The sequence below is a fragment of the Mercenaria mercenaria genome, chromosome 5 (assembly GCF_021730395.1).
Source record: "Mercenaria mercenaria strain notata chromosome 5, MADL_Memer_1, whole genome shotgun sequence".
NCBI lineage: Eukaryota > Metazoa > Mollusca > Bivalvia > Venerida > Veneridae > Mercenaria > Mercenaria mercenaria.
This window is the reverse complement of record NC_069365.1, coordinates 1,035,143-1,094,015: the sequence shown is the minus strand read 5'-3', so window position 1 is coordinate 1,094,015 and position 58,873 is coordinate 1,035,143. Positions and strand designations below refer to the sequence as shown.

At 34.7% G+C, this 58,873-nt stretch overlaps 2 protein-coding genes and 1 pseudogene across 2 annotated transcripts; 1 reads left to right on the top strand and 2 right to left on the bottom strand.

Annotated features, from left to right (window-relative positions):
- Positions 1–13,530: 13,530 nt before the first annotated feature.
- Positions 13,531–14,896, bottom strand: LOC128556962 (uncharacterized; annotated as a pseudogene).
- Positions 14,897–17,155: 2,259 nt separating this feature from the next.
- LOC128556961 (uncharacterized) lies at positions 17,156–18,154 on the bottom strand. The gene has a single exon (XM_053543137.1). The coding sequence runs from the start codon at positions 18,152–18,154 to the stop codon at positions 17,156–17,158; it is 999 nt and encodes a 332-aa protein (XP_053399112.1).
- A 17,769-nt stretch (positions 18,155–35,923) lies between these two features.
- On the top strand, positions 35,924–49,150 carry LOC128556826 (neuropeptide FF receptor 2-like). The gene is made up of 2 exons (XM_053542485.1): positions 35,924–36,076; positions 47,575–49,150. Exon 2 carries the CDS (start codon positions 47,629–47,631, stop codon positions 48,859–48,861), a length of 1,233 nt encoding a protein of 410 aa, XP_053398460.1. The 5' UTR covers positions 35,924–36,076; positions 47,575–47,628; the 3' UTR covers positions 48,862–49,150.
- The last annotated feature ends 9,723 nt before the right edge of the window (positions 49,151–58,873 follow it).

The window sequence follows — 58,873 nt, the reverse complement described above, 5'->3', positions numbered from 1 at the left end:
GTAATGAAATGTGCAAAGGCCCTCTCGCGCGGTAGCACTATCTTTAGTGTTTTTATGACTCTATGATAAAAAAGGATTAGAAAAGACAGTGAGTCCAGACTGAAAAAGACCTTTTTAAACACAAGTTGCTACTTAACCTTTGTGATTGTTAAATGCCGTTTACTAGATTATATGCTTTAAATGAATAAAGTTACTTTAAAACATGTAAACCTTGAAGTACTTATACTATTTCTATAATTCTATTTCCTTTACTTTACAGTTCCAAAATGTTCACACGCGAAAAGTCGTTTTTTTACAAGCATAAACAGACTAGCGTTCTTTAATAACAAATCAAATTAGACAACCATACATACCATAACATTAAATGGAAAATCGACATTCAGTGTTCTTTAATTACAGAGTTATCAAAAATGTTATGAAATTGCATTCCGTAGAAAGTAAGTTTAACGTTACAATGTATCTTGATTTATCGCCCTCTATACTTACGTTTACCATACCATCAGACACATGATAATATTCACAAGATATCACCTTTATCACTGATTTATGCTCATTTTATTAAAAAGAAAAAACAATATACAAATATGAAACTGATAAACAAACATGTCCTTTTGTATTTTGGCTTTGTGGTGATTGCGAAAACGTAACTTCCTGATTCGAACTTAGCAACTAATATCAGTTAATGATAAATATTTTGAATAGATATATCATTTCTTTTCAAAGGAAAGTGCTGGTAAACAGCCTTCAGAATTAATGTTAGATTTGTGCAGACCAGTGAACTGAAATGTACATGTTTCCTCCTGTTTTCGGGGTATGGAAATTAGCCAATAAACTGGCACATTAAAAGACTTGGGCAACTCTATGCTAGAATTTATACGAAATGAATTCAATTAGTCGTGACATTGTATGTTATCCATTTTATATTTTATCTTAACAGTTTGTATTGAAAAGAAGGCATTTCAACTCAACCACTAGAAATTCAGAAGGTTAAATTTTCAAATTATGGCATGCGCAATTGCAAAAACTCATAAAATATTTGATTTTTCTTAAATAACATGTCGTGCTTTATTCGTTTAGTCTTTGCGATTGTGCGTATGCGTGCGTGTGTGCGCCTCTTTGTGTGATTCGAGTTGCAATTTCGGAAGTGTGCGCTTTTTAAACATGGATTTCCCTTTTGGGGTATTTGTCATTGTTTACTGCACGCAGAACAAAAACATTTCCCATTGTTCCTATACATCTTTCTTATAACTAAGATGTACTTGTGCGTCAGGTGTTTGAAACAACGCGTCTGCTATAATATCTTTCCGCTACAGTTTCTTTTTGTGCTAGTTAGCATTCCTATATATACATGTACCTTAAGTGGCCACTTTCCTATTTGTATTACACGTAAAGTATCATCTAATTGTAATAGAGACCCACTGCACAAAACTCTAGTTGTAGATCCATGAATCGATTTGATGAAACGATCTTTTGAAATGATCTCTTTGAACAACCATGGTTGTTACTGGATGATCGTTAGAACCCACATGATTTCACTGATTTATTATGTTCGTTTCTGTATTTGACAGATATGCTCCTTCTAGAACAAAACGTGTAAAAAAAGTGTCAACCACAGTGCATAAATGCTGATATATTTAAAGCTATGTATTTTACCAACAAAAAGATGTGGATAATTATAAAATATGGAGATAAACAGTCAAGTCACTTATATTATTGTCCAAATGCAATTATTGTAATAAAGCTATCAATTCCAATAAGGTCAATGTAAACAGTTATGGAATAGTCTTCATGAAATGACAGGGCTTAATTATAAAGTCCATGCATCGTTTTTAACTGATGTTGAAGGATATATTGTTACTGATCCATTTGTAACTGCCAGTATGTTTAATGAGCAATTCCAAGTATTCACAAAAGGTGACTGGATGAAAACTCATCAAATAAAAGCTATTTCTGTCCAACACTTGCAGAGGTCAATGACGAGAAATTAGAGAAATTAAAGACATCTCCTCACTGTCCTATTCCTCCTGCTACACAAGAATTTGTCCTGAAATAACAAAAATATTTTGATATCACAAAGTCCACAGGCTCTGACAATTTATGTGCAAGATTCCTTTAGGTTATGCTGATGTTGTATCTCCTGTTCTTATCAAAATACTTAATTCTAGTATTTCTTCTGGTCAGTTCCTGAACTCTTTTAAAAGAGGCACGGTTATTCCTATTCATAAGAAGCGTCCAAAAACAGAGTTAATTACAGACATATTTCTGTTCTTCCAGTGTTATACGTGATTTTAGTACTCCATGTCGCACTTTACTTACGAAATTATCTCGAGAGAAATAAGCTGTTGTATCAAAGACAATCATATTTTCGTGTAAACCATTCATGTCAAACTGCACTTACCAGATTAGCTGATAACGGCAGAGAGACGATAATGAAATTGTTGGTACTGTCTATTTGGACATGTCTAAAGCATTTGACATGGTTTATCATCCTATACTATTTTGCATAAGTTAGAGTCCTATAAATTTGATGATTCGTCCACTTTATCTGGACAAAAAGTCACAACAAACTTACATTTCTGGATGCTAATCAGAATCTGAAACCGTTGTTACAGGTGTTCCTACGGGCTCTGTCTTAGGTCCTATTTTGTTTCTGATTCATGTGAATGATTGACCGTTATTTAAATAAAATGATATTGCAGATATATTTGCAGATAATTAAATCTGTAAAAAGATCCCTTGGAAGCAAAGAATGCAACCAAAAAGAATAATAGCAGACTCGGTTTGATTGAGTCATATGTTTCTATTTCACATGTGACAATCGATAATGTCGCCATGTCACTGAACAATGATCTTGCCAATATTAATAATTGGTGTTAACTAAATCAAATGTCTATCAATGTTGCCAAAACCAAAGAATTGCATATCTCCATACGGCAAAAAAATAAATTGTGTTGCGGAATCCTTGCCTGCTGTATGTTTATCAGGCGAGGAATTACTGTCAGTTCTCATGTAAATTTACTTGGTGTTAATATTGACAGCACACTTACTTGGAATGATCTTGTTCTTAAAAAATTCCCTTTGCAATTCCCTTTTGTATCTATTGCATAAAACGCTTTTACCCTCTAGAAATGCATAGACGTTTTTTTTATAACGCATACATTTTGCCACATTTTGACTACTGTTGTATAATTTGGGGAAACTATTCTTGATACTACACCTGTTACATTGTTTTCAAAACTAAATTGGATGACCTTTCCCGCATGCGTTAAATTTCAAAAAGCAGTTCTCATGCACAAAACCCAATATGGCATAGCTCCTGCGTATCTCAAAGATGCACTTTTATTTGCTTCTGATATTCATTGAAGAACATTAAGGTCATCTCCAGTTTTATATGCCAAAACCAAATAGTGAATCATTCAGATAAACTTTTCTGTATTCTAGTTTAGCTATTTGGAATGGTCTCCAACAGTACATACAAAATGCAAGTTCAGAAAAAAATCCTTATACACTGTATCTACAACGAAATAAATTTTACAGAAGCTACCTATAACAGCTCTTGAGAAAATACTTTACTTATTGATTATTATGCTTTTTGTATCATGCTTTTTGCAACAATATTTTGTAAATATATGTATTGCTGTGGCCCCCATGGAAGCTTGACTTCAAATGTGTTCCCTCGTTAAATCTACTACTACTTCTACTACTACTACTTCTACTAATACATTAATAAATAGATATATGTTAAATGTTACTTTTATAAATTTGTGTCATCTGCAATTATGTAATCCTTTGCCCAAAACTCGTTAAAAAATTTACGAAACAACACGAAAGGAAAATTAAACACTTAAATACATCAGTACAAGTATTTAGAAACCTGTTGTACTTTTAGTTAAATACATTTTCAATAGCAGATAGAATCAAATTGAATCGTAAAGTTTTATTCAAGTTTTGTCCTCATCCCATTTCCAAGAAGTCACTCGAATATGCATAAAAGTTTTAAATTTATCAAAGGAATATGATTTACATATATTTTTAACAAACACATTTTCTTTTTATTTCATGCCGTTTTCATTTTTCAGCTATATTATACTCATTTTACCCGAGTAATGTCACGCGCTTTGGGCAACAACACATAAGAAGTCATGACGTCACAATATTCATGTCGGAGAAAGGTAAATATTTCTAGTTTCTTTTACATTATACGAGGTTAAATGCTCAGTAAAAACTGGGTTTAGCTCCCTAGTGGTAGATTTGCCACTGACCGTACCAACGCGATGCACCACTGTGTTCCTTTATTTGACTATTTTGTCCTGTTTTTAATTAGTCTTTATTTGCACATGTGTGTGCTTGTCTTTGTCTATGTGTGCAAACCTTCTGCGTAACTGCTTGCTGTGGGTTTCGCATTGTGAAGACATGACTTTACATGTTGGATACACATCTTTTTTTCTTCCTTATCTGTCTTTAACCGCCTGGAGAGTGTATGTGTACTATTAGTTTTTTATGATGAATGTTCCCGATACCTATTTCATCCTTAACATAGGGAAGCTTTGGCGTTTCATCCAGCTTTAAGCTCGTAAAGGGTAGACTAACAGTTATTAAACAAAGCAACTTTTGTAAGTTAAATCTGCCGTTGTGTGGCTGTGAATGACAAATCATCGATGTCATCGATAAAAGAGTTGAAATATTAATTCAAACTCAACGGGTCAAAGTATGTAATATCATGTTAGATAAGTTTTCAGTTAAGCAAATCGATTTTCAATTTTATTTTCTATTCTACTGCTCTGTTTACTTTTCTTATCAATAGTTACTTTCCTTTATTTACTAGGAAGTTGGTAAACCGTGATTAAAAACATTTGACATGTTTGGGGAAAGACCTATACACTTAATGGAATACAAGTGTTAAACCCCCTTAATCTTTAACGTTATTATGATGCGGTAGCTCTTGTGTTACGCCTTAAAGGTGCGGTTTCATGTGTCTGTTATCCATTATAAATGAAATATGTTTGTACAATTTCCCACGGACATGTTGCTTGTGCTTGCTCGCTACGGCGAGACGGTATAACGGTAGGATTTTCAGAAAACTAGCTGAAACACATTACATTGAAAAAAATAGAGGGTGCCTGGCTTCCAGCATCTCCTTTCATTACAAATATGAAACAGGCGATGGATCGTAATCATGTGACAATGAAACATAAAAAGCGATTGGTTTACTGGAGACTGACCAACAGAAATGGGCCTTCTAAGCAGATATGTTACTACGCAATCCACCAAGAAACAATATGACTTTCATTTTTGTCAACCTGACGAAAGATCAAATAGTTTTTTGTTTGTTAAAGAGTGTGTTTCCTTTATCACTATGTTTTTATCAAGTACTTGTTTCAACAGCCAGTAACATGTATCAGAAAGTGATTTGTGAGCAAAGAATGCAAATTAAGCACAACAATAGCAGACTCAGACTAGAAAAATAACAACACTGAATCCAAGTACGGTAAAACATTTTACGGCCGTCACGAGGTACTTAAAGATTGCTGTCATAGTTAATAATAGATTTGGTCTCATTATAACTTCTTAATAAGACAGTGCTGAATGCTTTAATTTTGAAGATTAATAATTAAAAGTATTTGCATTCTTTCATTTGCTGCAGTCACATATTTACAATTCCTAATAAAATCTGTAAGAAGACTAAAACTTTCCTCTTCATGAACTGGTTTTATATATTTGTTAAAAGCTTGTTTCTACAGACGTATACAAATTTTATGTGCGGGTATAAACATTTCCATGAGGAGTGATGAAATGGGTATGCTCTTTGCATGTTGCAATTGGGCCTTGATTTTCATATGAAGAAAAAAGAATGTTCTGGCTTGGAAGAAGGTCATCTCACCGCGACCTCTTATGAGGTTTACAAAGAAACAAGCGAGCCGCATCCTAGATTTTCTTAAAGCTAGCCTCGGATAATTTTGTAATAAAATGAGATAAATCCGACATGTTATTTAATTTGATAAAAGCACACGTATAGTTACTGTTTTTATCTTAGGGATAACCTGTAATGTCACAAGGTTTCCATAACAGTCATAGTTAGTTATTGTCTGTTGGGAGTACCATGTAGATGTAATCAAAACTGTATTTATCTGAAGGTTTTCTGTCCCATAATGTTTTTTTCAGTACCCCCGTCCTGTGTAATGCTAATTACAGTAGGTGGTTATCATGATCAGTAATTAGTATGCATCATTTCCGAATTTAAGCACAGTCAGCAAAATAATTTTGTAGTATTATTGTCTGACAAGTTAAAGTGATATTCTCATGGCTAATCTATTGAGTCCGTTTCAATCATTTCAATTTATAGTAACTGATTCGCATGTCTCAGCAACATTATTTGATATTTTTACATCAATTTGTACATGAGTGGACCACCACGAAAAATTACAGCAACACCTATACCTTTACCTCACCGTTCATCACGCGTCAACAAAGGTATCTACTTTCGTGAGAAAATGAAGATTTTATTTCAATTTATCAGAAAAATATCGTTTTGTTTGAGGTCTAAAAGATATTGTCTACGTTTTAGATTTTAACCAAAGAAAAGTTTCACGGGAGACTCGTTATTATACTGTGAGTTTTAGTATGATACAATATCAACAGTTTCTTATCGAATTTCACAGGTTGTAAAAACGCGCAATCCAGTTCCCGCTAGGAATACGCTTAAGGCATTAGGCCCCTAGTAGTAATGTTTAAAAAATGGCATTTGCTTGGTATATTCTTAAAGTTGACCGTGCTTCGCACTTTATTGCATTTTTTAAAAAACTTTTACCGTGCCGTTTTTTATAAATTTTGTGTAATTTATAGTATTTTCTTAAGCTCAAGTAGAGACAAATTTCAAAGTGGCGGCCTTTATCCAAAACGTTTGCAGAGAATTCATTTTACCATTATTTTTTATGAAAGAATCACCAAACTATTGGTAAACAATTATAAAACTAAAAATTAAAGTGTCTGTATCATTTTTCCTAGGGTGCCCCAAGTAAACGGAATTCTGTCTCCAACATTAAGGACGAATCCTGCCGGTCTGTTTTGAATTTTGCTCACTTCATTCAAAAATAACTGTGGGGCAGAAGTAAAACCTACCTACATTTCTTCCACAATATGTAATCTAAAGAACGAAGACAAAATAGAGAGCTTTTACCGCACGTAACTCAGTATTTTTAAAGATGTCTAACTCTACCCCTTCTATTTCAGAGGCAAATTCACTTTGAACAGCAAGAAATCGCTTATCAAATGAATATTTTCCACTTCTGTACAATAAATCAATAACAAGTCTTGAAAGAAGCAAAAACTTACTCTAAAAAAGAAAAATAAGGAAAAAAAAAGTTGGTCCCAGTGAGGCTTGAACCTACGCCCCCCCCCCCCCCCCCCCCCCCCCTCGAAAATTGCAGGCAAAGTAGGTTTATAGTAGAAATTGAATACTCTTCGAAAAGGAGATACTCTATTATGGGCCTAATACCTTAAAATGGATTGCGCGACTGCTGGTGCTAGTGTTGCGCATCAGGAGATCAAGGTAAGTGGGTTTTAGTTTTCGTTGATAATGAAGCATTTACGAATGTGTCTGGAAAAATGCTATTCGACACAAAAAATGAATAAAGATCATATTAATTTTATTAAATACCTGCTTTGTAATCTTAGAATCGGATCTGGTATCACGAAAACTCTGCTGGCAAGAACAGTAAAAAAAGTGCGGAATCATGACAAATGCAAATTTCCTAACTCGTGTGCCTACTTTCTGGAAATGTGACGCTTCTAATGATCAAACACGTGTAATATAGTCATCAATATTACGCGTACTTGAATCAAATGTTGCTCTTGTGGAAAGGATTGGCAAAAATTCATCGGGAATGGGGTTGCGCCTCAGAAATGAAGTTGCTCGTACATATTATATAGTCAAATAGTCCTTTTACAATCCTAAAAGTTATTACAATGTCATTTTCCCTTTCTTTATCTTCATTTATTTATTTTGGCAAGAAAACTTGTTTGTAGCCAGTACCCTTTGCAGTTTATACGACCAACGCTAGACTGAAAGTACCCATAAATATTATCAATTAGGACGGCGAAAGGCAAAAGTTCCCTATGTCAAGAATACAATAAGATACAATCAACGCAGACACTAGTTTGCTGTTCATATAGAGGTTGACATAACATATACCATTCGCCTCAAGTAATTCGACTTCGGATGGTTTTGATCAACACAAGAGCAGGAAATATGATGTTGGCATTTTGGCTTTAGCGCCGTTTTCAACTGCATTACATGTTTGATGGGCAGTTAACCTAACTAAAGATTCGGTACCCATTGTCTTATAATTACGTATGACCTACACAATTGTCTTATAATTACATATGACCTATAATTGTGTCGGTACGACGTTAAACACAACAAATATAATTACGCAAGTGATGTGTAAAATGTATTATTATGCATGTTTTCCTCATGCGTATATTTGCATTATAATTACTACCGCTTTTCTTTTCTGAGGTCCATTGTACCATTTGGTACGAACAATGATACAATACGAGTATGTTTCATTATCTCCGATTGTGTTCAAATCATCTCGAAATAATTTAGGCAATTATACCCATAAAAATAATGCCGTTTTGAAATAAAAAGAGACGTGTGCAGTGGACATTGAAAATAAGAAAAGAATATAATTATGCCTTTTTAACTATGACAGGAGGAAACCTCGTACTTTGTTGCACAGCTTGACTTATGTACCAGGGAAACCATAGGACACGTGACTTGAGTAAACTCTTAAAAGATCACTTATCTCTGAAGCCGTTCATCACTGCTAAAAGGTTTCGAATTCATTAAAGAAACCAAGGAATAACCAAAAATGTGAATGGGCATGTAACGACAAGCGGAGATTGTCAGAAGACTGAATGTGATTTGAATTCGGGGATACTTTTAACCAAAGTCTACGAGACAGAGTCGTTTGTTAAACATATAAAGGATATTGTTAAATTACTACAGGCCGTAGAGGAAGTAGTTGCAATGGAAACAGTATTAAAGGATACTTTTGAGTACCGTGCGACAGTTAAGCAATGGCTTAACACTGTCAAATCAAAGAAATTCGCAGGTTAGAAAAATCGTGTAAACATTGCAGTAAGTGTAATTACCAGGAAAGCAAATGTTTCTATAAATACAAGATTGCACTCTGTGTTCATTGAAGGTGCAATGTACACCGTTGCGGATGTCTCTAAATTGTTTTTGGTATTTGCAACACGTGTGAATTTTGAGTTCTGCTCAGTCATGGGCCGGAAAGCGTCACAGTTTTTTTGAGGCCCCCATCAGGGATGACCCCGTTTATTTGCCCCGTCATAGGCAATGTAGGGGTCGAAGCGCACCCCCTACCTGCCTTACAATGACAATAATAGAACACAAACATATAATTTTATAACACAATACTGAATATGAATCATAAGAAATATGTAACTTCTATTTCCTATCTAATATCTTGTTATCAATGTTATGATCATTGTTCAGGTGATTACAAGCGTTGTGTAATTATGCCCGTTGTCAGGTGTGCCTCACACATGAATAAGGAGAAAGAAACATGTTCCCGCAATCATTAGATCCGTCTGCTGTTATCTCCCTTGCAATAGATAGCGTCAAGAATGTTTCTGTCGTTATATTTATTTTTACCGTATTTAATGTTTTCGCTTACGTTATAGCATATTTTTGAGACGCATGTTTTCGTTGTATGATTTTGATCCGGACTGAATTTGTGACTATTCCTAAATTTCCATATTTTCCATTTGGTTTCAAAGATTAGTGCATTAATTATAGGCGATTTTGTACCCGTGATTATATCGGTGTGAGCAATAGTGTATTAGTTCCCATTTCTAGTTTTGATACTTTTTCAATTATCTTTTGAATTTCATTCCATATTGTTTTGACTTTATCGCAATCCCAGAATAGATGGGCAAGGGTTTCTCTTTTATTTTTGCATATTCGACATAAACCATTAGAAACTTTCATGATAGCTAATCAGTGTTCCGTGAAAATAACATTGTGTAAAAACTTAAACTGGAACTGTTTGCTTTTTAGTGACGACACGGATTTTTATATATTTCCCCATACTTTATTCCAATTTATTTGATCTGCAATAGTTATCTTTCTTTCCCATTTTGATTCGCAGAGCAGTTTTTTGCTTGTTACAGTAATAATTAGCTGTTTGATAATATATTTAAGTTTTAAATTCTGTGGACATATAGGTTCTCCACAATGATTAAAAACTGTTAAATTCTTTAGTTGTAAATGCACCTTTCTTTTCGAATTTGAAATTTGAGATTTCAGAATATCTACTATCTCTTGTGGAATAGATTTTTTTTATTTTGTACCACTCTGAAGTCCAGTTGTTCTTGGATTTCAACTTAGAAAGAAGCTCATTTCCGCTTATAAAGTTTTGTGTTTCGGTATTCCGTACTAGTATATCGTCACATTTTCATTTTTGTCGTGTTGAGCGACCTGTGGAATTTCCACTTTTAGAAATCTATTACAGCTGCAAGTAAACGAGACACGTGAAAAGTAAGTGCAGATTAAACCAGGCTAACCCAGTTGGAAATTGTGAATGTTAAATATTCTTTGTCAACAGAATAACTGTACTCCTTTGTCTTCTTTACTCGTTTAGAATGTAGAAGAACTATATCTGTAACAAAACTGATCGTTTTGAGAGAAAGTTTCACACAGGTTATATAAATCGAAAGGAGGAAAAAATAATAACAGAAAGCCCGGTGCTATCAGGAAGATTTAAATATTTCATAGCCAACTAACTAACTTATATTTTGATAAGTGGCCGTGTTAAAAACAGAATGTTTACTTCCTCCATACGGTAGGTGCAGCTGAGTCAAGTACCTCTATACGGTGGGTGCAGCTGAGTCAAGTTGATAGATGGTAAAAAATAACGTAATACTTTTAGCTATATCTTATATCTTTTCATTCTTCCTGTATTGTTTTTTTTCATGCACCATGTGATAAGTTTTTTACTAAAGCACGTGAAGTAATAAAAACATGATCTTTTATACTTAAGGCTTTTTGAAACTATTATCTGTTACAAAATGTTGGTTTTAATGAATTGCTTGAAACACATTTTACCTTTAAAATAACTTTAAATTCGAGAATGGTCACGAATTAATCGAGCGAAAGCTTCTTGTATTCTAAAGAAATTGTATTGCAAGATATATATTCGTATCACAATAAAAAAGTTAACATTGCATTTCGTTTTTTTTACCGTTTAGTACAGTTTTAAAAAAACATATAGAAATATTTTTGCAACAGTTCATTTTTTTACCCTAATTAGCTCCTTCAATAAGGGAAATGAAAACGACTAATAATGAATATGAATTTTAATGCCAAATATAATCACACGTGTATCAATTTAATTATCAATTATATAAATATATACTGAAAACCGCCATACGGCAGGTTACTTTTTAACAACATTAACCATACAGTATATCAACATCACGACCATTATATCAACATCACGACAGTTCAAACACAGTTCATCTCTGAAACAGAGTTCATGACACTACACTACTCGTCATCTCTGCGCCTAACAGAGTTCATGAACACATCCTTTTTTCACTGTATATCACATTAGCACATGAATACTGAATATATGAACATTTCATCTCTGATACAGAGTTCATGATTGTATGAACACACACCCATGTACATGTAATCCAAGAATGAATTTAATTAAAAATAAAATTATATAAATATTTATATAAACAGAAAGTAATTAATAACTGTAAACGAAGAACAATATATATAAATATTTGGCTATAAGTTAGCGGAGGGTGGGAGGGTTTTTCGGAAAAGAACGTGTGGTCAGGTCGAAGACAAAAACAACAGTGAAGAAAAGAGTTAATTCTAAACAAAGGACTGGCCTCACACTACGTCAGAAACCGCGGGGAAATACAGTCTAATGCGCCAAGACTACACCAATCAAAAAGTACGAAACAAAATGTAATTCAGAACTACGACCAATGAAATTTAATAACTCAAAAATTATGGACTGGTTTATTCTAACCATTTTCAAGAAAGGTAATTACAGACAAGAGTAAATAAACATGTATAGCAAGAGTTATCACTCGCTAATTAAATATTTTAAGGTTAAACCTTAAAATAAACCAATTAGCTCCTTCAATAAGGGAAATGAAAACGACAAATAATAAATATGAATTTTAATGCCAAATATAATCACACGTGTATCAATTTAATTATCAATTATATAAATATATACTGAAAACCGCCAAATTACAGCCAAAACAAGCAAAACATAGGCAAATAAACATAAGGCAAACGACACAAATAAACAAGGCAATAAAGGCAAAATTATAAGGCAAGCAAGCAAGACAACGCAAACAAAGTCAAGGCAAATTTGGTAAGGCAAGCAATCATATCAGAACATAAGGGATGCATGTCATAAGCCAAAAGGTGGTTAAGATTAATATAAGATTACATGAAATTCATAAATAGTAATGAATGATGAATGTAGCTTGTGTAACTGAAATGATAAAGTTATGCCTGGAGACACAAATCTGTCTCTATAAAAAGATCTTCAAATAGTTTCCAAAAATTTTATATATATAGTTTTTGAATCTCATGTATCCTTAGTAAATACAAATGCAAATAAGCTGTAATGGCATACAATGCAGTAAAAAGAAATAGCAACAGTTCAACATGATAGCCTACCTCTTATATAGTAAATTCTCTTGAACAAACTGTTTAACTTCATAGAATCCCTGGATTAAATTAATGTAAAATTAATTTAAAGCTAGATAAACAAGGCTATTGATAAAATTTGACAACAAATATTGACACTAAACTAAGGTAGCTAACAATGACTTTCTCTTTCGCGATTGTCTACCTTAGTAACTAATGCAAATGTAGGCAATCTGATTTTTACCTTATTGTTCATCTGTCATTTAAGTGCGTTAAGGCAAATGTGCAATTACGGTTTTTAAATAATGACCTAAACGAGCTGAACCTTCAAAATTCAAATGAAGACCCCCGTCCAGTGTTGCAAAGAGATTCCTTTTAACCACACCTTAAGTAAAGAATGGTCTGTATGACTTAATAAATTTGAAATTTAGTTCCTTTGCATATACATCATCAAGCGATTTATTATATTCTTTAATCCTCTCAGAAGTTGTTTCCATATCTACTGGACGAGGCAAAATGGAGGACACAATAATATATACCCTTTTAGATTTTTTACGAACAATGGCCAATAAATTAGTTAGAGCTGATTGAATATCTCTTACTGACCTATTGTTGCTAATATTATTTGTACCTACATGCAGTATCAAAAATTCAACATTAGTTAAAGAAATGACTTTTTGATCAAAAAGATGTTGCAATTTACCTATAGTTGCCCCCCCCCCCCCAAAAGACAAATTAGTAACACCTTCAATATGTGGTAAATGCTTCACTATGGAATCCCCAACAATGAGAACTTTACGGATTTTGTGACAGTCTGCAAAGAACAAACAAGTATTAAAAACATGCAAAATTAATCATCACATTAAATTAAATTATTATAAAGACAGTATGAGTAAAACAAATAATTAGAACTGTCTTTACTTTCGAACTGAGTTTGCTTCTCAGTTTACTGTCAAGTATACACTGGACATGCCTAAGTAACTATTCTGACTATCATAGGAAATAATTTAAAACTATATATACACTTTCGTATTCTAATCTATACTTAGACAATAAACATAACGCAAATGAGTATACAATCTGAAAAGTCTTAAAACATGATAAACAGAACCACGTGATCCTACCCAGTGATGTCAAAACTGCCACTGTAAGTAGGATCGTCTCCCCTTCTTAAGGTCGAAGACAAACACTCGTATCATGAAAATAAGACTCAACATTTTGAAAACCCATCTGCTTCAAAAATGCCTCTCTGTAAGTTGCTAGATATAAACTTAGACACTCTAACCTTGTCTGACAAAGTAAATTCTAGGTACTTTTTGTAACAATCAGATTTCCAGTCCCCCAAATTTTGAATAATGTCAGCTGGTAAATTTAAACGAAAGGCTAATGTTGTAAAACCACGACGAAAACTATGAGTCGAGTACTTGGAAGGATCCAGGCCTATCTGTGAAATTACCAAACGTAACTGTTTCAAGAACATACGGTATGAAACCAATTTGTCAGATTTCAAAACAAACAGTGGCGAGGCATGAGACCTGGGAATCAAGGAAATCATGTTATTATAGGCTGTAACTGGACACAATGGTGAATGAGGAATAGGTGCCAGAGGGAACTGAAGCACTCTTTCCCCTTGCTGAATGGTCTTGGACCACTTTATGGTTACTAACAGTCCTAACTCGGATTGCATAACATCCCTACTGAGTAAAAATTTTGGATTTATTAAATCATGTCTGGAAGTGGGTACTAAGTTTGATTTTCTGGCCAAAAGAAAAAAGGCGAAAAGGAAAAGACACCAGTAAACATAACTATCAGCCTTTGAAAAATCTAAAACTTTATGAATCTGTAACAGAATACCTGGAAAAATAGGCTCTGCTCGCTTCACCATATGACACTTTGATTTTGCTATGCCTTTTAAGGATAAATTTAAAAAAAAATATTAATTTGCTCTGTTTTAGCTCCTAAGATTAGGTGCATGTTTCTAACTCCACTGATGTAATTTTTAATTGAATCGACAGATTTAAATGTCCTACACAAAAACTGAGCATATAATTGTAATGTTAATGTATCAACTGATATAGCACATACTTTAAAATAAGTACAAAACAATAAAAAGGATTTCCATTGTATATTTAAATTTTTTTCTGGATCCTTCTGCATAAGCATTCCGGTTTGAGTAAGCAAGTTCATCTTTTAATTCTTTAATCTGGGTCTCTGAAATTTAAATTTTATTACCAATTATTTAAAAACTGGAAATCTGAGTATTTAAATACATGTTCCTGTAACCTGAAATCTTTGACCGTTGAGTGAAAGATTTGTTTATACTTGTCATCCTTATGCCATCTTGATAAACAATCTGAAATACGGTTCTCCTCTGAACAAATATGCTGAGCACGAATTTCAAACTCATAAACTGCTGCTATGAAGCAAATTTCTCTCAAACAAGACTGAAGAAAGGTACATTTGGATTTACCAGTGTTGAGTGTAATGCACCCTGACTGATTGTCACATAGGACCACTATTCGGTGATGTTTAAACTTTTCACCCCACAGATGTAGACAAACTACCAAGGCTAACATCTCCAGAGCACCTATATGTAATTTTTTGTCCAAGATACTACTTGGAAACTGAGTATGGAAAAATTTTCCATTCCAGAAACCCCCGCAGCCATCTAAACATGCATCAGATCAGAAAATTTGATCAGGCTCTGACCAATCACCTAATGATAACATGGAAACTCCATTGTAAAGTAGTAGGAAAGTATCCCACCAAAGTAAATCTTTCCTTACCTCCGTTGGAATTAACACCTGCTTTGACCTTTCCATATTATACAATTCATTCAACCAATTAAGTAACCTGGATACAAATACCCTACTTGGTTTGACGCAAACACCAATGAAATTGAGTTTACCAAGCAATTGTTGGACTTCCTTTAAATTGGCTGAAAACTTATGTAACCAAGATTTAATTAGGCCTGTAATTTCAATTAGTCTCTGTGGTGTTATTTCCATTGTCATTGCGTTAGAGTTGAATAAAACACCAAGAAATGACATAATCTGACAAGGGGGACAACTCTTACTAACCTGCTCTCTCTAATACTCGACCTAATGTCAAGTAAGCAAATTCTGCATGCTGTGGTTTTTCAACCCCAGCAAAGTCATCTAAATAGTTTAAAACAGATAAGGATAATGATAAAAGAATAAAAGCAATAGCACTGGTGACTCGTTGGCAAATTTGAGCCGCGCTTCTCAAACCCATGGACAACACTACATCACAGAAAACATGTTTATTCCAGACATATGAAACTAGATTGTAACTGCCCGGACAAATATAAATCTGTCTATAGGCTCTGGATAAATCCTTCTTAAACATAAGGCAATTTTGACCTTTGGCAACTATTAAACGTGCAAAATCATCCACTTTTAAAAATAAAAAGGCTACTTGTTCACCTAAATAAACATCTTTATCAATGAAACTGTTTACAGCACATCGAGTTGCACTACTTAAGTCTAAAATAACCCTTCTGTCTGAAATATCCTTCTTTGGAACGGTATTTAGAGGAGAAATCAGCAAATTGCTAGAAAATGGATTGGACTTAAATGGACCAATAATAGCATCTTCATTCATCTCCTTAATTAAATACTCTGACATTTGCTTTGGAAATTCATTGGCACCTTGATAATTTTTATATTGCCACACTGGTTTGGGAAGGGGAAACAAACTATCATCTCCTGTGAAACCTATTGGAAATCCAAATTCAGTCAAATCGCAAACCAGTAAATCTTTATAACCAAAATTCTCAAGATTTCGTCTCAAATAATCTGTGTCTATTTTATCATTTACTTTAAAACGACACCCTTCAAAATTATGCTTGCCCGATTGTTTTACTAATTCATGCATTCTAATTCTATCATTAACTTTCAAAAAACTGGGACTTTTCTTGACCTGAATACATAATTTGCAAGTATTTGTATGTGAAGTAAATGGAACACTTGTTGTATCAAAATTATCAATGGAAATGACCTCGTGGTTGCAAATTTTATCAATTTTCTTTGTTTTGGTATAACAAAATTTTGGTAAAAAAATGTCTTCTATTTTATTTTCAAAAGACAATATTGTATTAACCAGTCAAGCGGTCATGTGAACACATTCACTAGAACTTTCTGGATGCTGCAGTTTTTTGCGTTTTTTTTGCCAGCAAGTAGCACAAATATGTTGTGCTAGTCTCATCTGGCCCTTGACAACTACCATATGACCTGATTTATGTTGACATTTGTTTCTTTGATATAGAGAACAGAACCAAACTGGTGATTCATCTTTGCTCTCTTCTGTTTTTGTATCATATTTGGGTTTAAATTGTGATTTACTTTTGAATCCACCCGGGTTACCCTTGACCGTTGGCCCTGACTTATGTAAAATTGCCACTTCTAAATAATGAAAATCGTTTGATCATGATTTTTCACCCAATTCTATCTCTCTGAGCACAGCGGCATAATAAGATTTTAGAATGGAAAAGCTGTATGTGGAACTCAGATCCATTAAACGCTTCAATAATTTTAATCTACCACTTCTTTCCTTGGACTTAATATGTTTTTCTGATATTATTTCAAGTTCCCCGGCTACAAAAAGATTCAAATTTAGATCTTGAAAAGAAATATGCCTACTAACAAACTCATACCGAAGTTGGGAGTGTGGATATTTTTGTGCGAATTTTACTTTGTCAGAACTTTTGGCTTTAATACCAGACTTTTTACTTTTTGATTTCTTTGTAGATTTCTTGTGTTTCTTTTTTGTCTCTATTTCAGAATCTGAACTACTTTCGGTATCACTACTGTCACTGGAACTGGTGGTACTAGAGTCTGTTTCTGACTCTGAGTCACTGTCCGAATTTGACACATCCAAATCAGGGTCTGTTAGACCTAGTTGTTTCATCTGCTGGTTTACCTTCTTTGAAAGCTTACTGTTTTTTCTTAGAGTATTTATTGTGACCCGGCCTTCCGACTTGTTATGATTTGGCAATTTTGGCCGTTTTGGTGTTGGAACTGGGGGTGGATTAGGTTCAATATCAAGTTGATAAACAGCATTACCTTCCTCTTTCAGCTGCTTCACTTCTAGTTGTTTACGTCGCAACTGCGCCCGTAACTCTTCCTTCTTTCTTGTCTTCAAAATCTCCTGTTTTTCCGCCTCGGCTGCCTCGATCGCCTGCTCTATGAGACGCATTTCCTCGTCTTCTTCCTTGCTCGTAGCGAGATCACCATTTTCATGAGTTTCTTTAGTATGACTCATTTGTGTATCTTCCGGTTCTAAGGAGGCCCCGCCTGAGGTGTTCGTTGTTATAACTGGTTCGTGCTTTATACTATTATCAAACACTTCAACGTCTAGCTCGATTCCTTCGTGCATTTTCTTATAATCTTGTCTTTTTGTATTTCTCTTGTTGGCCGTGGCCATACTCAGTCACTATCACTTCACAAATCAAAGTCCGCAAAATTCACAAATAAAGTCAAAACGTATTATTTATACGCCACTTATAGTGCTTATTCCACTCCTTTCCACGTTTTACATTATTTCAGTGCTGTATCTTTCATATCCGATATAATTTAATTTTTTAACGTGTTGGGATACTGTTGAATCCCAAAAACTACTACTAATTTTTCGAAAAAGAACGTGTGATCAGTTCGAAGACAAAAACAACAGTGAAGAAGAGAGTTAATTCTAAACAAAGGACTGGCCTCACACTACGTCAGAAACCGCGGGGAAATACAGTCTAATGCGCCAAGACTAAACCAATCAAAAAGTACGAAACAAAATGTAATTCAGAACTACGACCAATGAAATTTAATAACTCAAAAATTATGGACTGGTTTATTCTAACCATTTTCAAGAAAGGTAATTACAGACAAGAGTAAGTAAACATGTATAGCAAGAGTTATCACTCGCTAATTAAATATTTTAAAGTTAAACCTTAAAATAAACCTATGACTGATCTTTTTGTAATGTAATTTACGGCCCATGGTCTCAACGTATAGGAAATATATTATAACAGACGACAGAATGATTAAAAGTCTGCATTGTAATTTATTTATCATCATACATGTGTATAAGAACTACTGATGAGTAAAAGGGATATTTCATTCCAATCTTAGAAAAGTAAAAAATTGTTAGTTTATTGACATCCTATTTCCTTTCGGATGAAATAGATACTTTACAACGAAATAAAACAAGTGTCATTAACAACAAAATAAAACAAGTGACGTTAACAACGAAATAAAACAAGTGTCATTAACAACGAAATAAAACAAGTGGCATATTGGAGTTTGTCAAGCTCAGGTTCTCAGGCCACATTTTTACCTATATTTGCTTTTTTTACAAAAAAATCAGAGACTATTTATATTTGATAGAACAGTATCAGCTCAAATAATCTTGACAAAACATTGAGAAAAGTATAAGCAGATAACTTTACCACATATGTGTTTGAAATTGTTAATAAATGGTTTTCTGATATGTAAACGTCTGTCTGCACAATATTTGTATGCAAATAATGACATACATATGTTTAGGAACGTTCTACCACTAATACAGAACTACTGTTGTTTTATGTCGTTTAACCAAGAAGTCGTGACTGCGGAACCCAATAGAATAATGGTTGAGTTTCTGCGTACCTTGGTTTATTTTGTCCAGAACCCTGAATGATAAGTATTAGGGTTTGAGATTGGTTATGGTTTAAGACCTGACTGGTTATAGTATTTTAATTTGGTCATAGGTAAGCTCACCTTGTAGCGTCTTTTATAATTGGACTCCTATGGACGAACACATAACTCAATGGAAAGACTGTATAAGTTATGGTGGCTGATTTTTGCCATTTCGTTCAGTTGCAAAGACACAACGACACACGTCGTGAGGGCGCCCCGCCAGACATCGTCAAACATTTCTATATACTTCCATTATATGACTTTTTGGCGTGTATGACCTTCCATAAATCGAGCATTTATATCAAATCACATTCTTTTCAAGAACTATTTCAGTTTAACCAAGTTAAGAAGCTAAAATCGTATGTATAGTTATACTTGAGTATTTTCACGTGATCCCCAGTTTACATCACTGGCATGACGGAAGAAAACCGTTTCATGATTCTTTGTTCAATACCCGTCAGATGTAGCAGTTATTGCCAGAATGTATGATAAAATTCAAACCACACGACAAAGGTTTGTTTACATTACTGACCAACTGACTGAACATTTCCTAATTCCAGGTATACGCTTACCTTATTCCCAGTAAGTTCCCCGTCATTGTTTTTAAATTGATGGTCTCTGACCTATGAAGGAATGTTTTTATTACATTTTCTCACTTTTAAAGTTACATTTCATGCATGATCCAATTAAAAAAATAACAACGCTTCTTGAGTTTGTTTACATTACTGACCAACGGACTAAACATTTCCTAATTCCAGGTATACGGTTACCTCATTCCCAGTGAATTCTCTGTAATTTATTGAACTGCTTGTCTCAGACCAAGAGCGACATGACAACATCTGTCTGGGCGACGTCCAGCGGAGCAAGGTTCAAAACTCCATCAAAATCAAGTTGTTAAATACCCTGTCACTGAACAGTCTTTAGATTACTTTTGAATTTAACCATAATTTCCAAATAACAATGATTTATCAAATAATTTACAAAGTTTATGATAACAGTAGCCCTGCTGAAGAAGCTTTCTGACAATAGTCTGGCAAATCTTGGTCTAACAGTACTATAGGAACAAGAACGGGAGCCATTACGTCTAGTTGCTTAATGGCGGACAAGTTATTGGACACTCTTTTTTCACGTTTGATGGCCACAGAGGTCTAAACTAAAGCTGATTGTTTGCTTAGATTTCATTGTGGATGTATTTTTGAAAATGGAACAAAAAGTTATATTTGATGAAGTAAATCTCGATTTTAATATGATCAGTACTACCAGGTTACTGTAGTGCGATTATGTGTTGTGATTTTGCAGTAACCAATGTGACAAGAGAAATATCTCTTACAAGATACATGACCCCTAATTCTGTCGTAATTTGTTGTCAGTGTTACAATAATCCTAAAAGAGTTAAAGGATTTATACTCTTAAACAAGTCTAGCTATCTGAAAATTATCACTCTTATGTAGAATACATAAGGGAAATCCTTTAGTACTTTGTGATATATAGAATATCAATAAGCATCACAGATTATCTATCGAGATAACATGGAATGCGGTTAAAGGCATTGTCTAAGTATCTGCGTAAATGTATGCAAATTAGGAACCAAGTACACAGCTGGTATTTTATCATGTTAAATCTAATCTGTTTTTTTTTTACTGTAATGCACCATTCGACTCACTTGCTTTCTTCGCACGTTTGAACGAAACACAAATAGAGACAGTAAAATGAAGAAATATCAGAATATTTTATTTTTATGTAACCCATCGCTTAAATTCGATGTTGCAGTTTTCGCACAGATTCATCTAACGCCCAGTTGCAAAGATAACAACTAAACATGTTCTCATATAGCATCAATATATAAGTACAACTCGCTGATGTGTCTTGTAATAAACTTGGAGGAAGTTTTAAATATCCAACCAACGATTAATTAGAGAATTGATCGAGCTGCAAACATAACTTTTCCTGGATCCATCTTGTTTAGTCAAGTCTATAAGACAAATGAGGCAGAATGTATAAACAAGGTAATATTTTTGTTTTGTTATTTGTCTCTTTTTCTTTCTTCAGACATTGTGATCTTGTGTTCGGTATTAATGCAATGTAATGAGGTTTTGTACTTCAGCATTTCAACCATAGAAGTAGTTAAAACCATAATTACGAAGTAAATCTGTGTTAGATCTAATACACATGATTTCGGACAAAAAAAAAAAAAAAAAAAAAAAAAAAAAAAAACAACATTCTGACACATTCATACATAAAATGTAGCACTTCTATTGTAATGTAATACCTAGGTTTATACTTTTCTATTTTGGTATTTCTTTCAGATAATTAAGATTTAACTGTACATTTCAAAATTCAGACGAAACTTGTCAATTTTGCAGTAGCTTCAGGGTGTAAAACGTCCGTGAATTAATTACTTTTACGGAAGTGAAATAATGGAGAGTTTGAGATTTCAACCTTCGCCTTCCCCTTCAACGTCTCTTGCGAAGTTAACGTATGAAGTAGAAGTTCGATTAAAATTCCTTGAGATTTCAAAGTTTAGAATGAACCTTACTTCATTTAATCCGCCTATTCAATTTATCCGTAATTATGATCATTTTTTTCGTGCATTTTGATATCAATTGTCCAAAAGGGCACGGCTTTTACAAGAGGTTTTAAAAATGAAAATTAAATAAAAGCATTTCAGTTTATATGATTATGGCATGGATAACACTGCGATTACGATAAAAAAAGCGAAACAATGTGTACAATGTAAAAACTCGTTGGTGTTGCTCCAAACATTTAGATTTTATATATAATGATGTCAGTATACAATGTACGATTGTAAATCATACATTAGAGGAAATAAAAATGATAATCATATCAACGTATTTTATTGTTGATGGTGTTCTTGAAAGATGATGCAGTTAATATTTTTCAAACAAAAACATGAAACACCAACTATTTCAAATGCATTTGTCGAAGTACTTTGAAATTAAGTTAAATATATGCGATAAAGTATAAAGGACAGTTTCACCCGTCATGTTGCTGACTAGAATTTCATATTTTTCTTAAAGGCTTTATTTTTCATTTTGAATTGGCACTTTGTACATCGAATTTCTTAAAAGACACATTTTACTTGTAGACACTCATAAACAATGTACCTGATGAAAGTTTAACCTTTTAAAAGATATGTTGATAACATGAGTCAATATACACAAGTTATGAATACATGTAACAAGCGCATTGAAACAAAATGTAAGATATTCTCGTAATATCATACGTTTTGGCATCATGACACTCTGCATGACTCTGTATAATGCGAAACAGTCAAGAAATGTTAGGTGGAGACGGAAATTGTCGCACAAAATAACATGTGGGCATATACATGTATTTGTTTGAATATACTATTTTATAAGTAAAGCATGTGCTGATCCAGGAATTTCGGTTAGGGGGACACCAACTTTAAAGAGGGGGGTCACCCATTTCAGGGCTCGTGGGTGTGGGGGGTCACAGCGAGTTTCAAGACCGATTTTCTTTGTAAAATGTAGGAATCAAAGGGAGATTGACCCACAATGCTCCTCCGCCAGGCTCTGGGTCCGTGCATGTAAAGAATGGAATTATCCCATACGGCTAACAGGAAACTCGCATAATGATATCATAGATCTGAAATTGTCTGATACTTCAGAAGAATTTTCCGTCTTACTAGTACCAATTTATGTTTATAATTAAAACGCAACAGTCGTATAAAGTGTCAGACAGAAACGGATTGTTTTTATCAGGAACTGAAAATAAAATGTTCCACAAAATGATAATCGCGCGTAATTATTTATTTTTCAAGTACAGTGACTGTCCTGTCATGTACCTCCATCCAGATTTCAGTCTTTGATGCCGAGTATGGGGACAGAGTAGATGAAAAAAGACTTTTTTTATCCAAAATATATATGAGAGACGTTGAAGGGGAAGGCGAAGGTTGAAATCTCAAACTCTCTAATGTGTCTGCTGTGTTTTCCTGTATAATCCTTTATAAACTCAATATACTCTATGATCAGGAGAGAGGCTGCCCAAGTGGCGGGCTAAGGGTCTTGTTCCCGCTCTCAAGAGCTGAAACTTAATAAGCTTTGTTAAGAGTTAGTTTGAAATATATTTATAATTAAGAAATGTTGTTAAATAGATCAGTAAACAGAAATGTTTTAAAAGACTTTTTGAACATTGATTATATTCATGAAATTAGACTGAACATTTATAAGTAACTGTGCATTGCTCTTCGTAGTAAATAAAAATGTTAGAACTGTCCTAATGTGTTGTGTTCAAGACAAGCTTCACGTACAACGTGCTACGTTACAAGCCCTTTTATGGCGCCGTAGACCAGGATGTCGAATTCTACAATGGGTTGTCGCGGGATCAATATGCAAGTACTACCACTATACAATGACACGCCGAGAATGATGTGATGCCGCTAACAGTAAGACCTTTATTTTCATACATAGTTCTTACAAAATACAAGCTTTTTCGGTTTTAAAAACAAGAAATTAAACAAAAATGTACTTGACAAACTTTTATATTCAGTTGAGTTCGTAAGGAATCATGACGAAATTTTATTATGATAAGATTGTTGAGTTATAAAAAGTAGCAAAATGCTGAAAAATAGTAAAGGATTAAAGAAACGCAAGGGAACCTCAAATGTATATATTTGTATGATATAAAGATCCTATTTTTTGTTGTTTATGCATATTTCATTCTGTAAATAGTCATTTTATTGATACCCAATGGTGCATTCTTATATTGTAATTGTAAAGGAAAAGCTATGGAAGCTTAAATTCCTTGAAACCATTTTAATAGTATTAAATGGTGTATCCTCTATAATGTGTCCATTTTCGATATGGATACTAGTAATTAAAACTATAGAGATGCTGTGCTTTCGCACGGGTTGAACGTTTAAGTACACGTTTATTTAAGGCACTTTTGGGAGCAATTTTATTGACTATTTATTACTTGTATATAGATTCATCGGAGTACAGTTATTTTGATTTGAGTGTTAAAAATTAATTAAGCTGAATTGATATATTTGTTTCGTAGCCTCAATGTAGGCTTGTCAACCGCGTCTAGAGAAGACGATGTGTTGTGATATAATAAAAAAAATCCCTTTAGGTGTAGAGTTGATTTGCTCTATGTTGTACATGTAGTACATGTTTTAAATTTGTAATATTAATACAAATAGGCTCAGGGATTAGGTATGAATGTTAAAATCGCCACTATACTAGGTTCAGTATGTAGACTGTTTGTATTGAAAGTAACAGTTTGTGGTCATTCATGGGTATAAATATTCAGCTGTTCGTGAAGTAAGAGAGATTTTATACTCTATCATTGTTATGCATGTAGAAGCATAACTGATTATTGTCTATAATTTGTGTAAATATTGATTTCAGTATGTGTTTTGTTTGCTTGCAAATTTGTTTATTTCTATGTAAGGTGTCATACGGTATAATATTTGACGTTTTGCTAGCGTTTCTTCTCTTGTGTGAAATACTGATTTTGTCCGTTGTCTATTTTAGACTATAGACTTTAAAGAAATTGATACAAGCTTGTACTTAATATTAAGAACTACGAAGTTTAAAAAGACTTGATAGCTTATGCTCACATGTTCATGCGAACATTCCGGTAAAGGATTTAGAAATAAAGACAGTTCTAACACAACATTTGTAAACAGTGACCTACTACAAAATAATGTGAACTTGGCAATTCAGATAAAAACAGTGATAAATAAACGTAACATTCACATTTAAAATTGATAGAAATGGAGAGACATTTCAGTGAATTTCTTACTACGAAGTTATTTTATTCAGATTAAAACGCAATGAATGGACTTAGCATGCACAGTAGCATAATTATTAAATCAAATGCATATTATTGAATGGCAAGCTGAAACAACAGAAAGTTAACATGACATTAAATCGCAGATCTTTAGAAAATTTTAGTACACAGAGGAATGAAACCACGACTATCGAGTTGGATATGGTACGATGAAGTTTTGGCGATTCAACCATCATGATAACATCTCCTTTGATGGATATCGTTTAACAACGATGAACGATGGCAGTGGACATTCTTATGAATCTGACGGATCGAGAACTACCGACTGCTGATACCATGGTCATGTAACGTTATACTACGGTTGAATCAATGGTTATGTGCAGTAGATGTCAATTCCACCAGCCAACTGGGAACACCAATGGAAAATTTCTCATTGCATTTGTTTAACTTTATTTCTTTTATCACTTATTTTTTTTAACCCTCTAGAGCCCAATGTTGCACTGGTGCAACATAACCGTTAAGAAGCGTATCCACAGAACAGATATTGCCAATTTCATGTGTACACCCTCTTTTTAGTGGTGGCTGACCCTAACGAGTAGCGGGATTTAGCCGCAGCTAATGGCTACGTTTTCATGAGTTGCGTCCCTTTGATGCAAATACGCCATTTGTCCAATGTAAAGTCGGACCGAAAAGGATATTAATTTCAACGTCTATATTTCAAAATAAATGGTAAGTAAATAGGTTTTTTTTGTGTTTAATCATTCAAGTAAAACTGGATACATCATTTTGCCTCATTGATGACCTTGTATCTTGCATGTTTTTTATAGGAAAAAAAATACCAATGGACTGTTGCACAAGTGCAACGTTGGGCTTTTGTGGAAAATGAGATTTCAGGCCCAGTGCAAACAATTATACTTCAAATCAATTATTTGTAGCTAAATGTCACTGAAACTTTCAATTCAGTTTTATATTTTAATTGCCTGACTATTTTTTAGACTTAGTCAGCAAAAAATGCTTGTGACATGAGTAATTCTATGAGGAAAATCCTTCGGGTCTGGCCTATTTCTATAAATAAGCCTTTATATTCGACTTAAGATGCAATAAAAAATTAAAACGTAAAATGTCAAAACTGTCGAATATTGAATGGAAAATGGTGCATGTAAAAGCTTATTTATAGAACTAGGTCTAGCGGGGATTTTGACCCTGATCTCCTGGGCGACGGCCGAACACTTAACTCGAGTGACGTTTACTTACTTACTTGGCAGCTTACTACGTCAAATTTACTGATCTTTTTTTGGAAATAGTTGACTTGTCATTTAGACTAAGCTATTTGTTTTGTCTAAGACTTAATAATTCTTTTTTATTTTCAGTCTGTGCAATGGAACTAATGAAAAAAACTGCTAGGCCTAAACGTAGCAAAACTGTGTTACACGCAATTACACCTGTAACTGATACATACTGATTGCCAAGTCTTACACCTATAACCGATACATGCCAATTGCAGTGTTACATGCTGTTACACCAGTTACCGGTACCATGCTTATTGCAAAGTGTTACACGCAGTTACACCTGTTACTGGATACATGCCAATTTCTAAGTGTTACACACAGTTACACCTGTTACCTGATACATGCCGATAGCAAAGTGTTACATCTGTAATCACTACCTGCCGATTTTAAAGAGTTACACGCAGTTACACCTGTTACAAACAGCAAATGGAGGCGAGTGTCTGCTGAGGTTCGCCATGATGGTATTGATCATTTGCCAGAGTTTGGAGAAAAGCGCAAACGATGCAGATTTTCAGGGTGTGATGGGATTACGTATGTTAAGTGTCCCAAATGTGACGTAAATTTATGCTTTGTGCGTCAGAAAAACTGCTTCCGGAACTATCACACATAGACACATATGGACAGATGGGACAGTGAATGATCAATTTACACTAAAAGAGAACTTACTGTAAAGTGTTACTGTTGTAGAATTTAAACTATCATGTACCAAAACTGTGTGCATGTGCATGAAACAAAATACTGTTAATTCAGTTGAAAATATCAAGTTTTGAAATAAAATACGTGTAGATTTTGAAAGGACATCAGTACGTATGCACATAAATAGGTCAAAACTGACTGCCATTGTATTTTAATTGGAATTATATTTATTTATTATTTCATTGTTTATCATTAAATATGTTACACCTGTTAAAAGTATTTTAGCTATTTATTATTTTCTTTAAAACCAGTTTTATGAAAACGTTGCACTGATGCAACGATTCAGCAAAAGCCCAACGTTGCATCAGTGCAACAACAAATTTTTTTTTTATCTACAGTTGGAGGAATAAATTTCTTCCAGTATTGAGTATGTCTACCAAGTGTCTCCTCATAAACAAATTATCAGAATTTTCTTTGAATGTTAACAGGGGTTGGGCTCTAGAGGGTTAAACAAGTTGTTATATCTTATCAACTGATTTTTTTTTCATCCTAGACTAGTACATTGCTTATGATTAAGAAATCACATATTCTTAATATACTATTCAAGAATGTTTATTTTAATAGTAAGGAAACTAAAAATATGTTATCGTGCAGAAAAATGTGTTAACATACAAACTAATGAACTTTCGTATATCCGAGTTTCATGCAATGTTAAACAGAATTTTAATTGTGCTTTCTAATTTCAGAATTTGATGTATTTGTACCTATTGATTCAGAATATCCGTGAAAACACAGACATTGAATGGAATCCCTACGCAAACTGGAGCATTCTAAATATGGAGAATGAAAATGACTTTCATTACGTACAAATGTATTATTGTGAATAGGAATATATCAAATAATGAATGCTACGTACACATATGAAATGATGTTTTCTGTGTAACTTTTATGATGAATTCTGTGTTCAAGTTATAACTTCTTTGTATGTTTAAGCTATGTTAATCTATCATATATTTTAATTTCTAAAACCTAAACAAGTAGGGATTCCTGTTTATTTGATTTCATTGATGTATGCAAGGGAACGAACAATTAAAGGAACATCTCCTGTCTCCTTGATTGGCGTACCCTGTTATATTGACACATTATTCAATTCCCCAATATACAACGTTATAGCTAGTCCATATTAGTTGGATCTTTGAGACTTCTATAATTTTACTGTTTATTTAGTTCATTCAGACATTTTAACCTTTTTTTATTGTTTTTTTTTTTCGTGAAGAAATGAAGGAATTTGTAATGTAATACCTAGGTTTATAATTTTCTATTTTGGTATTTCTTTCGGATAATTAAGATTTAACTGTACATTTCAAAATTCAGACGAAACTTGTCAACTTTGCAGTAGCTTCAGGGTGTAAAACGTCCGTGAATTAATTACTAAGTTTACGGAAGTAAAATAATGTGTCTGCTGTGTTTTCCTGTATAATCCTTTATAAACTCAATATACTCCATGATCAGGAGAGAGGCTGCCCAAGTGGCGGCTAAGGGTCTTGTTCCCGCTCTCAAGAGCTGAAACTTAATAAGCTTTGTTAAGAGTTAGTTTGAAATATATTTATAATTAAGAAATGTTGTTAAATAGATCAGTAAACAGAAATGTTTTAAAAGACTTTTTGAACATTGATTATATTCATGAAATTAGACTGAACATTTATAAGTAACTGTGCATTGCTCTTCGTAGTAAATAAAAATGTTAGAACTGTCCTAATGTGTTGTGTTCAAGACAAGCTTCACGTACAACGTGCTACGTTACACTATCAGTTGCTATGAAATGTTCTTTTTCTTTAAAATAATTTTCAATTCAAGAAGATTTTTGAAAGATGAAATAAAACATACACAATATGATCTCAGTTTTGTTTTAGATGAGATTTGCCGTAATATAATTTATAAAACCATAAAACCATCAATTTATTTCTACTTTCACCGCGGGTTGTCTAACGTCGTGCTAAAATGACATGTTGACGACAAAGAATGATTACAAGAACCATTACAGTGGTTTTATTTTATTATTGATATCCCTAAATAGGTAACTCCATTTACTTTTATTCTATGAGTATTCCATCAGTCATGCATATATAACTATGGTGTTTTATAGTTCAGAACATCACCTATTACGTTAAAGCAAACACTAAAGTTGATTAGAAAAAGTAAATGTAGGACACATATTTTAAGTAAATTGTACCACAAAGATGATACCATTGCTTCTTTTGATACCAATATATGAAGAAATAAGTAAACAAATGGTGTTCATTATATATTTTTGTTTCATTTCTTAAGTTTTTCTTTATTTGTTTCGTCCTGAAGGGAGACATTTCGCCACCTCAGTGCAAAAAGTGGATAACTCCATTGACTTAAAGAAGGATCATTACTCCGCTTTTCATGGAATTACATACTAGTATGGTCATTGCCGTATGAACACATCTGCGGATGTCTCTAAATTGTTTTGTACTTGTAACATGTGTAAATGTTGAGTTCTGCTCAACCCGGGGCTAGAGGGCGTGGACGGTAACATGCATTTCCACTACCGTCCGTGAGCAGACTCAATCAAACCGAGCCTACAACATTTTTGTCGTGTTGAGCGACTTGTGGAGTTTCCACTTTTTTCTATCTTATTCTTTCTTTTGCGCTAAGGTGACGATTTATACACTGCTATATTAATTTGGTAACATCTAACAGATCATTACATTGATTTTCTTTATACTTACAAAGGACTGCCAAATTTACCATTTTTTCTAATATATTTTATTAACTATTTTTGAATCTCCACCTAAGGATATGGCTTTGGTATGGATATCTGATATGTAATGTTTCACTTGTTTCAAAATACTATATGTTACTGCAAAGTCTTGTGTGTAGTTTGCTGGTTTGAAGCATGAAACAGTACGTGAAATACACTGACGAGATATGAAAACGCAACACACATATGCTTGAATATATTTTTATTACAAAAAGTACCACCTTGAATTGTTCAACACACACACACATCTCGATACCTACTGTGTTAATTTTACGGTCTGTTGTGATGATTAAATTTGAACACTATGTGTATAGAGTATCGATATGTGTATGTGTTGAACATTTCAAGGTCGTGCTTTTTGTAGTAAAATATACTCAGGCATATGTTTGTTGCGTTTTCATATCTCGTCAGTGTATTTGGATTAAATAGAATTCCTACTCACTCACTTTTACTTTTGATACTACTACATTATGCATCAGCCCGCCCGCTTAGCTCAATAGGTAAGACCGTTGGTCTACGGATCTCGGGGTCGCGCGTTCGATCCTCGGGCGGGGCGTATGTTCTCCGTGACTATTTGATAAACGACATTGTGTCTGATATCATTAGTCCTCCACCTCTGATTCATGTGGGGAAGTTGGCAGTTACTTGCGGAGAACAGGTTTGTACTGGTACAGAATCCAGGAACACTGGTTAGGTTAACTGCCCGTCGTTACATGACTGAAACACTGTTGAAAAACGGCGTTAAACCCAAATCAAACAAACATTATGCATCACCTCTTGATTCTTTATTCCACTTATCGCGCAATGAACTTATTAAACATGTCTCTTGCAGCAGACATATCGAAAATGGTTAATGTATCAGTCAGCTAAAAGTTTGAAGTCTATTGTTTTATATTTATCTTGAACATCATGGACTTTATTTCTTTTCACACCTGAAGAAGGGGAGAAGAGTAGCCCTCGTTTCCAACATTATTATGTTTAGAAGGCCAGGGACATGTTTTCTTTACATAATAGCATAATCACGACGAAACATTTAAGGCGTCTAAATATTCTGCATCTTCGATAGATAGATATTTCTTATTGTAATATACCAATGCTACTTCTTAACTACGATTTTTAAATGCACTTGTATAGAATAATGGCTACATCGCATTTTGCTTAATGATAATAGCTACAGGGAAAATGTGGTATTAAGTATCACAAAGGGTCAAAGAACCTGTAATAAGTAGATGTAAACATCTCTCATTGAATGTGACACAAATAAGGAAAAATTGAAATAAACAACAAGAAATGCTGGTTTTAACTTCTGTTTTCAGAATTGGCAATTTATTACTTTTATATAACAAACGGAATAAAATAAGAAAATTTTGAAAGTAAAAAATGTGTGCGTAAAAATTTGAACATACTAGAAAAATAGAGAGAAAACAGTAGACGAAGAAGAAATCATTCATGTGCAATCTATAGCAATAGAAACTGCATTATGTGCATATAAGCGTCTCTATACATCTCTGTTTAGAACATATTTACAGAGATACAAACATGGTATAGTCCAATGCAGTGACATTGCAACTGTACAGTTGTTACATTCACGTATCTGTAAAAGTCGATACTGTGATTTCATATTTCATTAATATCATCTGAAACGTTGAATGCACTTAATTAGATTATGCTTTATGCTAATCATTTATCAGAATATGAAAACAATAACTTTTTGTATTAAATCTTATCAGAAGATGAATATTTTCAACTTGTTGTATTTAGTTTTATCCTTATCATTTATCAGAATATGAAAACAATAACTTTTTGTATTAAATCTTATCAGAAGATGAATATTTTCAACTTGTTGTATTAAATGCTTTATCCTTATCATTTATCAGAATATGAAAACAATAACGTTTTATATTTAATGCTTTATCCTTATCATTTATCAGAATATGAAAATAAAAACTTTGTTTTAATTCAAGTACTTGGTAAATTGTGGCCACGAGTTTTTATATTGTAGCCACAACTTAGCATCTTGTGGCCACAAGTAAGTAAATTGTGGCCACGAGTTATTATATTGTGGCAATACAATATAATAACTTGAGGCCACGACTTAGATTAGCCAATCGAAACGACCGTTTTATCTTTGCCGCTGTATAGAAAGGGTAGGGACAGAGTGCGAAATGGACGCGCACAAAAGTGTCTACGTCCCAGCAAAGGGTTCGACAGGAATGGAAGATAGATAGATAGGATGGATGGATGGATGGATGGACAGACGGACGGACGGACGGACGAATTGGATGGTACCTACCTACCTATTTATTTGTCTGTCCATCCGTCCGTCTATCTATCTTCCATTCCTGTCTAACCTTTTGCAGGGACGTAGACACTTTTGTGCGCGTCCATTTCGTATGCTTGTTGATTTCTGCCATAATGGAAGATAGACAAATAGGTAGGTAGGTAGGTAGGTTGGTAGGTACCATCCAATCCGTCCGTACGTCCATCCATCCATCCATCCATCCATCCATCCATCTTCCATTCCTGTCTAACTCTTTGCTGGGACGTAGACACTTGTGCGCGTCCATTTCGCACTCTGAACCTACCCTTTCTATACAGCGGCAAAGATAAAGCGGTGGTTTCAATTTGCTAATCTAAGTCGTGGCCACGAATTATTATATTGTGCCCACAACTTAAAAAATTGTGGCCACAATTTACTAAGTTGTGGCCACAATATAAAAACTCGTGGCCACAATTTACAAGGCTGGGCCACAATTTACTAAGTTGTGGCCACAATATAATCAGTCGTGGCCACAATTTGCTAAGTTGTGGCCACAATTTAATCGTGGAAAATTTGTGGCCACAACTTAGTAAATTGTGGCCACAATTTACTAAGTTGTGGCCACGATTTATTGAGTTGTGGCCGCAACTTAGTAAACTCTGGCCATAATTTCCTAAGTTGTGGCCACAAGTTACTAAGTTGTGGCCACAATATAAATAAAGTGTTGCGGATGTCACCTTTGTGCCACCGCAGAGGCTAGTATCATAACTTTCGGAATATCTTTCGAACGAGGACCGTTTCACTATGATCTCGCGTATGATTCATTTCGTTAAAATTAAGAAGTGGATTTGTTTTACTGAAAAAATCTTAGATAAATTACCTTGAATTTTCTTGTAACTATATAACAGGTGTAGAACACTCTTAAATAGTTAAGATAGTCTTAAACAAGATGGCGACATCAAATGAAATTACTGGCCAATAACAGAGCGTTTTACAAACTGCAGATGCAACAACTATGTCCAAAATAGGAATGATTTCTCTTTAATTATAATACCCTTAAACAATACTTAATGCAAGACGGGGATGATACGTGTCCATATGAGAAAATAACTAACGATATGCTCTCGATTCTGTTTAATTATAGCACGCTTATACCTCACTGTCTGCTTTATCTGGATACATTACAAGTGGGAAAGTCACGAAAGTGCACGTTATTATAATTAAAAGAAGGAAGTATCTGAAGGTGTTCTATTATAAAAAAAAATGTTATCAAATAATCACGATTGATAAATAGTAATAACAACGCAGTATTGATATAATTGTCAATTTTCTGTAAATATATCATGTCTGTATGTCAAATTTGGTACTGACACACGCGAGTCTGTTCCTCATACACTTTTGGTAGTAATTAACAGGTGAACAGGAGTGAGCTTGTACTATCCCTGTATAATGTAAAAATTATAGGGAAAAAGCTACAGACATTGTCTGCTTAAACGAAGATGCACGGTAGCAACATGGCAACGCGAAAATGCAGAAACTATTAAAACCAAAGCGAAGATAAGAAAACTATGAATAGCAACGCGAAAATACTTAAGTTTTTGATTATAAACGCAAAATACATTGTACCTATTCTTACTATAGAGCAAACGCGGCGAAAATGTACCACTATATCCCTTGAAAATGTTTGCAAATAGGACGCAACAACACAAACGTACAAAGCAAAGTCAAGCTTAAATAGTTCTCTGATTATAATTGTTTTATGTATTACAGTAAGATTATGACTAAATATTTTATCTTATATACACGAAGAGCATGGACATGTTTCAGAAAGAAATTGTAAATGACTATCTACGCACTTACTTGGGCCTAGTAAACGGCCGCCTGATTATTGCCCCTTTAACGATTGAATTGTGTATGTTTCAGTATTGTTAAGAGATTGTCTCGAAATTTTAAATTTATATCATCTGGTCGGTCATGTAGGTATAACAACTAATGGTATTAAGGAGTGTCAAGTGTGTCAGATTGCTTTTGGGGGTAATAAACTAGAAAAAACATTCGACAACATCTGGGCTTCAGCTGTATGAAGAACATCTGTCGTACTAGTACATAATGTATTTGAAACCATATAATCTTTTATGTTTCTCCCGTTCTTTTTACCATCATCCATACAATGTGGTAGTGCTCGTGGAGGGTACTTGACCAGGTCATTAGCTTGAAATATTATTTTAACGTCTCTTTAGATCCATAAGTAGCTCTTCTGGTCACTGTACTCTTGCAAGTGTGTTAGTGAAAACGGCTAGACGCATTCGCGTCCCCTATATCCAGCTATAAAAAAACATGTTTCTCATCTGCATGGCTATATGATGTATAGTATGCTACCTTCTATAACATGCAGCAATGACTGTTGCATACAACATAATTCGCTCTCCGGACATATATATGAATCGAACTTGTGTCCTTCTGGTCATGGCAACAGGGTATATCCCAGTATCTATTTATGGTTGAGTTAGTATATTCGTTACGTATACAGTTATGCTATATGTAGCCTTTTACCTTTCCTATACATGCAGAAATAAAGGTTATTTATAATATAGGTCTGTTTGTCTGAAGGCCAAGGGATATATTCCTCCATAAATGGTTTGCTTCTATTGGTATATATCTTATGAACAGGGGTATGTAACTTATAGCATGCTACCGCAAATATACAGGCATACATGTATCGCAGAATAAATTAGCTACATTTTGTTTGTATTTTCGCTCTCTTCGCTAATATGAGAATCGAACTTTTGTCCCTCTTTTCATGGCCAAAGGATGTGTCCCGTTTATAGGGTATGGTTGTGTAGGTATGTCCGTAACCTATACGGGCACGTTACATTCATCATACAGGCCTCAATAAGGGTAATATACACAAGAAAGTATGCTACACTGGGCATTATGCTTTCCGAACATATACGGGGAACTACTTTTTTTGTAAATTCTGTTGTAAAGGGTATTTTTTTGTTGGGTTTAACGTCGCACCGACACAACTGTAGGTCTGTGGCGACTTTCAAGCTTTGATGGTGGAGGAAGAACCCGGGTACCCCTTCGTGCATTATTTCATCACGACCTGGGTTGAACCACCGACCTTCCGTAAACCAGCTGGATGGCTTCCTCATATAAAGAATTCAACGCCCCGAGTGAGGCTAGAACCTACATCGGTGAGGGGCAAGTGATTCAAACTAAGCGACCACTTGGCGACGGAGGCCCCGAGGTATAGTTGAGAAGGTATATCATCTACCTACACTGGTACGTAATATATTTTTGCACTCCAGCCAAATACGGGGATCAGACTTTTGTCCTTTTAGTCAAAACTACAGTGTTTATCTCGCTATTGATAGTATGGTTTGGTAGGTATATCCCTGAAATTCACTTGTTTGTGATACATAGCATGCTATACTTCCAATAAATGTAACAACATGGTAATATGCAATTTACCAAAGGCTATTTAACTCACTCGCTATTTTTGTTCTCCAGTGATATACGGGAATCGAACGTTTGTCAAAAGCCTTTACTTACACGGGTATGTAATATATTGCATGCTACTCTCTTTAAAACCTATGTAAAGGGTAAAATCTACAACTGATACAGTTTTATCTTGATTCATGATAAACAGTTTTATCTTGATTCATTATAAAAGAAAGGACTCATTATTTGCTTTATACGAAAATATTTTCACTTGTGCAAAAACGTAATCTGTCTTATTTTCCCATGAATTAAAACATAAACAAAATATCATTAAGGAGCATCAAAATAGAAGACGCTATGGCGATGGGGAAGTTTTAAATATCCAACCAACGTTTACATCAGTGAGTTGTAAACATAGAATTTGTATGATATAAGGTAGAGGAGTTTAACAAAGTTTATAACAGAAAAGAGGAAGACTGTACAAACAAGGTAATATTTTTGTTTAGTTATTTGTCTCATTTTATTTCGTTTTAAATTGTGCTTGGTTGATACAACGTTTTAATGAATTTTATTTATGACAGAAGTAGTGAAACATTTATGTAAAGAAGTAAAACGTATGAATTTAATTCTTTTGTACATTTGAGTATATGCTCCATTTAAACATGCCCATTAAACCATCCAGCTAGTGTCCACACTATCAATAAGTATTTCATGATTTAATTAACAGTTTAAACGTAAGTTTTTGAACACTGGTTTTAAGGAAAGATTGTTAAGTGCGATAATAAAGTTTGAAAAAGTCCATTTACTTTTACTTCATAGATACTTTTGTCATATATTTTTATCGCAAGCGGTCTAAACCCGCTCTGTAATGACATACGAAAAACAAAGAATGTTTCGATACACCCGTAGTGAATGTTTTTTTTTATCTTATTTTTATCATACATATATAAGAGACGTTTGTATTTTAGCAACATTAAGACTGCGTAATCGGTCAACTTCCGGGTCCGATCTTGCTAATGAAAAACATTAATTGATTTGTTATTTCCTTTCAAAGGAAGTTGATGCTTAACAACGTAATGAAGAAATGGTTGAGTCATAACTGAATTCGGCAGCTTGTGATATCAAATATATGTAATATTTTATAGACAAAATTGATATGTGCACTTCGTACGTCTTTTCTGTGTGAAAAAGGGTAACGAGTTTAAATGATAGAGAGCTAAAGAAACATTTTTTATTAAAAAGCTGCATAAATACAACCTTTTTCAGATCTTGCTTGAGAAAACTATACAAAAAGAAGAAGAGAAAATCGATGTGTTGGAGCCGTTGATTATGTCTTTTGTCTCTATCCACTTGATAATTGTTAAGTTTTAATAGCATCTAAACGAAAACGTATTTAATAGTTTCCTAGGTTGATTAACAAAGCCCTTTAATAAATAAACTAACGTTTGCTTAGAGAATAGGCGCATATGTACACAAACATCAGTCCCTCTCTGCAACTTTTTCCAGGGCTTTTCTCATATTGAAGTCTGTTTCAAGGGTTAATTCTCATAGATAAACGATGAAGCATTACAGAATAATTGGAATGTTTTTATTTCAAAATCAGAAGTTAAATCTACTCACACGAAATGTATAGCGATGTAAACAACGAGTAATTAACATATCCGGAAATGGTTGAGACAGACTTTACATGTAGCATTTACATTTACATGTCGTGTACTTACTATATCATTTTTTATCATGCCAATACTATAGCAACTGTCTGTTAAAGTCTGTCTGAGAAAAGCAGGCTTTCTCAGGTCAGTGACTTGAGAACACTTTACACTGTTTAAACCTATGATTAAATCCAAGGACATCAGATTGTGTCCATTTAGCATTTAAAAATTATTACGCCCTCATACGACACTGAAAAAGGTCTTTAAAATCCCAAAATATAAAAAAGCGGAAAAAAACAACAAATGCTAACCTTGTGTTTTGTAACCACATCTCTGTTTTGCTGAACACGAAAGAATAATTTCAATCTGTTCCCAAGTGAAATTTTATCCGAAATTCAGTTGCTAGACGGACACCCATTCTCACCAAGCAAACGTTTGAAGTGAATTAAATACACACGCCATAACGCCGCTTGGCAGAAAAAATAGGCAGTACCGTTTCATCTACCGTTGATTTCATTCCATGAAAGTTCATTCCAGATGCAATAGTCCATGATGTAAATGCAGAGAGCTAAAGGAGGCAGTAAACAGTTTTCTGAGCTTCTCGGCCTAGAGTCGCCTACCTAACTTTCAAACCTCACACAAAAGTCTGTAACCACACACCTGAAATAAAGATACTGCAACATTAACATCACTATATGTCTACCGTTACAAACCATCTGCAATACATCTCTAATATCTAGTCTCTGTTTACAAGACCTGGTCGCGGAAACTGATGACGAAAAAAGCTAAATTTGCCAATTTTTAAATCGCTGCAGAAAATTCCCTGCAAAGGATAGCCCCAATTGCTACACTGTTCCATACTCCAGTAACACTGTAAAATCTGAAAATAAGCTCAAATATATGTGCCATCTGTATCGTTTTTTCACTATTTCAGTTTTCCTGAGGCCCCTGCTAAAATGATAACCCCACTTTAAGCTAGCTCAGAGGAAGCATGTATAGGCTCCTGCAAGTCATTTCGTCATACTATCAAGATCAAGGCTACTCAGCTGATTTTCTTTAAATAAGTGAAACTCAATTCTAGCCGCTGAAATTTCAATTCTAGCAATATCCTGGCCAATTCGACACTAACAGCTGAAAACTGTTTACTGTCTCCTTAAGGGAGACAAAAGTGATCCCAATAGTATGACATTTGCTGTTTATTTTGTAATTTAATCAATTCTGACCAAAAGACATATCCAACATATGCTGTTGAAAAGGTTTGACAACTGGAATACATCATGTATGCAAAAAATCTACCAGGAACGCGTACCGAAATTAACTAGTAACATTATAGTTTCATTTAAGGCCCATTGCATATAAAAATGAGGTCTCAACCATGTTTTTAGTATCTAGATATGTTCAGCTGCCAAGCTGGCTGAATATTATAGCAATTTTAAGTCACTGGTACTGTGCTGGACCTGCTCCAGGAAGCTACAAGCACATGCATGAGCACCATATGTCACCGTCTTAACGTTTCACAAAATACCACTACATGCTAATTTGTCTATTCCAAGACACTAAATGGTGTCTATTTGAAGATAATTATCTGCACTGTGATATTTAGCTATGATGTACATGACTTTCAACCCATAGAACTGACTGCATCAGACCACGAGTCCATGTTAAGACCTCAATTTGATAATGATCACTTTCCGCGAGTGATGAAATATGAGAAAAACGTTACTTTTGAGACAAACCTTTCAAAACCTATCTATATCAGGGGAAAAGATGTCTATTCTCTAAACTTTGTGTGCTGTGACTGGAGTCTATGTTATATGCAATATGTACATAAATTCTAAACTGAAACGAACAAAGAAATACTGATTCAGAGGACATACTGCCGAAAGTACCCCCGAGGTCTGTTCCACAGTCCGAGCCGCTATTTTGCTGTTAAAAAGCTTACTGAATTAATAGAAATCAATGAATTTGCATTTAAATGCCTTATTTGACGACTCTAATGTCACAGTAAGCATATGTTTAAGTAAAATGGTGTCATAACAGATATATTTTTCATTATATCGGCTCGAAAAACACTGTAAAACTGACTTTCATGTCTGAATCGCGGTTATCTCCCCTTAGTTATTGCTCTTAAAACTCTCATTTTGCTTCAAAATGATCTTTAAAACTCATATTGCTTCACAAATCATACTGAAAAACCTCTAAGACATCGAATAAATGCACATGGAAGAACTTACAAATTTTCAAGATTTGCTCTTAAGGAGGCAGTAAACAGTTTTCTGAGCTTCTCGGCCTAGAGTCGCCTACCTAACTTTCAAAACCTCACACAAAAGTCTGTAACCACACACCTGAAATAAAGATACTGCAACATTAACATCACTGTATGTCTACCGTTACAAACCATCTGCAAAACATCTCTAATATCTAGTTTTCTGTTTACAAGACCTGAATTTTTTGCTCTCCCGGTCGCGGAAACTGATGATGAAAAAAGCTAAATTTGCCAATTTTTAAATCGCTGCAGAAAATTCCCTGCAAATGATAGCCCCAATTGCTACACTGTTCCATACTCAGTAACACTGTAAAATCTGAAAATAAGCTCAAATATATGTGCCATCCGTATCGTTTTTTCACTATTCCAGTTTTCCTGAGGCCCCTGCTAAAATGACAACCCCACTTTAAGCTAGCTCAGAGGAAGCATGTATACGCTCCTGCAAGTCATTACTATCAAGATCAAGGCTACTCAACTGATTTTCTTTAAATAAGTGAAACTCAATTCTAGCCGCTGAAACTTCAATTCTAGCAATTGTTATTATTTAGAAGTTCAAATATGCACTTCGTTCCGTAAATTGCCTCTTATTTGTAAATTTCACCCTGGCCAATTCGACACTAACAGCTGAAAACTGTTTACTGCCTCTAAAATCCTGAACAAACGCTTTGGTTTGCATGAGTCATTTTCCGTTTCTACGAGCGTTTCCGTTATAAAAACATTTTTGCGGTAATTGCAAATATGGTAGGCATACGCTATACATTATTGGCATGGTCTCACGTACCTATTAAGAGCGCGTTTATAAAAATATTGGCGTAAATGTCTTTTAGCAGTTATTCTAAAAAACAAGATGGCGTCATTTTTAAGAAAAAAAAAAAAAAAGAAAAAAAAAAGAAGTCCGGCAAAACAGCAAAATTTGGTCCACCCCTATTTTTGCACTTCATTTCGCATAATGGTAGGATAAAAGTTGTTAATAAATTAACAAGCCTCGCTCCTTCCAGGACCATATCTAGCCTCGTCTGAGAAACCCTTTCTCAAAAGACAGTAACCTGTTATTCTCTATATATCAGTGTATATCATCACTTGACATTTTGCACAGATTCTGTCGTTAAATAACCGGTCCATATTTTGTGCTATATGACCGGTCTGTATTCACATACTTACTGTTACAATCGAAACAATGTTTCTATATTTACGGTGATGTAAATAAAGTGACTGTACAGTTTTAAACAATGTAGTGTAAACAGAAAAAAAGATGGTTTTTTTTCGATAAAACTATTTGTTCATGGTATCAAAATACCAACATGTCAAATGCCATTTTTTTACCATATACTTACCTGTTGATGTGACCTTTTAACAACCACACCCCGGTTAGCTATAGAAATATGTAAAATCACCATATGACCAACCTTTTTGGGCAGAAAAAACAAAACAAAATAAAATTTGCCTTGACTTCAGATGTGACTAGGAATAGATTACCCATCTTAATAAGCATGTGCTGAAAAAACTTAAATCACATATCACATATTTGATAACACTGTTAATTTACGCAAGTATGTGCATCCTGTTTGCAGTTTTATCACAGCATGATACGGATATGCATTTATATAACTACAGAATTATGTAAGAAACGTGACAATCACTGAATTAAAATGAACTGAAGAATAGTAGTGAAATGTTTAAGCTTCGGTCATTCTGTCGTGATTTCATTTGTTCGAACGCACCTAAGATAACGACTGTGCTTCCTGAAGTGAAAATAAGGGTATATTAGAAATCTGTAACAAGCCATGTTGCGTATTATTGTCCAATTTCTTTTGAAATATCAATACAATCTGTAAAAATATCCCTTGGAAGCATAGAATGTAACCCAAAAAGAATAAAAACAGACTCGGTTTGACTGAATCTAATCATGAGAGGTAATAAAATGTTCAACACCAAAATCATATTTGTTCCTATAGTCAAACATTTGTTTAGCTAAATTATTCCCTCTAAGTTCTGAACGTTCCATTGCCAATAAAATATATAAGAAGACCTTGGAAAGCATGAAATGCCACCAAGCAAAATAGTAGCAGACTCGATTTTATTGAGTCTGTTCAAGAGGAGTAATGGAATGTTCAACACCCCTCATATCACATAGCACAGGCTAAATCCAAATTCTATTGCACAGATGTTGAGCTGACTCCATGATCTCAGAGGACCAGAAAATATAACAACACCGAATTTAAGTATTGGACGACTTGCCGATTAACGGTTAGACTTTTCGTAACACTTGTTCTCAAAATGAAGAAAAGTGTCATCCAAATTTAATTACTTGACAGTGGTGTAACTGTTAGATGTTTGATCTCTTTACATTTACATCTTTCATGTCATTTGGGTGCTTTTTGATTTTAACAGATTCTGAACTATTTTCTCAAAATATGAACATTTCAATTTCCACTTTCAGCCTAAACCTGGAGACATAAAATTATTCCTCCCACCATTTCCTTTTTATGAAGAGAAATATTTAAACCATAAAACTGTTTTAATAATGTTTTCTGCTCTTTCCCTTCGGGTTAATTCACTTTAGAAATATATCTCTGTGTCAACATTAAAACGGTTTCGTTTTTCGTCAGTTACCCATTTTTTTTCTCGGTCAGACAAAAGTTGTACGGTAGTCTGTCCTGCACTTTCATGATGTTTCCTTTTACATATAGCAGACTTTAAGGTGTAACAGCTAGGGTGAATTTTATTGCATTGTTGTATCTCGACTTGGTTTATTGTATATCTTACTGACATATAACGACTGCGAGGTACATTTGTGATACATGTTTGTGGTGTTTCCTTTCAAATAAACTCATGAAAATCAAAGCTACTTGGAAAATCCGTGTGTCAACGACAGGCAGTTTTCGAAAGTATTTAAAAGAAGTCAAAGAAGCTGAATGATTTGAAAATAAAAATGGTATTTTGTATTTCCCTTCTTATGTGTAGTAAAATATCATCGGATGTAAGTTTTGTCGCAGTTTTCAGTACAAATAATCAAATAAAGACCAAATTATCCATTAAAGACTAAAACAGTGTGTATTTATAATTCTAATATACTTGTCTCTGTTAAAATACTCTTACGTTAGGATGACGTCACGTTAACGTGCGGTGACGTCAAAGCTTTTGTTGCGATCAAGAAAGACCGCTTCTACATTTTATCTGCTGTTTTAAATGGATATTAGAATCGAAATAGATTTATAGCAAAAGAGTGTTTTAACACTTTTTATACACTCGGGCGGTAATACGTCGTACAAATAATTTCACTCGGTCTGCGCCCTCGTGCAATTATTACGCCCGACGTATAACCGCCCATCGTGCATAAATAGTGTTAAAGAACTCTTTTGCTATAAATTATTTCTTAAATAAGCAAGGGCAGGCGGTGAAAATGCATTAATTTTGAAAGAATATTTCAGACGGTGAATGTTTTGCAAAAAATATATTTGTTATTCTGTAAGTAAAAATTCCGAATATGTCAGGTTTTTTCCAGTACTTTTCAAAATGATTAGCAGGAACTTCAGCCACCATCAGTACTTCGAGCGCTTTGATGTAGAGGAGGACCGAACAGTGTTTATTTTTAAATATCGTTATCATAAGTGACTAACTGACAAAAATCAAGATACCTAGTTAACGTAATTGAATATGTAAATGGCAGTAGTTGGCAATAACAGGTATTGAAACATTCGTCATTAGCGATTTAGACCGCTTGCGATAAAGATATACGACAAAAGTACATCCTATATCTGAGAAGAAAAAAGTAACTATGGTATAAATGAAGTGCATACCTGTAATAGTGCAGTTGAAAATGAGTGAAGGAATTTCGATATCATTACTGTTTACCAAAGGACAATTGTCATGCTTTCGGTAGATTAGGCATGCATACATGAAATACAAATACAAATACAAATACATGGCATTTATATAGCGCAAAAATTATAAAATATTCTATTGCGCTTTACAATTACATAACACACATTTAACATATATACATACAAAATATGAACAGGATTCTAGAACTTAGATTTAAAGATTTGGACATATATAAATACTATTTTACACCACTTCTGAATATTTTGTATTTTAACAAGACACCCTCATTGTTCATAAAACTGCCTAAATAAATGTGTTTTCAGTTTTGATCTAAAGCTGGCTTCAGACTGAATGTTTTTCAGATAGCTAGGCAGATCGTTCCACCATTTGGGACCAACGACTGCCATAGATCTGTCTGCTAGTTTTGTTCGCCGTCTAGGGATGTTAAAGTTAGTGTCACTTTGTGAGCGAAGTCTGTATCGTTGTCGAGTAGGTACAAACATTTCCCTCAGATATACTGGAGCTGTACCATTGATGACACGGAAGACTATTACTAAAACTTTGAACATTACTCTAGCCTTAACTGGAAGCCAGTGTAATTCTTTCAGAAGTTCGGTACTTGGTTTTTCATAGGAAGCATTCTTGACTACTCTAGCGGCATGATTTTGGACTCGCTGTAGTTTATTGATTTGGTAGGCTGGAATTTCTGTAAATAAACTGTTGCAGAAGTCAATGTGAGAATGAACCAATCCATGCACTAATGATTCAGTTGACTTCTGTGTGAGATGTTTCCGTATAGCCCTAAGGTTTCGTAACTGTACATGAGCTATCTGACACTTTTTCTGAATGTGATGGTCAAAGTTGAGTGTATTGGTCATAGTTACACCTAGGTCTCTGACGTGATCGACGCATTTTACGTCACACCCACCAACGTTTACACTTGTGATGTCCAACTTCGCTAACTGTTGTCTTGTTCCATACATAATAATTTCAGTTTTAGACTGATTCATTTTCAGTTTGAAGGTTGTCATCCATTTTATGATTTCATTTAGACAACTGTCGAGTGGTTGAAGAACAGTTGTCTCATTTTGAGAATTTCCCGCTTGAATTTTTAACGCAATCTTGTGGTCGTCCGCGTATCCATAGAGATCAGCTGGATTATTTCTGCACCACTCGGTTAAGAGCCGATATATACAGGTAAAGATCACAGGTCCGGCACAAGAACCCTGCGGGACACCAAACCTTAGTGGCTCCGTGTCAGATGCTGACTGTTCGACTAAAACTTTCATTGTTCTGTTCGTGAGATAAGATTCTATCCATTTCAAGGGAGTGCTATGTATACCAAAGTCATCTTGAAGGATTTGAATCAGTATCGGGATATCGATGGTATCGAACGCTGCACTCAAGTTGATCATGACCACGATTGTTATTTGATTTTCATCTATGGTTTCCAAAAGATCATTATACATTTTGACCATTGCTGTTTCAACCCCATGATATGTTCTACAGGCACTTTGGTAAGCTGGGAGGAGATTGTTAGCTTCAATATGCTTGTTGATTTGATTTAGTGCAGCTTTTTCAAGAATTTTGGAGAGGAATGTTAAATTTGACACTGGGCGATAGTTTTGCAGTTCAAGTGGGAGACCTTTCTTCTTCAACAAAGGTTTTATCACAGCACGTTTCCATTCATCAGGGAACACACCAGATAGCAGTGATCGATTTACAATTTCTGTCACAACGGGAACAAGTTGTGAAAAATGCTCCTTTAATTTCTTAGTTGGTATCACATCAAGTTCACAAGTTGTAGATTTTGATGCATATACAAGTTTCAAAATATCGTTTTCGGAAAGTGGTTTGAACGCAGTAAATGTATTCATAGTCACAGGTGGATTTGAGTAGGAAGAATTACCATTGGGTGTTTCAGTTGATATCTTGTCAAGATCATTTCTCAACTTGATTATTTTATCAGCAAAGTATCGTAGAAAGTCATTTGCCAAAGATACTGCACTTGTGTGTAATGGGAGCGGATTGTCTTTCGACCTTCCAGTAAATCGGATGTTACGGCATACAGCTTTTTGATGTTTCCTTCTGCTTCTCCAATCTTGTTCTGGTAATACTCATCCTTGGCCCTAGAAAGCTCAGCGCTATATACATTTCTTACACCACTATACACTTTCTTTGAAAGGTCAGATTTGTCATTCATAAAGATTTTTTCTATTGATCGTTTGTATTGTTTCAGCTGTTTTAGGTATCCAGAGTACCAAGGGACTGTCGGTCTACAGAGAATAGTTCTTTCCTTTAGAGGGGCATGTTTCTGAACAATGTCGGACGTGATTCTAGTGAACTCAGACACAAGATCATTGACATTGGAAATGTTCACTACAATTTCATTTAATTGACCGAATTCTGATTGTAATATGTCACTTGATACAGATTTCCAATTGCGAGATTTGATTTCTTTCCTGATCAAGGGAGGGCGACACTGTTCAATGTTACAACTTACAAAGCAGTGGTCAGAGATGTAATAGTCTGGCAAAGGTTCTGAGACATTCACACGTTTGTCTTCTAGCTTTGTGATCATCAGGTCAAGAATATGACCACCAGAATGAGTAGGAGCATTGACATGTTGAACCAGTCCAAAAGATCTCAAACACTGCTGAAATTGTTTTGTGCAGCAGTCTGACTTATTATCCATGTGGATGTTAAAGTCGCCTAACAGCACCAGAGACTCGGATCTTGACGTTATTTGTTCGAGAAACTCAGTGAATTCTGTCATAAACATAGCCTGAGTTACTGGGTGTCTCTCCGAATATGGCGGTCTATATATACCAAAGATGTGGAGGATGAATGATTGACTACGTACTTTCCATCAGCACATTCAAAAGACTGAAAGGTTTCTGCTGGGCATCTTGACACTTTGAGATTGTTTCTGTATAACAGGGCAAGTCCTCCACCTTTACGGTCGGTCTCGGGACATCATCAAAGCAGTAACCATCTTGAGACAATTCCCCCCTGACAACGTCATCACCATCCGGCTGTAGCCAAGTTTCTGTGATCACACAGAGGTCTATACACTCCTCTAATATGTGCTGGAGAAGGTCAGCAGACTTTCCTCGCACAGACCGTATGTTCACAGTTGAAAGTTTCAGTTGTTTCATTCTTTGGGCATTCAATAAAAATGAATGATCTAGTTTAATTTGGATCAAATTTGAACGTTCCTGTTGTTTCTTTCTGTGTGCATTTGATATAAATGTATGATTTAGTTTAATTTGGGTCGAATTTGTCAAGTGAATATCAGCTTTAGATTTTATCCTCGGGCGACCAGCTCGTTTACCTCTGTATTTCAAAAGATTATACTTTTTCAACATAGCTAATGTTTCTTTATTCGGTATTGTATACCTCCTAGGCACATCTCTATAATCCAGTAATTGGTCTCTACTGTATTTTCTACCTGTACACGGATTAGCCATAATTTCGAGTGAGATGTTGTTCACCAAAACTGACTGAAATTATTGAAACGTTACCCCAATATTTGTCAAATTACAATTGTTTTACATCAAAGTTATTCGTAAATCCAATGATAATTCCACAAAATAAATTCTGCAGAAAGTTGGTTACCAGTTTATTAAAAACTGAGTCAAAAATCCAATCTCCAGAATCACTGGTTTTTGCAAAATAATCCAATATTGCAGAGCAGAAAAAATTGCAGCCTACACCTGGCGCAAGACTACAAAACGATCTTAATGAATACAGGTTAAGGTAATTACTTGAGAAAAAGTAAAATGATAACTTTAATCTTATATGCTGACATGCGACTCAAACTTTAATCTTATAGCTGACATGCGATTCAAACTTTAATCTTATATGCTTACATGCGATTCAGTCGGATTTTATGCTGGCCTGTTAAAACACTTAAAATGTGTTAAATGTTTATTGTCTTTTTTGTTTTAGAATCTTAATTAAATAAAGAAATAAGCCATCTTCTCATGCAAATTAAAGGGAGATAAACCTAAATGTAATATCGATTTATGCTTACAAAATAGTTTCCAGTCTAAATCTTTGCAAGAAGAAAATCAGTATGTACGAGTAGATTTATTTCAGATATTATTGTTTTATAGTTTTATTTTACGTACACGGTCATACGAGACTAAAATAGATACACAATATGATACCAGTAGCGAACTTTTAGGTGATGCACTCGTGATAGAGATAAATTTTACGGTGTATTGTTTCTTTTATTTCAGGTTCAAAATAGACATACATATGTAGAGGCATTGCTTTGAAATCTATGCGTCAAAATGGTTAACGAAAGCTTAACAACCACTGCTGCAGGGGCACTAACGGTAAACGATACCAGTGGATTTGACAAAACGGCAATAGTTCAAAGGCTGAATGATGAAATGGCACACTTGATGATCCCAGCTACAGTCTACATTTCTGTTTTGATGGTCTTAGGTCTTGTTGGAAATTGTATGGTGTGTTATTATTATGGATTTAAGACAAGGCGAACAACAAACAGTTTCTTCATTGTAGTTCTTGCTTTATATGATATAACGGTATGTGCATTTTGTATGCCTACAGAAATAGCTGATATAGAACTGTTTTACACGTTTGAAAACAATGTAGCATGTAAGATCCTTAGGTTTGTGAACTATCTGGCAGGTATCGGATCTATTCTGACCTTAATTGCTATAGCTACGGACCGGTTTAAAAAGATATGCAAGGTGACGGCCCCTCAAATGACTATGAAAACAGCAAAAGTGATAGGCGCAGTTGTTTTCGGGGCAGCACTCTTGTTGTCATGGCCTTCCTTGATTATTTATGGTTCTATTAAAGTAAATATTCCCACAGATCTTGACATTGAATTAAAAGGTTCTGATTGTACTTCTGCGAAAGACAGGCAATACAGAAAGTATGTATGGGCATTCAATATCGTACACTTCGTGATGTTTTTTGTCTGTTCCATAGTTCTGATAGTGTTGTATTCTATTATTGGGAAAACAATATATCAACACCAGAAAGGTATGAGACAATATGGAAGTGGAAATAAGACTGCTTCTTCATCAAATGAAACATGTTTTAGCACATGTTCTGCCAGAGACGACAGTAAACTGGAAGATAATCACGATTCAAACAGAAATACCAACGGCCAAACAACTGACAAGGCTACTGAATCGAAATCTCAGAAGGCAAAGAGACAGATATCAAGGAAATCAGCGGTTAAAAGCAATGACAAGTGTAAGACAATCGACAGTGAAACAATTAAACTAACAATTATTATGATCGTTGTGACCGTGGTATTTATAGTTAGTTTTCTACCGTATCTGTCTTTAACCGTTTGGAGGGTTTATAAAGGGAAACACGAGGCGGAGTTCTTGTCGGGTGGAGGTCTAGTTGGTTTCAAAATTGGCTCAAGATCTTTTCTACTTAACAATACATTGAATCCCTGGATATACGGCATCTTTAATAGCAACTTCGCCGTTTCTTCTTTGGATGGTTACATTGCAAAAGATCTCCCTGATTCATTTTAACTATTCCTTATTCTGACGCTTACTGATACCTTCCTTTAGTGCGGAAGACAGTTATAATCAATACAAAATGTGTCAATTACATCTGCTGCCTATATAATATATATGTACATACATTTGTATTCACATAATGTCGTGAGATATAAACGTAATTATTTACAAATTCCTAAAGGTTTAAGTCTTCATTTTAAATGTTAAAAATCGCCTTTGAAGGCACTGGACTCCAGATTACGGCTAAAATGATATTTCTTTAAAACTGAAGTTTGGTGACTTAATAAACATTGGAATATAAGGTTTTGCTTCTCACTGTAACTATTTTCAAAATGATAAATCAAGAAATAGATGTTGAGTCAGGAACCGAAACCGGGTTTTATCAGCAATAAAAACATTCCTGTTATACTTCATACACCTCACAGGAATTCGTACTCAACGACAGTTTATATAAAGTGTCTTTGTCTTAATTTAGGCAGTTTATCATCCATAGCAAATGACAATTGCTCATCCATTAAATGGAAAGAAATTGTAAAAAAACAAACCCATCATTATTCTCATGTGTGTTCCATATCAAATAATCTATCAGTTATTGTAGCAATAATTTCCTAGAATGATCTTAAAATTATTAGTTAACTTCCCTTACACTTGCAAAATTGAGTGAAAAATGAAAACTGTTTATGATACAATGTCAAAGTTTTGTCATAACATAGACAATAAGGATACATTCATATGCGTATGATTTACCTTACCGCTCTACTTCAGATGTTTTGTCAGCTTATTTTTTGAATAAAATTAACTCTAACAATCCGGTTTGAAATTAAACAAAGAAGGCTGAAAACAGTCAATTATTATACAACAATTCACTGTTCTGACGTCACAAGTATTACGTCATAGCGTTAAACGGCATAGCGGCGCGCTGGAAAAGAAACAAATTCAAAACGGGCAAATATTTAATGAATGCCGTCAAGGATTTACTTTAAAGTCCTTGGTAACGTGTTAGAATCGAAAAAATATATCTTATTTAGTGATTTGCTCTTGAATAAAATCATTGTTTGTCGTTCAGATTCATGCGTATTATTATATCACTCGGGCTGCGCCCTCGTGAAATAATTCCTTTGCATCTGAACTCCAATGATTTATTCAGCGAAAAACCACAAAATGAAATATATTATTTCTTAATCGTTGCAAAGATACTACATTTTTGGTTGTAAAAATGTCGCATTTATAAACAGCTGATGTAATACATGACAAGTAAGATTACCAAAGGTGTAATTATTTTGATCTGTTATACCTATGCCTACAGTGGGTTTAACATGAACGGGTGAAGTCATTGGCATCGTGCAAAGCCAGCTTTTGCTATAGTTGCAAACGTTTTGTTCCTAATCTTGATATGTATTCCATCTATACACTTTTCATTTAACTATCTATGAAGAATTGATGTACGAGTTTGTAAACCGACATTGAAGACACACATTTTTAGGAAAATTTCCACAAATTCTGGCGAAATCCTGGATAGATTTAGAATTAATAATTACAAGGCGTCTTCAGTCAGTACATACGATTTTCGTACCTTGTATTCCATTTTACTACGTAACTTAATAAATGAAAATGTTTGGGAATGCAGTTTTACACCAAGTAATTGGTATTCCCATGGGAACTAATTGTGCAGCCCTTATCACAGATTTGTTTTTATATTGTTATGAAAAGAGATTTTATGTTGGGCCTTTCTCCAGATACACAGGCAGACATTATTGCTGCATTTAATAATACATCTCGCAATCTAGATGATATATTAATATTTATAATCCGTTGTTTTTATTTTTGCTCAGTTGGTAGGTACTATTTATCCCCGGGAGCTGCAGTTAAATAAAACTAACAACTCGGATACTACTGCTTCATTTCTAGATTTACATCTCTCTAATTACGACAATTTTATACATATCAACATTTATGACAAGAGGGTATTTTAATTTTAGTAAATTTCACCCATTTGGATGGGGATGTACCACAGGCTACATCTTAAATGGGATATATATATTTCTCAGTTAAAGCCCACCCACTTAGCTCAATAGGGCGAGCGTCGGTCTACGGATCGCGGGGTCGTGAGTTCGATTCCTGGGCGGGGCGTATGATTTAATAAAAGACATTGTGTCTGAAATCATTCGCCCTCCACCTCTGATTTATGTGGGGAAGTTGGCAGTTACTTGCGGAGAACAGGTTTATACTGGTACAGAATCCAGGAACACTGAATAGATGTTCACTTCTAAAAGTTCAAAATGACATTCTTCAATCCCTGGATCAAAGCGAAATCACAATTTTGGTAATGCTTGACTTATCAGCTGCGTTTGATACGGTCGATCATGAAACGTTGCTAAAACGCTTGGAAAAGGACTTCGGGATCATTGGCAAACCACTACAGTGGATGACTTCTTATCTGAATGACCGCTACCAAACAGTCTCAGTAAATGGCGAACTGTCTACTCAAGTCTACATGAAATACAGTGTACCACAAGGACCTGTCCTAGGACCGAAAAACTACATCATGTACACAAAATCCGTTGGTTCAATCTGCAGAAGCCATGGACTGAATCATCACTTTTATGCCGATGACTCACAACTGTACTTGTCGTTTAAGCCAAAGAATATCTCCTACCAACATGAAGTCCTATCTCGAATTGAAATCTGTCTCAACGACATAGTCTCTTGGATGCATCAGAACATGCTGAAGCTCAATACTGACAAAACTGAGGTCATTTTGTTTCACACAAATCACACAAAAATACCCGAAGATATCTGCGTGAAAGTAGGACCCTCTCAGATTAAACCATCAATTTGTGTGAACAATCTAGGTGCTAGAATGGATTCAAACATGGTCATGACATAGCATGTTAACTCTCTTTGTAGAGCTAGTTATGCACAACTCCGGCAAATAGGCCACGTCAGGCCACTGTGGGAAATCACATGATCAAAATAATCTCTAAACCAAAGTTATATTTTGAAGAATATGAATAAATTTCCTGTCATGATAAGATATGAAATTTAAACATAGCCTATCATGTGACTAATGAAATTGTTAAATTATCATGTAGTTGATAATAATGATAGATATACAAACACTAAGGAAAATAATAAGTATCAGTTTCTTGAAGAGTTCCAGATGATCAGAAGGTGATTGTGATTGAAATCGTTGTAGTTTTAGGATACATGTATGTTGGCATATGATAGGCTATATTTTAGATTTTCAGCAAAAGATTCTTCAATATTATCCCATATTATTCATAAATTTATTTTGGTTTAGAGATTATTTTGATCATGTGATTCCCCGCAGTGAGGCAGTACACCACAGCTGATGCTACCAAGTCTCTTGTGAACTCTCTGGTTACATCGAAAGTAGACTACCGTAACTCGCTGTTTTATGGAATTTCCAAAGCCACACTGCAAAAAGTTCAATGTGTATAAAACACAGCCGCCCGCATCATAACCAAGACTCCACGATACGATCACATCACGCCGATATTGAAGGAGTTGCATTGGCTTCCGGTTCAGCACCGCATTGAGTTTAAAATCTTGACACTCACATACGAGCCATGCACAGTGAATCTCCCAAGTACATTGTCGATATACTGGACATGTACAAGCCTCGTAGAGACTTAAGGTCGGAAAGTGGCCCTGTGTCTTTGGTTGTACCGAGGAGTAGAACAGTAAAGTATGGTGACAGAAGTTTCAAGCTTGCAGCTCCAAAGCTTTGGAATGCCCTCCCAGCAAGCATCAGAGATTCAAGGTCACTGTCCGCATTTAAAAAATCTTTGAAAATGCATCTCTTTCGCACATGTTATATATAAAAAAAATGAAATACTGTTGAAATATAAGTGTGGTATAATAATAATAATAATAATAGGTTACCTGCCCGACGTTACATGACTGAAATACTGTTGAAAAAACGGCGTTAAACCCCAAAACAAACAAACAGACACTTCTCAGTTAATTCGGTTTGCAAGACCGTGCAGTTATGCTGCGGATTTCAATGAGCGTGATCAATACATTACAAATAAGGTTCTTCAACGGGGCTACCGTTAATATAAATTATATTACTACTTTGCTAAATTTTACTATCTTAATTCAGATTTGGTTTTAAAATACAATAGCAATTTAAAGACACTTCTGCTAGAAGGTATATTAAAACCAGTCTTTATGGGTATATGGTTTACAAACTTCGTAAGGTTTTGGTTCTTGGCAATTTTCCAAATGTATTTAGTAAAATTATTAAACGTTTTATTAAAAGAAATTATGATCCAACTGTTTTGAGACACACCACATGTTTGGTGCTCAGCCTTTTTACAGTTGGACGCTACGCTTTCCTCTTAGATTGTATCTGACGGAACAGTTGGAGGACCCTATGATAGGTTAGTGAAAGCCTAATAGCTTATGATAGCGGTAACCTTTCCTGTAACTTGTAACTAAAACCGATTTCAATAACCTAATTCCTCTAACATTGAGGAAACTCGTTCAAATAATGGAGCGCAGTTAGCCCATGCTTGTCTATATGTTTATTGCCAAATTTAATGGAAATGTCATTTAGTTCATATAGATGATCGCAGTTCAACAAGATGTGAAGGTGAGATGGCGAACTACCATTCCTGTGGAAGACACGTAAGGTGAACGTACCACTGTGACACTATCAAAGCGTTATACATTTTGACTAAATACTAACCTTTACATTCCCTGACGGTGCTCTTCATATCTTTAAACAAAAACAGCCAGGGCTCTACCCGTACAACAGCGTAATATCACCCCTGTGTTGAAGCTTCATTTTCTTCATAAAATACCAAACCTATAAAGCCCTACACGGTTATTTTCAAGCTTGTACGAAAAAAAGTATACTAACCGGCCAGGAATCAGGATTGTGAATACTGTGCGATTAGTTCTAAAGGCTAGAATCGTGGGGCTTTGTTCATACTGCTCCAAGGCTATCTCTCATTCAAGATCAGAGATACCGCTTTACTGAGTAATATGAAAACCCCATATGTTTTTGTTTTAAACTTTTCGCAAATTCGCCGAATGTTCATGCCTTTTATGTTAAGGTTAAGGTTATGCCGCCACAATTATATATCATTTGGCAAATTTCTAGCTTTTCATGGTAGAGGAAGTCCCGAGGTGCCCCTCAGATACCTGGGTAGAACTACCGACCTTCCCAAGCCAGCTGGTTAGCAAACCTAACAGAATTCTATGTTTCGAACACAGCGATGAGGAACAAGTAATTCGGAATCAACGGCGTTAACTACTCTGTCACGGAGAGCTGAATGTCAACTGTAATGAATGTTTCAAAGCAGAGATGCAAGGAATACTTTATAGGTGTAGTGTAATAATAGAAATATATAACAATGCAATGGTGAAGATCTAGTGTACAGCTTTTGACGTAGTTATAAGCTTAATATGTTCATTAATATGCAGGCATATGTAAATATATGATCCTAGATTACTTCAGTGGTTAATGGTACATTGTATTACATACCTTATGGTAACATATGGTTTACCATATAGATCGGATCACAAGCCGTAGTAATTAAAGATATCCATAGACCATCTTTCGATAATTTATTTTATCTTTAATATTTACTTCTTATCTAGAAAATCCTCATCAAAATGTATTTAAAGATTTACTAAATATATAGAGGATATTTGTTTGTTTTGAGTGAATATGGAATATATCTCACTGAGAAGTGAGAAAATTTCAAATATTTTCACGAGCGCGTAGCGCGAGTGAAAATGTGAAAATTTTCTCACTTCGAGGTGAGATATATTCCATATTCACGAAAAACAAACAAATTTTCTTTTTATTTTATGCTCAATTACGTTGAGAAATGTATTTTGCAACTGTTTTAATCTCAGCGCGGGAAACACACGCGCGTAAACAGACATGACGTCAGGCGTGCTGTGACGTTATAAAGACGCATGCAACATAAAGTTCCATTTTGTTTTATATTTTACTGCATAACGGTATGAAATTCTCTTTAAGTAAAATAATTTGAATCGAGAAATATACTATAAAGTGCGACTATAATTTTAATCCTGTTTTAAGCAAATAATTTAAAATTCATACACAAGGTATGAGGGGGCGGAGCTCATATCTCTCACAGTGTGAAAATATAGATTTCATATTTTCACAGTGTGAGCGATGAGATACGAAAATATTTAACTGATAGAATACAGTATTTCATTAGTTAGCATAAAATAAATCAATATATTGTCTCTGTAGACATTGAGTAATAATCTAATATCATGCAGTAACAGTTTATTGTTGAAAATCACTTCCAGGTGGCAGTAAACATTTATACAATATACATGTTTAAACTGTGTAACATGTTATTTTAAACCTAACGCTTAGTACCGTGTGCATATATATATATATATATATATATATATATATATATATATATATATATATATATATATATATATATATGCAGATTTATTCTGTCGTGCCGCTAAAATCTGAGAAAAAAACAACACTAAAGATGTACGGTTGCTGTCTGCTTTCGTATGTGCAAACAATAATTAAAAATAAAGAGTGCATTCTTTAGAGGCCTTCTGAGCACACCAAACACAGGAAGAGCCGCACGCCGCATATATATACACTATTATGTTGACAAAAACTACATGTAGTAACTGTTGCCATTTCCAAATATGAATTTTTGGGTTTTGTTTATCTTTAAGCCTTAGCCAATACAACGATCAGACAAGAAGAAGATATATAAAACATATCTATGTACTGTTTCAAAAGTAATAGAGTACACAACAACAAAAAAACTACAACAACGATAATCAAAAGTAATATATTTAGTGTATATTTTATTTATTTATTTACAGAACTTAAAACAGAGAACTCAAGCTCGGTGATAGGAATGTCTTTTAAGGTTTGAAACATCATTTCCAGTTTTAAACTCATTTCAGTTATATTCTGTTACATTTTAATTGTTACATTTTGTTGTTTAAGTCATTGTGAATACCCTTGCTTAGTTACCATGTAAATGCAGGAATATTGTTAAGTTCTAGCATGGAGGTAATATATCTCTATATTATCTCCATGGTTCTAGCAATATGAGAAAGGTTGCTAAATTGGTCAGTAAACTTAATATCAGTTTTAGATGACTTCGAAATTCAAACAACCCTTTATTAATATTATTCAAGAAACATAAAATAATTTACCTACCGGCTTCTTTGTTCCGATGAGGTCTGTAACTATGGTGGCTGATTTCTGCCATTTCGTATTTTCGTGTTGGCGAGGCGAAAACCCGACAACACGAAAACTAAAAAAAAAACCTATTTTGTCGAGTTTTCGTGTTGTCGTGTCGGCGGGGCGAAAACACGAAAACCTGACAAATTTTACGTGAAAATTCGACGTGTAAAGGGCGCCGACCCGACAGATTTATCTGTCGAGTTTTCGTGTTGGCGGGTATAAATATGTCGTGTCGGCGCCCTTTATGAGTTATTTGTTTTTCGTGTTGTCGTGTTTTCACCCCGTCGACACGACACGACAACACGAAAACACGACAAATTCTTTTCAGACATCTCTCATAAAATGTAGAGTTATTCTGAAGCCAGTGGTAATGGGTTTTAGAAGCATTTTTCTTTCTTTTCAAACGAACCGCCAATTCAAAATTTATGCGTATTCACTAAAGCTGCATTTGGAGATTTGAGATTATAAAACACTACAATAAAATGTCAGATGTCAGTTATCGTTTTAAGAATACGAAGTGTATATATTACAGACCCGGTTCCAGAAATATTTCATTGAAGTGCGGGGAGCGGTAACAGTTAAAGAAAGAAGGCGGCATCGGCGAGCCGGTTGGGGTTAGGTACGGAAGGGGGTAACCCCTAATGTTAGATGGGTCAGGGCGTGTCTGCCTCTAAATGTTTGAAATATATATGTATAAAATGGTGGCCTCTGCTGCAAATTTTGAGGTACGGGAGTTAACCCTCTCCTGACAGTGAAGTCACAGGGTCTTTCCCTTGTCATTTTTGTGCCCCTCCCCCATGAGTGTTGGGGGCATATAGATTTGCTCTTGCCCGTGCGCCCGTCCGTGCGTTCGTCCGTCCGAAGTTCGTGACATGCCTAGCTCAAAAAGTATTTGATATAAATTAATGAAACCTTGCATGAGTCTTTATCATGATATGAACTTGCGCACCTCCTATTTTTCGTCTGGCTCCGCCCCCTAATTTTAGAGTTATGACCCCTGAAATAGTCAAAAATGCACGTTTTCACCTTGTGACATGCCTGGCTCAAAAGTATTTGATATAGATTCATGAAACCTTGCATGAGTCTTAATCATGATATGATCTTGCACACCTCCTATTTTTCATCTGGGTCCGCCCCGTATTTCTAGAGTTATGGCCCCTGAAATAGTCAAAAATGCACATTTTGAGATACGGGGGTTGGGTATCCCGTGTGAATAAGTTAATCTTCATTGAGGCCCACGTATATACGTAATTATTTTTTTATTTGTACTGGGCCGGGGCCGATGGCCGTACCATCTCCCCCCACCCCAAACCCCAACCCTGTACTAGTCCTGTACTAGTCATAGTGCACCCAGCCAAACTCTTTTGGCAAAGGAATAATACTCTTTTCATAATTTAGACCCAAAATGCATCAGAGGCCAATGCAAAAATGTACCAGTGGGTGGGGTGGGGGGCACATTCTAGTTGAAATATAGGTATGAAATGGTGGTCTCTGCTGCATTTTCTTCCAAAATTTGAGAAGCGTTAGGGGGTCATGCCCTCCTATTCAGGGGATTAGTGTATCCTCACGGACATTTTTGAAATATAGGAACAAAATAATGGCCTCTGATGCATTTATGGGTCTAAATTGTGAAAAAATGTATTATTCCTTTGCCAAAATAGTTTGGTTGGGTGCAACTATGACGAGTACAGGACACGTTGGGGTTTGTGGGCGGGGGGGGGGGCGGGGGGGAATGGCACGGCCATCGGCCCCGGCCCAGGACCCGGGCCTGTACAAATAGAAAAATAATAAAGACCAAACAATTTTCGAGTCATAAATAAAGTTATTTAATTCATTGAAATATTATATGACTACAAGCTTTAGATAAATTAAGAAATGAATACCTATATGTCAAATAATATGTTGCACGGGGTCTTTTTTTCTTCGCTACTTTCAATGAGTTTTTCATTCTCAGAAAATAAAATATGAAATAATAATATGCAATACATGTATCATTTTGAGGTTCTATATTTTGATCTTTAAGCATAAAAACACTTCTGCTATCATAGTTTGTATTGAGCGTTATTGAACATGTATATGAAACAGGTAGACAATAATATCTGAAAAAATATCTATTATTGCAGTCGATATTGTTAATTTAACAATCTTCTCCAAACATATCTTTCTTTTGGTAACATGGGCGAATAAAGTTACATTATATACATTACTGGATATACTGAAATAATTCAGTAGGGACATTATATTTTAGCTGAATATTCGAATTCTGTGCAAAATACAAATAGTTTTGTTTGCTTAAAATTAGGATTAACATATATACATATAATTGTTTTAAAAGGGTATTGATTCGAAATCTGTGTTTGGATATATCAACACAAATAATCAAATATATTATGTTCAAAGAAATGTAGATATGCAAATAACTGGTAAATTTCCCTAAACAGGTTTTGTGGACAAAATAAACCACAACCATTGTTAAAGAAATGTCATGGGGAGATGATGTAAAGGGGGGGGGGGGGGGGGGGGGGGGGGGGGGTCCCAGTTAGGTGTCTGCGCAAAATTTTTTTGTGATTTTATTTATACTTTGTGGTAATATACCTACATGTATAAAGTTTCATTAACAAGTGTTACTGTTACCAGTTTTGACTTACTTTTATAGATATTCACATTTAAAGTGGGTGGGGTAATCTGACATGTGACCAGCCAGGAACACAATTTCTGTTATTTTTTCAAAAATGGTTCTAACATTTTACCTGAAACTTTCATGATAAAATAACTATGCAATGG

Bases quoted from the DNA above. Each gene is read 5' to 3' on its own strand.
- LOC128556826 (XM_053542485.1), top strand. From the start codon at position 47,629: ATGGTTAACGAAAGCTTAACAACCACTGCTGCAGGGGCACTAACGGTA.
- LOC128556961 (XM_053543137.1), bottom strand. From the start codon at position 18,154: ATGGCCACGGCCAACAAGAGAAATACAAAAAGACAAGATTATAAGAAA.